This window comes from Bacillus rossius, assembly GCF_032445375.1.
Source record: "Bacillus rossius redtenbacheri isolate Brsri chromosome 4 unlocalized genomic scaffold, Brsri_v3 Brsri_v3_scf4_2, whole genome shotgun sequence".
NCBI lineage: Eukaryota > Metazoa > Arthropoda > Insecta > Phasmatodea > Bacillidae > Bacillus > Bacillus rossius.
In genome coordinates, this window is record NW_026962011.1 from 33,520,189 (window position 1) to 33,577,610 (window position 57,422).

A 57,422-nucleotide genomic window follows, 5' to 3' on the forward strand; every position below is an offset into this window, starting at 1 on the left:
TGATGACGTGTGGAGGTGGGGGTGGTTGGAGTGTCCTTTGTCCGCTCGCCTCGTCGCGCCGGTCTGTCTGGCCTTCGACCCTTCCTGTGTCCAAAATGGCCGTTTCGTGTCTCCGCTGTCGCCTGTTGGTGAATTTATCTCGAAAATGTCCAGGAGGTGGAGAAAAAAAAATTTTCACGTTATTTTCTGCCCCACGCAGCGGGCGCCAAATGCCGTCGTCCGGGGTCTCGGGCTCGAGTCCCGGTGTGGCTCCTAGTGGGAAAAGGCGGTTCTTGCTACGTATTGTCCGGGTGGGCGCCAGACTAGCTCGGTTCTAGTCGTGAGTTTGGGGGTCGTGGATGTATGTGCCCCTGCGTGGCCCACTAGGGCCGGCGGCGGTGTTGCGTGAGATGATTTTAAATAAGAGGCGTGGAGTTAAGGTGGTGGTGTCGTACCTTTTATTCATAGGAACGAGTCGTACACAATACAACACTCTACAGAGGTCCCCGGGGGGGGTTTACTCGTTATTCCGTGGCGCCGTATGGTTTGTGTTCCGCGTTACGTGGCCTCGGACGCTGCTACGTCTCATACGTCTCACTGGTTACACGGGTAACGTAATTTCGTAACACAAAGGCGGGACACAAAATACACTGAATTAAGGGGGTGCGCACAAGTTACGTGGCACTCGTTACTCGGGTAACATAAGTTAGCAATACAAAGTACGGGACACAAAAATACACTGAATTAAGGGGGCGCGCACAAATTACGTGGCACTCGTTACTCGGGTAACGTAAGTTAGCAATACAAAGTACGAGACACAAAAATACACTGAATTAAGGGGGTGGACGATTGGAGACGGCCAATCCCGTATGCAAATGTCTCGGCGCGGGTGTTGTGCCCACTGTGGTGAAACACGCACCGCAATTAAGTTTGTCCAAGTTCCCTTGCGGGTTTGTGGTCAGCGCCGTGCGCGTGACCTTAAATAAAGTTCTGTAAGTTGCGGGAGGCGGCCCGTGCCGTATACTGAAGAGCAGCCCCGCTGACCAAGTGTGGTGCGGGGTGTCTTTAAATTGATGCGGCCGGATTAGGTCCTGGACCGAAAAAAGGGACCGGGTACTCACGGAGAGGTTAAGTAATAAAAGGGGTTCTGTTAATTAGTGACTATATTTACCGGACGTTACTTTCGATGTAGACAAAGGATGTTGCCTCTCCGTGGGACGTAGGTCCGCCCCGGTCCGTGAGCTGCGCTGAACTGCCGAACTGGCATGGCGTCCGAGGGAGGCTCGGCCTCTCTCGCGCCAGGCGTGACCTCATTACGCTAGACTCCAAACGGGTGTGTCTGGAAGAGATTTTATTGTCGCTAAAATCCTAATTTAATGTTTTAGGAGGAATGGGTACGGTTCTTCTCTTGTCTACTCAGGTTTCCGCGGCTTTGTCTTTGATTGCTGTTCGGGTCGCCTGACTCGGGTGGGCCATGGCCAGGGGTGTGTTCCGTTAGCGGGAGCGTATACTGGCGGGTGCAGGTCGGGCTCTGGGGTGGTCGTCGGCCAGACGACGTCAATGTAATCTAGACTCTATAAAGCAATATAAAAAAAACTGAAAAATAAAGGATTACTAATATTGAAAAGATTCCATTATCTAGCTAATGCTCGGCATGCATTGCAATGCCTCATTCAGTTTTGTTTTGTAATATGTTTGAAGTAGTTACACATATACAAATAATCTATCCATGTCTCTAAATATATATTTATCTCTATCTACATCTATAGTCCTATATATCTATGTATCTCTCTTCTCTCTATCTGTATTTATCTCTTTATATCTACATATATACCTCACACTATTTCTATGTATTCTATATGAGGGTACTGATTGCTTCGTTGTTAATATCACACGGGTGTTTTTTACTTGTATGGGAAAATTAAGAATGATACGGCATCTAGTGCGTGGCAACAATGTTAATAGGCAATAATAAACTTCTAGCGCCTGCGGCATTGTCAACACACACTTCGCACGTGTACTGCATGTTGTATCTAACCCCCTCCAACGCACTTGATTCTAAATTGGACTTTTAGTAAGAATCCTTAATGTTATTTATCTATAATATAAAAATGAATCGCAAAATGTGTTGGTAAGCGCATAACTCAACAACGCCTGGACCAATTTGGCCAATTTTTTTTTTTTATGTTCGTTGAAGTTCAAAGATGGTTTTTACGGCGAGAAAAATTCGAATAATTGCCGGAAAAACCCTAAAACCAGCCCTTTTCTTTTTCCCATACAAACGTTTTCTAACTAAAACGAGCACTCATTGTTGTTTAAACAATGTAGGTAAGTTCCTAACGTCAAAGAGTCAATTTGCACTTTATTACCTCTGTACAACGTTCAATCATATTTTAAAAACAGTGTGCGTTGGAGCACAGATAAATAAAAAAAAAAATAAACCGAAATCGAATAGTTCAATTTGGTCGGCTTCGCGTTATTATTTCATTTGTTTTACTTTAAAATGCATCAGTTTTCAAGTCATTACATCAGTCAAACAAAACCAGCGTTACCAAAAGTATTTCATAAGTTTAAGTTTTTATTATTTCTTTTCCCTATTTTAAATACGGCTTGAAGGATTTGACTCCAAGTCATATCAAATTTAAAAAAAGTTGAAACAACAACAAACTGTCAATGTCAGTGTTTTTTTTCCTTGGATTTTAGGTTACCTACCCTAATGAGTTTGCTTTTGTCAACTTATACACGAAACAAATTCTTACCTATGTAGTGATTTGTGCAGTGTTTATTTACCTATGATCACTAATTATTGCATGTGACAAAATAATCTATAATATAGATATGCTTCCTATTAGACGAATCAATTTAGGTAGAAGAACCCGAAATGCTACAAACCAAGCTAATTACCGATCTAATCATGCACTACAATGAAAATAAAAATTATTATGTTTCACATGATTAACAATAAAGAGATTACTTATTTTTATTTATCTTTTTATTTATATGTTTTATTTAATTATATTTCTTATTCACAACACCCTATCACCAGGGTGAGAGTTCTGTTCAGGAGAATTTTTTGCCCCGACTATAAAATATGTAGGAAAAAAAAGTCACATTACAAATCATTTTGACAGGACTTTATTGTAATTTAATTAGGCAGTACGAAGTCTGCCAGGTCAGCTAGTAATATAATATAGCCTATAGCCTTCCTCGATAAATGTACTATCCAACACTGAAAGAATTTTTCAAATCGGACCAGTGGTTCCTGAGATTAGCGTGTTCAAACAAACAAACAAACTCTTCAGCTTTATAATATTAGTATAGATTTATATATTATATTTAAATGGCTTAAATATAATTATTAATTTTTAATAACGTTATAATAATCGTTTTGGGATTTTTTTAAAGATAAAAGTGGAATTTGGGTATAACATTACATTCGAGGTGTCATATTTCAGTCGTTGTGGGGGTCAAAGGTTTCTATTCAGGCTTAGAGGCTTGAGGAGGAAAGGACTTTTCAAGCCTTTGTGTTTTTGTGGATTAAAACGGGGAATTTTCCCTCTGAAAGGGACTTTTCCCCTCGCAATAGGGAAATCGCAATTCGTTTGAAGTATTTTCGAGTCTTTCTGAGGAATATTTTGTGGAAATGGTTCCTTAAATTCAAAGATGGCGGCCGGTCACAAACCTGCACCCTGCACTCCAGCTTGAAGCCTGAAGCCTGAAGCCTGAAGTCGGAGTAACATGTACACATTACTGATGAACCATGGTCGAAACTAGCATAATGACAATTTACTGCTATTGCTCAGGTAGATTTTATATAAAACATGATATAAAGTTTTTTTTTTTTGTAATTTTGTTCTTAAAGACACGCAGTTATATTTTCGCATGACATTAGCATTTATTTGTACATGGTCATTGGTACATAAACTTACAATAACATTTAAATCATACATATCCATTAAATATAATTGAAATTTTATACATACATAAATTTATTCAAAAAATGACATAAATTTTTAAACCTAATTTGTTATTTTTTCTGAGATGATAAAAGAGTTGTTTGTACAATGCAAACCAAATATAAAGATAATATTTTGGGATAAAAATGTGTTCTGTCTAGCTGTAAAATCTGCGTTAAGTTGAGAGTAAATGAATATTGTACAAATCGTATTTAATCATCATTTCAAGTTTAGAACCTTAGATATGCACAGGATAAATAATACCGAAAATAATTAATATTAAAATACATATTAATTAATTAAATGAACATTAAAACATATAATTATTTTATTGGTATCAGGGACATAAACTATAAACTGCTTCAGTTTAAATGTAAGTGCATATATATAATGCACGTGGTACGAAAACAAATTACTGTAAACTAAATAATAGAAAGCATGAAATTGAACTTATTATAGTATACATTGTTTTATAAAGTATTCTTAAAAAATATATTGGCAATGATCAGTTAAGGAATTGAACTGTTCCTGAATTGTTACGTAGTACCTTAAGTTTAGTTGACGGATTGTTATAGCGTACTAGCGACCCACCCCGGCTTCGCACGGATACGATCTAAAAATGTGGCATCATTTAGATTTAATAAGTACTTACAAGTAACATATTAAATGTTTTAAAGGTGAACTTTGATCAAAATTAAATGCCTAAGCTATCCAAGGGCAAGAGTTCCTAATAATACTATGTTGGTCAAAATAGCTTCACAAATAAGTAATTATTTTTGAACAAATTTTAAAATAATAAAATGGTTACTATGAGTTATCCTTAGAAGATAGACATATGCTATAGCGTACTTTTACGTAGGCCTTAAAAAGGCCTACAATTCTGTAATTGATTGATTTGATGTATCTGTCATGTATACGTCAGCGAAAGCCATGCAAAACGCTCTAAAAGCTTCTTTTTACGACTTGATTACAAACCATCGAGATTTTTCTACTATCTTAAAATTTACTATGAATAAACCTTTCAGAATAAAAACTCTAAATGACGGTGAAAAACACATCAAAAACCATTTTGTAGTTCAGACGAAGTTAGAGAACAAAGAGATGCGGTTAGCAAATTTGTTTTAAAATAGGTATTTAATAAAGAGCCACGGCAGAGTGGTACAAGAACCAAGAAGAGTGGTGGTCGTCGAGGACAAGAGAAGCGGGTTCCTAGTTGGTGGCTGTTAGGGTGAGTTGCACATCATCCAGTCAAATGGAGAGTGGTAGACATGACTTATGTGCAATCAACCGCGTAGTCTACGTAGCCGTACTTCTTTTAAAAGTACATAAGAGTTTCATGTAACGCATGTACATACATACGTTTACGTCTTAGAGACTTCTAAGACGTCTCGGATAGAGGTTCGTTCCCTGTACAGTTGTGGGTTTATTATTATTCGTGGACCCAAAGTACTCCAAAATACTGGTGCGTCACAGTTTAGGTTTTGTTTGTGTGTAAAGCACAAAACGAGAAGTTAGTCCTTCTCCGACAAAGAGAACTGCATGATAGTGAGCACGGAAGTGGCCAAGGATCCAGCAATGGAGATCAACAGAGGGCGGTCAAGTGTGATCACGTCACCGCATGTGAAAACTAGTTCCTCGTCGGAAATCTGTTCAGAAAATTCTTTGAGTTGTTCGTGCGAGTTTTCGTCTGGTTGCGTTTGCAGAAGTATGCTATGAACGATTCCTGGTGTTCTTTTAGCCTCTTTCGATGTTTGGCTGCATACGGAGATCAGCACCAAGCCCTTCAGGATTGTGAGTGACCTATACAATTCCAAAGCGATAAAGAAGAAACTGCCCAGTGCCCCGGGGTTTTCTCGTGCATTCACTCCAGAAACAGTTAAAAGCACACCATGGAAAACAAATATGGTATAAACAAAGAATAAAAGTGTGCTAAACAGAATAGGAATACCATATGAAGTGTTGATGAGATACACGATTTGACAAAGTTTGTTGCGCACACATCTCAAGGCGTAGATATTTCGGCAATGAGAGTTTTCATGAGAATTTAACCACATTTCAGGACTAACAGCATTATTCCCCCGCATGTTTCTACGTGTAGATCGAGATGGTTGACTACTTCCCTCTTCTCTTCTGATGACTGTGAACAGCTTTTGTTGTCTACAAAGACTTTTGGAAAGTTTGTCATTGAGTAACATAGCTCGTTGCCTAACGAGAAGAACAAAGTTTACGTAGCTTGCCACCACGGCAAAGTGAACCGTGTCGCTCACACAGTTAATAAAGAAAGTTAAGCCACTTATTTCTCTGTGCAGTGATAACAGCCCGTGAACACAGAAAGAATACCCGAGTGTTGTAAGTAGTATGCATGTTATTATTTTCACCCGTTTTGAAGATTCCTTGTAGAAGTTCCGAGGCAGAGGCGCCATCAGATCATCAACTTGCCTAAATCGTAGTAACAATTCGCACTTGCCCTTCTCCTTCATGCTCATGGTAATTGTGGTGGCGATGGTGGTGAGGCAACGTATGATATCTATTATGACTGGTGCCAAAGCTGACATCATCTTACTGTTATTCTCAACAATCTCAACACACAAGACGTAGACGCGCGCCGCCGCCGCGACCACAGCCACTGCCGCGGCGCAGTAGTAGGTGGCCGGCCATTCCGCCCGCCTCGCGCCGGTCGTGGTAGTTCCGTCCGCGGCCGCGGCCCGCGCCACTGGCGGCGTCTGCAGGCTGGTTGCCCGCGACTCCCGCCGGAGCGCTGCCTCTGGAACAACGCCTGTTCAACCTTGCATCTTAACATACAAAAAAAAAATATATGATCGAGTATTTCAGAACTTGCCAGATATGTGCAGGGCCGGTGCAAGGTAAATTGGCGCCCTAGGCGAAAAACCTTGATGCCCCCCTCCCCCCCCCCCCAACCGTCACCGGACACCACAAAAAAATTTTCCTTGCCTCAAAATACATCACGTAAGCCTACGATTTTGTCAACAATCAAATGTAAGCAGGCTTGTGTTTTTTTTTTAACTTATTACAAATTATATACAAGTCACCGTGGACTTTAAATAATTACTTATTTCAATATAAACATCCCAAACTATTACAAAAATCCATTTTCATCTAGTTTCAATAATCGTTAAACATATTATATCAGCTGTTATGTGTCGTGCTGCGCCGCCCCCAGCTATTTGGCGCCCTAGGCGGTCGCCTAGTTATGGACGCGCCGGCCCTGAACATACAAAAAAAAATTATGAACGAGTCTTTCAGAACTCGCCAGATATGTGTAACGTTTAACCTTTTTCACGTTGCAAATACTCTTACAATCGTAAAATTCTTTAAAATAATGCCGAGCGTGATAAATCTACGCAATTTGTGTTTTCAACTAAATTTCCGGACGCGAATCACACGTAGCTTCCGCACGCGCCGCTAGAATTCGTTGCCTATATAGTCACTCATACTTTTTATGTCATCCGCCATGTTATTCACCGTAATTGTCACCATCTTTAAATTCTTGAAATATTTATATAAACTTTTGTAAATGTTGAAAGCGGCAGGTTTGTGTGTGTGTCGAATTTCTCATTTGAAACAGGGATTTTTAAATCTTGTGTTCCAGTTTATTATCGTGTGACATGAAGTTACAATTTATCTTCTTTTTTTCCTAGTTTTTCAAAATACTCTGTAAAAGTTTTTTTCTTCTGCGTGTTAAGTTCTGAATGCATCTACTCTCGTTGTTCTCGTTGTAATGGATTCCAGCCCTGCCGACGTATCTTGGTGGTTCTCCATAAATTTGTTTTATATTCCATTCAAGGTGACTGGAAGTGTATATACTTAAATTGTTTTAATTTAGCACTGTTGCTTACATATTTAACGAGAACCAATACTTGTCAGGAATAGCGGTTGACTCACACGATCGAGAGAATAAAAGGTCCACAGCAAGTGGATGCTCCAAGGCATGTGAACAATATGGATGCAATTGCGAAAAACACTCCAATGTTTGGCACTGAAGTGATTACACGTGAATTGCTGTCAACATAACTGTTCTGAAGAAAAGCAATTTTTTGAAAAAAAAAAAAAAAAAAAAAAATCTGTTGCTGACAGTTGGAAAGGCCAAACAATTTTGAGGGGGGAAAAATCTGTTCAGGCGTGCTAACGGCACATTGAAGTGTTGCATGCAAGCGAATCTTTCCTTCTAAAAATCCGAGTCCTAAAAAATTGTTCTTCTTTCTCGATTAAACACTATAAATTTCTACATTCAAAAAACAATTATTTCTGAAATTAGCTGTAAAACGTTTATTTAATGTCACATTTATTTTACGATTAGTTTGATTGGGGCATTTACAGTCTAAATTCTGATTAATTGAAACTGGTCTAAAACAGTGAAATTTTACTGAGATTCAGTAGAAACTGCTCCACTTGTTTCACTGGATTCCTACAGTTTGTCTCTGTAACGGAATGCCACTGTTTCATCAGGGTTTACCATTAATTTCCCAGTAAGTTTTCATTACTGTAAAGGTGATTTACCAGCCAGTACATGTTTAGTTGCTAATATTCCACTGGTTCGAATCACAATTGCGGTTATCTTCATGTTGGTGTAAGATTAAAGGCACGCTACACATGAAATTGAAGTAACCCTGCATTTTCCTAGCATTACTGACGCGACAAAGAATACTGGAGCAACAAGACACCGAAACATTTGACGGGAAGTTCGAGAATATTTTAAGCCGTGCACTAGAACTAGAGCTCCGAACACAAACTGGGTCTTACTTGCCATGTCCCCCGGTGCAGCTGTCGTGTAGAGGAAGCCTGCAGGCGCGCGCTCGGAGATGCAGGTGGGAGTTGAGGGAACTGCCCGGACGCTGGAAGGGCTCACAGGCCGCAATTTGGCTGTCAGCGTCCCTCATCGACCGCGGGTTAATGAGACACGTCCAACCGCCGCGAAGCCAGGTCCCGCCCGGGGGTTTCCGACGGGGCGGAAAGTGCCTGCCGCCAGAAACAAGACGTCGGAGTCACGGTAGAGCGAGTCCAATAAAAAAAAACTTTCCCTTACTTCTGCAGGATGCCGAAGTTTTTGTACACTCCCAAATAACTTATTTACATTCATAACTCGTAAGTGTTCGAGTAATAAACGCAGAAATTTTCTGCTGTTCATGGATGAAATAAGAAAACTGTGAAATTTTGTTCGTGTTTGCTTGAAATTGTTTTCTGAAATATTTTAACAATTTATTTTTTAAACCTTTTATAACAAAATATGTCTAATAGAAAACTAACTTATCTTATTTCACAAACTTATAAATATGAAGCACAAAACTTTATATTAAAAATTGAATATATTTAAACGCTGAAGATGAGCGCAAAGCTCTAAGGGCAAGAGGTCAGGGGTCAGGGAGATGCTTGCTACTTCTATCTTGCCACATATTTTGACGCTGTGAATCAAACCACATGACTTGGAAAAAAAAATCGAATATCGGCTTATGCGACCAGTGTTTAAGTTGGCACTCTTTTTTCTTTTCTAAACTGATGTTTTGTTTTTGTTTCAATAAGCAACTGCAGTTCCTCGTTACTATATGACAGTTCTGGAGTTCCTCAAGGTGGTACTTTATCACCCTTATAATTTAACATATTTATTAATGGTATCACCAAGGTTTTAAATCAACTGTCTAGTCTGTTATTTGTTGATGATTTTAAAAATTACATTAATATTACCGCAATGCATGATTGTCACCTACTCCAGTTTGGCATGGTACAGACTCAATCTCATGGTTCTCAACAGAGAGAGAGAGAGAGAGAGAGAGAGAGAGAGAAACATTATCACAACTTTTACCAGGAAACTTCCTCCTAACTCCTATCAGGTAGTAATAACATAATTTTCTGACACTTATTTTATTAAATATCTAGCTATCATACTTCATGTCAAATTATACGTCCAAAACGTGTTAATTTCATGGTCTCAAGTTTAAACTGAACCATATCCTTGATACAATTCATTACCTTCTGTGTATAAAATATTGATTCAATTGTTTTACCATATTTGGATTTAGTAAGATAAGTGTGGATCTTATATCTAGAATAACGTTAGTAAATTTGGAAGTGATAAATTATACAATATTGAAAACATTTTTTTTTAAATTTTAAATTAAAATTTTACCCAAAACTAAACTTAGTTTTCTTTTTGAACGCAGAAAACTATTATATTCTCTTTTTTGTTAACTGACTGCTAACTTTCTTAATTCTACAGCAAATACTTCCTTGAAAATACAGGACACAAGGGTCCATCAGTTTAATAGTCGTTTGCAGTCTATAGTTTGTACTCTTTAACACAAGAATGTATTATTTACAGACTGAACCTCAACTTCGATAGTTAATAGAAATATGAACATTTCTTTGACAATAAACTTGGTATAAAATAGTGTAATATCCGGCATTAATTAACTTTATAATATTATTTGAAAATTATAAATTTATATACATTATATTTTTGTAATTGTTTTTTTCTGTTATATTTTGACCATGTGTCTTGATTCTAGAGCAACTCTAGATTCTTCAAATTTTATTATATCTGCGTACTTTTTATTCTTCGTATATTTTTCTATTTGTTTGCATGATGTCAAACTAATTAGTTTTTTGTAAATGTTTTGTCAATCTATTTGTGTATTTGTATGTATTTATTTATGATGCAGCAATCTTAAAAAGGTTCCAAACTGTTGGTAGGAAAATAATAAATAAATATCAAAAATAATCAATCAGTGCAAAATCTCTCCGTGGTTTGTGTGAAACGGCTTTCGTAGATGAACCAAAAAACAAATCTTAGCTATTCTGGGTAGTGAGTCAGTAAAAAATATTATGAGCCAGCAGCAGCCAGTAGTTTGCGCGACCAAGCAAGAGCCGGGGGGTTTGGGTGAGGGGAGGGGGGGGGGGGGCGCTTACTGACGCGCCGAAGTCACAGCGCTACCAACACATGTCGCAGAAACACGTGCGCATCGGCAGGGTGACGCAGTGTGTGTCGTGCAACAGTAAACACGCGCTGAGAGTAGTGGTAGTAACAAAAAAATGGTTTTGTAGCTGCGGAACTGGTGCGATATTATATAGAGACTTCTTTTGGTGGACAGACCTACCAGTAGAAGCCAATGCAGCGAAACTGATACTGCGGTGTGATCGTCTTCAAGACTCTAGGAGGCGTTTTTTAACGTTGCTCTCTGTACTGGCCAGAGTTCTATGGACGCCCCGTGGGGGTCTTCAGAGCGTATCGCGAGCCACGAGAAGGACCGCTCACCACGGCGGCAGTGCTGCGCCTGTGCATAGGACGCTGACATAGAGTCCGATGCCAAGAGAAGAGACCACCTTGAAACACACAGGGCTCTGCCATTAGTCGTTCAGACACCACACGCATTTACGTGTCGTCGCTAGATGACTTGAACACTTCCTCGCCATGTGAAGAGGTTCACTAAAAAAAAAAAAAAAACTTTCAAATTCGTTTGGTAGTGGATCGCAGTTTGTATGACCAACACGCATGTCCCAATATTCGCATTATTATCATTAACAGAGATCGAAATGACCTAAGACAGACACTACTATCTGCTGCTTGCACCCGATAAGATCACCTGTTCATCAGCCGATGACTTGCAAGACGCCTCAACTTGTACAGCCACTGGTTCGGCGCTGCTCTCGACACTCCAGAGTTTCTCGTCGACTCGGAGAGCTACAGGCAAATGCAAACTGCAGGCCTGCAGAGCGATGTCTGGATTGTGGCCTATCATTATATAACTACGCAGTATTCGTGTGGCCTCTGCCTATAAGTAGAGACCCAGAAATTTCGCGGATTCATTTAGTCGCAAACTAGAATGCAAATCTTCGCACTGTGTTCATGATTGGCACGCAGTTGTTTGGACACGCCCCTCTACGACCGTGAGCCAAAGATGCCCAGCTAGGAGAGAAGTAAGCGAATCAGGTAGTGCCAAATAACAAGGATAAAAATGTTCTCGCTAAGAAATCAACCAATGGGAAAGTAAACATGGGTCGGGCACACCTATAACTTTGAATTCTATCCTGAGGCCAGAAGAATCCGACGCCACCTCATTGGCGGAGACAACACGCCGCCATCTATCTGGAACAGTCCACGCGTCCCGCAACCGACGCGGCAGACAATGAACGGTTTTGAAGACAAAGCACGACGAGGCAAGGCCTTCCCCTTGTCTAGCACCTGTTTACAGGTCGAGAGATCTCTTCCACTTTTACACACTGTTGCTAGAAACGGCCAGGAAAGAAAAGAGGAAAGCGGGGGAGGGGTGTTCGGTGGTGGCAGAAAGGTTTGAGTGGGAGCACCGTGTGTGTGTGTTTAGCCTGATAGTAATATGAAAATTACAAGCCCATTTCTAATAGGAATTATTGTAAACCTCCCCGAAATCCTAAAGCATTTTATCAAAATCCAACATTCCCACCAACAAAAGGAATCAAAATATTAAAAGCAATCAGCGGGAAAAGTGGTTAATTATACCCCCTTTCCCCATTTTATTTCTCGCTTTCTGAAATGAAATTCTGCGTACGCTCTTGGAAACTGTACAAGTTATAGTATTAGCGAAGATCAATCACGTTTACAGTTATTACCACGGTAGCCTCAGCATTTGCAAAGCCTTCAGAACATTATATTTACTATTTAAACTTCATTCCACTTCTATGAAACTGTAGACTGGTCCTCATTATCATGAATTAACTTAGTTTTTAAACTGTTAGGCCATAAACCTGCTTCAACTCGTAGCTTCAGGCATAATTAGAGTTTGGCCGTTTTCTCAAAATCATAAGATTTTTGTTTTTTGTTTTAACGGATTCGCTAAATATGTAACAGTTTGGCAGCGATCGACGTTACCGTTATTTTACAGTTTTTTGGCCACAATTTTTGATCTAGTTTGAATCGCCGACTTTCGTCTAAAGGACCTGCTCGTAAACCTTTGCGAGGAAACGTCCGGTTTTTGCAGAAACACGCCAACCTTGGTTTTGCCGGAAACGGGCAAAGTCCAAATATGGTCTTTCCGGGCCTCGCTCCTTGCCTAACCAAACGGTATTGAATTCCGGTTGGTGCAATTTGTCCGCAGGGACACGATGCTAAATAAAGTTTTCGCAAAACGGCATGGGTCGCTTCAGGGGTGCAACAACAGGGGGGGGGGAGCAAGGGTAATTTTGCCCCCCCCCCCCTTGAAACCTTGAAGTGGGGGCAAACGGGGGCAAAGAAAGTGCTGTGTAATCAATTTTTAGATGATAAAACTGCTTAAATAGCACCATTTACCACCTTGAAATACAAATTTTCCAGGGGGAGGACCCCCGGAACCCCCCGCTTCAATAGGGGGGGATCGATGATTCTTTATAAAAAGGTAAATTGCCCCCCCCCCCCCTTTGGAAATTTAGTTGTTGCGCCCCTGGGTCGCTTGGTTTCTCTGGACGGCCCTGGGCACAGTGATGTATCTGGAGGGGCTGCCAACAGAGCGAGGGAAGCGTGTGAACCAGGCGTGGTAACGAGTGTTCAGTTAGCGCGCAGTGCCGAGGGCATGAGTCACCGCAGCAGGAAAAACGCGCCGCCCGCCGCGGCCGTGTCGTCTTGTCGTGGGAGGGGGGGAACCCCCGGCTAGTCGGGCGACGCATAAGTCTCGCTCGTCGCTCTTGCAGAGGTCGCAGTGATGCAGCTGCTGCTGACGACTGTGCTGCTGTGCGCGGCGGCGCGCGCGGCGGGTGAGTGCGGGCTTGGAACAGCCAGAACTCAAGACACGCAACTTTGAAACATAACTTAGAAACAAAAATTGGGAACTGAAATAACTTAGAAACACGCGACTTAGAAACGTCGAAACATGGAAAGTCACAATTTAGAAATGTCACAACAGAAAATTTTAAATGGTGTTTCTAAGCTACGCGTTTCTAAGTCATGATCGCACCCCGACAAGCACATCAGCTTTGTATGTGCTTCGAGCACTGCTGCCCATCCGGTTATGTTCCCGTATATATAATTGATTTGCATTCTAAATTATTGCATTATTATTTAATAATTAAATAAAATAAATAAATTCGAATAAATTTGAACTTTCTTTTTTGGTTTGCATTAAATATTAAAAATTTTATCTGATTTTTTTACACGTTTTTATATTAATATTGAATACTGAGTATTTATTTAAATATTGAATTTTATTGAATTTATACTGAACTAACCGTATTTATAATATCCATCCAGTCCTTATAATTTTATACTAATTATTTGCATGCAAAATTAATGTTTTCTATTACGCCAAGTATGTATAACTTCTAACGCGCGTACATAAGTACACGCACCCATTTTTAGCTATTTATATTAGTGAATCGAAATAAACACTTTTTTTTGTAAACACTTTTATTACTTTTCTAAATGGTGATTACATTGTTTCACGTGTACTTGTAGTAAAAAATTCTAAATGAATTCTTTTCGAAAATTAAAAATGGGCCGAAAAAAATATTTGCTACGAAATAAAAACAAAAGCGTCTTTGAAACGAGAGACTATTGAAATATAAACTAGCCTATGTGAGGGGGCAGTAAAAGTCACACTGCATGACATAAAAATTTAATTTTGAGTACGCCTAATATCTTACTCGAATATATTAGTTATTATCATTAGTATGAAGAATAATGACTCCACTGAATAATAAGAAATGTTTATTTTATTACGAATTATTTGTTGGCTTTGTTTCTCTTTTATTGGAAGATGTTGACTACATTCCTAAAAGAGACAATCCAATAAGAAAGTTTCGTCAACATGGAAGTGACATCCCTGTTTCTCTTTACTTGCTGGGTTTATAAACTAATCAATAAACGCAATAACGAAAAAATTTCAATAATGACGTTTTCAAATACTCGTTTGTAAACTACGCAGCACGCAATAACGCAACGCAAGAATCGCCTTTGCGTTTCTCCCTTCCATGTTTGAAGTAGTGATTCAGAAAACTTGTGAAGACGAATTCGTTATGTGTGTAGATACGATGTTGTTTTCATCATATCCAGCACGTTTTTTGCTTGTTAAACTGTCGCACAGCGACATAAAGTAACACTTTAAAATCAAATTATTGACTTCCAAATGTTTTCATGATAAACATTAAACAACAAAATATACCCCGTGGATAAAAAAAAAATCGTTTTGTACTGTTTTAAAATTTTAAGTTGTAGGTTTGGTGCCATCATGCGGGTTCAATGCTTTGTAAACAACAGTGATTTTCTTGCATTGTTTGCTTGTCGCGTTGTTGCAATGGGGGAGAAACTCTAATTGGCGAGACTTGAGACCTAGCTTTTGACGTAGTTTTGGGTCCAACCTCTAAATAAAATCTTTCATAACATATTACAAACATAGCTACATTGAGTTTTACATTAGTTCTTATCAGCAAGCAAAGAAGTGAAAATTAATGCACTTTATTTTGTTAGCCACGTATTTTGTGGTGTGACATACCGGAAATACTGCATCTTCTACTTATTTATATAGAACATATAATTTTTTTACAAAAATGAATCATTATAAAGCTAAAAATTTGCATTTGACCTTCCCGCCCGAGGTTTTTTTTCCTCTCCCGTTGGTAGTTATGTGCCCATCCAACAACGTCACATGTCGCGCAAAACATGGTTTCATTTCACCCAGTCGGAGTCGCTGTATGGTTGTTGCGTCGTTGCGCACGGGAAGTCTTCATTTCACAGACGAGAGAGCCACACCCGAAGTTCCCCGAAGAGGAAACCGTTTAAACATGATTTCACAGTTTCTTTAATGTGGCTATCCTAACCAAATCAACCGTCCACAATGTTTGAAAGTATTTATAATGTAGCTTACCTAACCTAATTGACCATTAGTAGAGCCACGGAAATTTCGCGGATTCATTTAGTCGCAAGCTAGAATGCAAAACCTCCACACTGTCGCACTGTGTTCATGATTGGACCGCAGTTATCTGGACACGCCCCTCATACGACCGTGAGCCAACGATGTCCAGCTAGGAGAGAAGTAAGTGAATCAGGTAGTGCCAAATAACAAGGATAAAAATGTTCTCGCTAAGAAATCAACCAATGGGAAAAGTAAACATGGGTCGAGCACACCTATAAATTTGAATTCTATCCTGAGGCCAGAGGAATCCGCGAAATTTCCGGGACTCTAACCATTAGTTATCATGAGTTACTATGAAAAAAAAAAAACATCAGAAGATGCACGATCGGACGTTTGGCTCTCTCGTCTGTGTGAAAAGAAGGCTTCCCGTGTTCCGTGGGCCGGCAGGTGGCGCGTGCCAGAGGGGTCTGGGCTGCTTTCCCGACGGACCTCCGTGGAGCTCCCCGGAGAGACCAGTGCCTCCGCCCAGGACACGCGAGGAGGTCGACACCTACTTCACCCTCTACACCAGGTGCGCGCCTCGCCCCGCCGGCTGCAACACCCTCGCGACAACGCACTACGTTCATCACGTCGCGTCAGATAAAACTATCAATCACTAGAGACCTGCAAAATTCGCGGATTCAGTGACCTCCAGGCTAGACTCTACTACACTCTACACAGTTCGGCCAAATGCCACCTGTTCATTGGCTGCTGACTTGTGAGTCGTCTCGACCGAGTGTCTGTGATTTGACACTTCTTTGAGCGAGGGTCTCTAACTGGCCCTCATTACTCCAGATTAACAGTGAAACAATTGCAGAAGCAGCGCTAAGGTATAATTATTTGAATTGTAGCATATCACGAAATTAATCCGCGAATTTCGCAGGTCTCTATCAATCACTCACAACGCCCAGTAGCTAGTCCGTTACGGAAAAAACAACACGAATGCGCTAGGGGCAGGCATTTTTCGCGAATAAATCTGAGCGCCTATTAGACTGCAACAAAGTATACCCGTACAAGTGGTTTCTTCCTTGTGATAAGCGGCCGTCTGCGAGAGAAGTTATTGTCTTATTTGAACGGGCCAATCAGGACTTGTTTGCTTCCGCACTGAACTCGCGGTGATTGGTGTTGTAAAAATCTACATTGACCTGAAAGAAACTCACCCAATTAAGAAACACAGATGATGCTACAGTGTTTTAACTTCCAGCTAGTCTCGGAATCTTTTCGCGAAATTTGCATGCCCCTACGGAATGCCTATTATTCAGCTTTCTGAACGTGATTTCAGGGATAAAGCTCGCATGCTTTCACGGCCATTGTCTGCATTCTCTTGGCTTCTGGGTGTAGGCCGTGTCAGGTACCTAATTGTCTTGCGACGTTTCGGCAGTCATTGCAGCTGCAATCATCAGGTAGACTAAGTCAGACTTCGCAAGACGATTACCTGACACGGCCTAAACCCCAGAAGCCAAGAAAATGTGATCTAAGGGAGTTACACATCATCAAGTTATTAAATTATTAAAACAAATCCTTTTAAAATAATTAAACAAAACATTTAGTTGAGCAATAGATTGGCAAATAATGTTTCTTACAACAGCTGTGGTCTTCAATATTATCCCCTTTCTTCAAAAGAAATGAGTCTAGCTTAATGCTACTGCATGAAAATAAATTGTTAACCACACCCATTTTTAAAAATAAATTATAGGAGTGGGGAAATGGGTTTCGTAAGGATGACCCAATAATTTTTTCAACAGTTTTATTTACTAGTAATATTTACATTACCAAGCAAAGCACCACAAATCATGCACACTTAAAAAAAAATGTCTGTTCACATGTCACTTAGTATTTGTACATACTTGTATACAATTATAAGTATATGGTTTATATGTTTACTTTTATTTTAAGTATATTAAAATTAATTTTTAGAATTTTTTTTTAACTCTACCGTAGCCTGTGGCCATATGGAATGCTTAAAATCGGTCCAGTAGTTTTCGAGTTTACTTCGTACAAACAAACACACACACAATCACTCTCGGTATCTTTGTATCTCCGTATCTCTATATCTCTGTATAATATGTATGGGGAATGACATTGTCGACAATGTTTTTACAGAGTCAGATCTCTGTTATTAGAAACTTTATTCGCCAATTGTTGCTTTTCTAATTTTTATTTTGAAATTTTTTCCAAAAGTTTGATTTTGATGTCATATGACTCCTTTTTTAATCACTTTTAGATATGTAAATAATGTGTTTTCATTTTATTTCCTCGTTTCCCGTCGGTCTTGTTAGGAAACATCCCACATAACACAATTTTTTAAACTCAAAAAAAAAAAAAGAATCAACATATTAGCTTATTTTTCTCGGAACATTTTATATTCTTAGATAAGTAATTACATTAAAATAAACCCATGACGATTTCATCAAAACAAATTTGTAACTAGGTTACAATAAAAACAAAAAATTAATGGTTTTAATGAATTTCAATAAGTTTGGGAATCACATTTTTTTTTTTAAATTTACGATAACAATGCTTATTGAAACCATAGGCATGTAATTGGAGCTTATTTGTCGTGTTGTAATTAGAGTTTGAATGACGTAGCCCGCCAAAGGAGGTGAGCTGGTGACCCACCAGCGAGCGCTCTCTGAGGGCGGGAAGCCTTCATTTCACAGACGAGAGAGCCGCACCCGAAGTTCCCCGAAGTTCATGCTCGCTTTTTTGTTTACATGATTTCACAGTACCTATCTTTAATGTAGCTATCCTAACCAAATCAACAGTCCACAATGTTTTAAAGTATTTATAATGTAGCTAACCTAACCTAATTGACCATAAGTTATCATCTAGAGCCACGGAATTTTCGCGCATTCATTTAGTCGCAAGCTAGAATGCAAACCTTCACACTCTCGCACTGTGTTCATGATTGGACCGCAGTTATCTGGACACGCCCCTCTACGACCGTGAGCCAACGATGTCCAGCTAGGAGAGAAGTAAGCGAATCAGGTAGTGCCGAATAACAAGGATAAAAATGTTCTCGCTAAGAAGTCAACCAATGGGAAAGTAAACATGGGTTGAGCACACCTATAACTTTTTAATTCTATCCTGAGGCCAGAGGAATCCGCGAATTTTCCGGGACTCTAAGTTATCATGAGTTACAATGAACCAAAAAAAAAACCTATGCACGATCGGTCGTTTGGCTCTCTCGTCTGTGACAAGAAGGCTTCCCCTCCGAGGGCTCGACTGCGCACGGGCAGGTCTGGACAGGTCTGGGCAGGTCTGGACAGGTCTGGGCGAGGGGGCGCACACACTACGGAGGTGCACGTGTTGTCGCCAGGAGCACCAGGTACGCGGGCCGCAACCTCACCGCGTGGCCCGCCGCCGCGGCGCTGGGAGACCCCGACTACCGCGCCAACAGGTCCACGATGTTCCTCGTGCCGGGGCTCAGCAGGTCCTGGAACGTCACGTGGCTGCACCGCCTCAAGAACAACGTCCTCGACAGGGTGAGGCTCCCGGCTCCCATCTCCGATACCTCGCCTCGCCTGCAGTGGCGTAGCAGGCGGGTGGCAGGGATGGCCCCCGCCAGGGGCGCCGGAGCAGGGGATGCGCTGCTGCGACGGTTTCGCTGTTAATGAACGCTTTCCCCCCCCTTCTGTTTTAATCCAAGAGGGGGCGCCATTTTCAAGTCTGGCCAGGGGCGCCAGTCACTTTAGCTACGCCACTGATCGCCTGACTGTCTCTGCTCTCTCGGAAGTTATGTAACTCTCAACGAAGAAATACATAACCTCAAAAATACCAAGAGTTATTTGTAATTTACGATGTGTCCGAATTAATGTTGTTTCGTTGTAAACAAGGCAGATACAAGAAGCGGGAGTAAAAAAATAATTAAATAATTACTATACACAATTTTTTTTTTAATTTTCCTATTAAAATAACACGTTTAAAAGTAACTTCGTAAATTTAAGGAGAACATTTCTAACTTTCTAATATTTTAACATTTCTAACAATGTTCTTCAAGGTATTGAAGAGCCATACTCGGAAAAATTATTGTAATTAGGAAATGAAAGATGGCGAACTCTGCTTGACACGTGAGTTCGGATGGTTACCGCCTCGTCCACCGCGAGGTGTTAGTTTCGCACACGACAATGAACAGGTATGTGTGTGTGTGTTGGTGTGTGTGTGTGTGTATATATGTTTGGTGTAAGAAATTTGCCTGAACAGTTTCGAGAAAATGAGGGAAAACCAAATTTAGTTTTACTGGACAGGGATTCGAACGCGAGACAAAAATTGTCCTAAAACGATCATATCTGAGTTATTTAAACGTTAATTTTGATGTAAAACTTGTTTTTAACATTTCTTAGATAATTTTTGTAATAAAAATACTGTAATCTATTAATAATAGTTTTATCACCCAGCATTATCGATTGTAGACTTATCACTAAATTCTTGTGGCCAAAACCCTAGAATTTTTTTTTTATTAATTTGTATTTATTACGTTAAATTCATCAACGTAATAATCTCCAAAGTATTGTCGGCAATGCAATTCAGTACCGAGTTAAAAAATTGAAAATGATTGTTGTTAATTGTTTTGTTCTAAATCGGAAGTGGAAATGTATAAGAGAAAATACCTTAGTGAAATACTCTCAGAACATTTTGGTGTATTATTATTACATAAACTCATGAACTAATATTAATATGGAATAATGTTGACATTTAGTCTTGATTTAAAATAAAAATGTAAGATGTCACATTGAATCTAAACTTTCTCATTGTTGCAAGCTTACTGTAATGCAGGGCTGTGAAATGATAACAACATTGTTCACTGCAATATTTACTGGGCATCTTTGTGTGCAGTCATACGCAGAGCCTACAGACACACTGTCCCCTCGCGAGCTCTCCCGCTCCCGCTTCACGGCACCCCTCTGTCCGCTACCCTTCAAAACCGGTTTCAATCCTCCCCTGCCTGACCCTCTTCTGCCAGTACAGTCTGTCCATCACCATTATTGATACACAACATCAAACATTCTCCACCCCCTTGAAACCATTGGTTTCAAATTTAAAATGCTAAGTACACACACAATTTGTTGAGAACAAACTCACAAAAACTAGTCTGTAGGTAAAATCACAAGTTTCTGAACAGGTCGCTTCAAGATGCCACTGGAAGTTTTTACATTCACCACCCTGACTACACTATCAGTTCCAGGAAATGTCTCCTGGACAACTGCTAGTCGCCATCCAAGAGGAGGCATGTTGTCTTCCTTGACAAGGACCACCATTCCTGACTGAATGTTGGCATTCTTAGACTGCCATTTACTTCTTTGTTGTAGTGAGTTCAGATAGTCTTTAGACCAATGGGTCCACAACTGTTGAGATAACCTTTGAACATATTGCCACCTAGATAGCTGCTTCATTGGTAAGTCAGACACATCAGGCTCAGGAAAGGACATGAGTGGACAACCAATTAAGAAATGTCCAGGACTAAGGTAACTAGGGTCATTAGGGTCGTCGCACAACACTGTCAGTGGCCTGGAATTGAGACATGCCTCTATTTGAGCGAGCAATGTAGTCAGCTCTTCAAAGGTAAGAAGGGATTTCCCTGCCACCCTTCTCAAATGATGCTTCAATGATCGCACTCCAGCCTCCCATAGCCCACCAAAATGAGGGGAACTTGGGGGAATAAAGTGCCATGTGATACCCTCTGATGATGCAAACCCATGTAGCATTTGGCTGGATTCATCATTAAAGAAAAGTTTCCGAAGTTGTTGTAGTTCCTTGTTAGCACCAACAAAGTTGGTAGCATTGTCACTATAAAGATTTAACACCTTGCCTCGGCGAGCTATAAACCGCCGGAGTGCCGCAATAAAAGCCTCTGACGTAAGAGAACTGACCAGTTCTAAATGGATCGCTTTTGTTGCCAAGCAGACAAAAACAGCTATGTAGCACTTGACCACAGATTTGCTCCTGACACTACCAGATTTTACTGCCAGGGGTCCTGCATAGTCAATACCAGTGTTCAGAAATGCACGAGCAGGCCGAACCCTTGCTGCTGGTAATTGGCCCATCAGTTGTTGGGTAACAACTCCCTTCAGTTTTGAACATGTCACACACTTGTGGATGACAGAGCGCACATTTTGACGAATTTTTGGTATCCAGAACTCCTGGCGCAATGATGCTATCAAAAGTTGAGGCCCCGCATGTAGCAGACGTTTGTGTTCAGCTGTAATTATGAGTCTTGTAATGTGGTGTTTGGGTGGCAGGATAAGTTGGTGCTTGTTACCGAAAGGCAGCTCCGAATGATGTAAACGTCCACCCACACGTAAGCACCCCTTTGTGTCAATGAAGATATTCAAGTCCTTTAACTCACTTTTAGAGTTGACTACATTAATTTCCTTTAAGTCATTTATTTCCTTTAGAAACTCCTCATGTTGTGCAATCTTGATGCAGGTTTGCAAAGATTTCTGTAACTCTTCAGCTGTCAAGAAGCCTGTCTTTTTGTTCACTGTATGTCTTGCATTGTCCACAATGGCCAGACCAACATTTTGCTTCATGATGAGATGATCTAAGACAATTGAAGCATAAGTTGTGCTGCCTTGCATATCCGTACCTCTCTTCTACACTGGCTTCTGCGAATGAACTACATTTGTAAAGTGAATGATTCTGATTACAGAATGGGCATTATCAGTGTTAGTTGCCACAAAAATGTTAGTATTTCTAGAAGTGCTAGCATACTTGATTTTGGAATCATTTGAAGTGACACTGGAGGCATTATTGAACCTTGCATTTTGACTTGACTGAATAAGTTCCAGTGCCTGGCATCGCTTTTCCAGAAATCCCAACAGTCTCTCAAGGGAAGGAAATTCACAAGATGCAGTTTCGTGTTCCCACTCCCTTCTTGTATTGATATCTGTATGATCAAGCAATATATGTATGAGCAGGGTTTCATGAAGTGGTGTGTCAGTCTTGAGACTAGTTATAGCATTTAGATTACGCCTGACATGGCTAACGAGCTGTCGTAATTGTGGTCCTGACTCTTTGGTTACTTTTGGTGGTGTTAACAGTTCTGTTACATATTTGGCCACAATAAGCTTGGGATTGTTATAACGCTGGTTTAGTAACTGCCATGCCACTTGAAAGTTTTCGTCGGAAATAGTCAAATTTTGCACCATTTCAAGTGCTTCACCTTTCAATGAAGAAATCAAGTAGTGAAGTTTCTGTACTTCTGGGAGAGATTTATTGCCAACGATCAAACCCTTGAATGTGTCCCTGAATTGTACCCATGTTGCAAAATCACCAGAAAATGTAGGCAGATTGACTGCAGGGAGATGTAAATAATTTGGTTTGCCATGGGTAGATTTATCTGTTGAACTGAGTGTCATAAATGTTTCTAAGTGGGCCTTAACATGATAAAACATAGCTTCAAATTCCGCTCTGTGTTCACTATGGTCAGTTTCTTCATCATCCAATTCCAATTTTAATTGTACATCGTCAAACCGTGACCATAAGTCGGGAAGTGCCTGTAATCTACTTAGAATCTCACCAATGTTCTGAGATTCACTGTAATTGGATGCAAAGGTTTGCATACGAGTCAATGAACCCTTGTACACAGCGCGTTGTTTCTTAAGTCGTTTGCACTGATCCTCATCCATGGTCGAAAATCGACATACAATATACAATGGATATGAGTAGGAGGATTAGTAGGGACAAGGGAGGCCTGTCATGATGTCTGACTAACCTGTCTGTTCAATGTTGATCCTGAAGAACCCCAGTAGTAGTCCAAATTATACTTCGTCTGCTGGCATTTGCACTTTATTGCTGGGAATACTTGTCGCGGATGAACGCTAGTTCAGATGCGCGCGTAGTTGCGTTTTTACCGCTCGTGCCTCGCCGGAAACATGCGCGGACGCGACCGGGAATGATTGCGATGACGTAACACGGGAAGCTCCCAAACTGCACCAAGTCTCTTACACAAACACATTGACTGTTCGTTACATTTGTATAAATTACGCCACTGTATTGTTAGTCGTGTTTTCATAGTGCGCGGAACCGGTAAACACTCACTTGTCGTACCGATCCGGCCCGGAGGACCAAAATGTTGCAAGCTTACTGTAATGCAGGGCTGTGAAATGATAACAACATTGTTCACTGCAATATTTACTGGGCATCTTTGTGTGCAGTCATACGCAGAGCCTACAGACACACTGTCCCCTCGCGAGCTCTCCCGCACCCGCTTCACGGCACCCCTCTGTCCGCTACCCTTCAAAACCGGTTTCAATCCTCCCCTGCCTGACCCTCTTCTGCCAGTACAGTCTGTCCATCACCATTATTGATACACAACATCAAACATTCATGAACGAGAAAAAATTTTTTTCTCGTATTCCCTTCCTTACATATTTTTGGAAAACTTGCTCAAAAACATTCGCTGGCGAGTTTGACGTCGATGGAATGTAAAATGGAGCAGCGCCCGCCCTTTCACCTGCGCCCGTCAGTTTTGATTGGTCGCTCGGCACAGAGACGTTCGGGTTGTCGTCCCGCCTGTAGTTTGGATTGGTAGTCAGCGATGCTAACCGCATGGCCACAAGGCACTGCGTGTTCTGTCGCTCGTGCGACAGGCAACTGTCGCCGCCGCTTCCCCGGAGCGACCAGAGATTAGAGAAAGTTACAGATGGAGCATAAACACAGTTTGTAGGTATCTCTGATGAAGCCAGGGGACGTAAGGGGGAAGCAGGTCGCCGCCATATTGTGACATGAAGAAAATCGCATTTTCTCATAAGTGATGCATGTATGGTGGTGAAAAAGTGCATGAATATTAAACAAATAAAGACTGTTGACTCGAGAAAAATGATTGTGTACAAGAGTACGTAGTAAACTACATTTCTATATACTATGTAAACAAATGGCCGCCATCTTGTTACGTGAACGAACTGGCCACAGTGCTCAGAGCTTATGCTCCATCTGTAACTTTCTCTAATCTCTGGGAGCGACAGGCATCGCTCCTGAGGCAACAGTCGCATTTCGTGTTTACCCCGGTCCCAGTGGCCTCGCGTTCTTGCGACTTCACATACTTCCACACCGCTCGCAATGACGCTCCCAAGGCAAACATTTTTGGTTTGACACGGCGTGGGAATTAGCCTTGACTATTTATTGAGTCAACACTTGTGAACTGGAGAGATTATCATCATTGTAGTCGCCCGCGTGAAATAACAAGTTGTTTCCTCGAGGAGCTTACAGAATAAAGTCTGTTAGTAGTTATGTGGTTCTCACAAGTTGTCGAAGGTCTGCGAGTTATCATGTGGGTATTTCTCATCGAATTCCGAAATTTGAGTTTGAACTACATGTAAATTTATTGTATTAAATATAAATAATATTTTTAATTGATTTAACTATGCATTAGAAGCAGCTAGTCACTTGTGACTATAGGCGTGTATTTATCGCGAAAATATTTTGAGACTAGCTGAGAGTCAAAACAAAGGTAGCATCATCTGTGTTTCTTTATTGATTATTGAGTTTCCTTCAGACACAACGTCTACTGCAGGCGCACGAATCTAGGCCATGCAGTGCGCAAGCAAACGCGTCCTGAAGGGTCCGGTCGAATAGGACAGCGGTTTCTCATGCAAACGGCCGTCCATTGGTAATGGCTGGGGCGGGCATTACTGTTAATACATGATCATGCTACTGCTATGCTTTGACGGAGCCAAATTTTTGAAAGTAGAAACACAGAACGTTTGTCATGGCCGAAAAGGTGGTGGAAGCAAAGCAAGACAGCATGTTCCTTGAGCATGGATCGTTGCAAAGGCGTCGCCAGGGGGGAGGGGGTAAGGGGGGGTAGGGGGGCAGTGCCCCCCCCCCTCCAGAACCATAGAGATTCAAAAAATGTAGCCAAATGCAAAAAAAAAATACATACTTTTCCCACGACTTGCAAACCCCCCCCCCCCCCCCCCCCCAGGCCATCGGCTGGCGACGCCCTTGGATCGCTGAGCCGTGGTCACGTGTTGCAGGGAGACTACAACGTGATCCTGACTCACTGGGGAGGCGACCGCAGCTCCAACTACTCCTACTACCAGGCCGTGTCGGACACGAGGGTGGTGGGGGCGGAGCTGGCCAGGTGAGACCTCGCCCCCCTGCGCCGCTGCCGGAGTGCAGACCACCCCGAACAAAAAAAAATCTCATCCAGCACAACCTAAGATTTCAGTCGTGTAAAGAACAAGTTAGCAAGTTCAGTGTTTTTGTTAACAGGTTGGTGTCGTACCGTCATGTTGTAGCATGCTTCAGCCATGGGCGTCGCAACCGGGGGGGACGGGGGGGTGGGACACGTCCCCCCCCCCAGTAATAAAAGTCTTCAATTTCGTCCCCTCCAATAATATATTTAGTTTCGTAGTTATATTAAAAATATGATTTCTGTGATATAACCCATATGTTGCGCATGGTGCATTTAGTCCAACCGTGGTAATGTGAGCACTTTTTAATTCGATCTTTGTGTAAAATAAAAATCAGGTCCGATACCGAATACAGATATGTTAACTTTGTTTTTAAAATTTTGTTCTCTGAAAATATTTTTCATCAAAAATAAATTATAAATTGCAACCAACTATAATTAGAATATTTAGGAAAGAAAAATGCCTAAAAACCACCTTTTTGCACCTTCAAAAACCCCAAATTTTCCCGGGGGAGGACCGGACCCCCCGCTTTTTCCAGGGGATGGATATTCCTCAACACTAAATCAATTGAAGTCCCCCCCCCCCAAAAAAAAAAACAAATTCTTGCCGACGCCCATGCTTCAGCTAGTGCGTGCTTGCCGCAGGCTTGGCCGCGCGCTGGTGGAACAGCACCACGTGAGCCCGGGCAGCTTCCACGTCGTGGGGCACAGCCTGGGCGCGCAGATCGCCGGCTACATGGGCCAGAACATCACCGGCCTCGGGCGCATCACAGGTGCCGTTCCGCCTCCCAGCTGCCACGCGGACTGCAGCGCTAATGATCACCCGGAACAGCATGCAGTCCATTCTACTAACAATCAATTAGTCGTCAAGTAGTTAAATTATCATTACGGGCATGCATGGTTAGGGAAAATATTTTGGAGAAATATTTTATAGAGACTAGAATAGAGTTACAACACTCTAAAATCGCCTGTGTTTCGTGATCATGTGGGTTTCTTCCAGGTACATGTCGATTGTTATAAGTAGAGACCTGTAAAATTCGCGATTTCAAATTCCTACAGGATAGACTCCATGATCCTCTACGCACTCGTGCAAATTACATCTGCTGATTGGTTACCGACTCATAACACCTGTTGACTTGAATGATCGTGATTCGCTAATTCTTCTGTTAAAGATTTTTCATTGGCCCAGAGTCCTTCAGATATTCTGTAGCCCAATCACTGAAGCAAAATAATGTCAAAATTATTTGGACTCTATCCTATCGCGAAATGAATCCGCGAATATTACAGGTCTCTAGTTACAAGTAATTCAGCGCGGAAGCAAACTCGACCAGACTGGCTCGGTCAAATAAGACAGACGGCCGTCAATCACAAGGAAGTAACCGCTGGTGCAGGTGAACCACGATAGGTACATTCTAATATGCGTTCAGAATTAATTTTTCCCCCCGAGAAACATGCCTGCTTCTGATTATCATTATAAATCTAACACTTTGGAATTAAAAAATCCAACCCGAGGGTTATTTTCAGTAGTTATGGACCCACCCAACAGATAGCGTCACGTGTGGTCACTGTGAGAGTCCTTGTGGCATGGCGCAGGTCTGTAAGAGTCCTTGTGGTGTGGTCAGATAGCGCAGGTCTGTGAGAGTCCTTGTGGCATGGCGCAGGTCTGTGAGAGTCCTTGTGGCGTGGTCAGCTGGCGCAGGTCTGTGAGAGTCCTTGTGGCATGGCGCAGGTCTGTGAGAGTCCTTGTGGCATGGCGCAGCTCTGTAAGAGTCCTTGTGGCGTGGTCAGCTGGCGCAGGTCTGTGAGAGTCCTTGTGGCATGGCGCAGGTCTGTGAGAGTCCTTGTGGCGTGGTCGGCTGGCGCAGGTCTGTGAGAGTCCTTGTGGCATGGCGCAGCTCTGTAAGAGTCCTTGTGGCGTGGTCGGCTGGCGCAGGTCTGTAAGAGTCCTTGTGGCATGGCGCAGGTCTGTGAGAGTCCTTGTGGCATGGCGCAGCTCTGTAAGAGTCCTTGTGGCGTGGTCAGCTGGCGCAGGTCTGTGAGAGTCCTTGTGGAATGGCGCAGGTCTGTGAGAGTCCTTGTGGCATGGCGCAGCTCTGTAAGAGTCCTTGTGGCGTGGTCAGCTGGCGCAGGTCTGTGAGAGTCCTTGTGGCATGGCGCAGGTCTGTGAGAGTCCTTGTGGCGTGGTCGGCTGGCGCAGGTCTGTGAGAGTCCTTGTGGCATGGCGCAGCTCTGTAAGAGTCCTTGTGGCGTGGTCGGCTGGCGCAGGTCTGTAAGAGTCCTTGTGGCATGGTGCAGGTCTGTGAGAGTCCTTGTGGCATGGCGCAGGTCAGTGAGAGTCCTTGTGGTGTGGTCGGCTGGCGCAGGTCTGTGAGAGTCCTTGTGGCGTGGTCAGCTGGCGCAGGTCTGTAAGATGTCCTTGTGGCATGACGCAGCTCTGTAAGAGTCCTTGTGGCGTGGTCGGCTGGCACAGGTCTGTAAGAGTCCTTGTGGCGTGGTCGGCTGGCGAAGGTCTGTGAGAGTCCTTGTGGCATGGAGCAGGTCTGTGAGAGTCCTTGTGGCATGGCGCAGCTCTGTAAGAGTCCTTGTGGCGTGGTCGGCTGGCGCAGGTCTGTAAGAGTCCTTGTGGCATGGCGCAGGTCTGTGAGAGTCCTTGTGGCATGGCGCAGGTCTGTGAGTGTCCTTGTGGCGTGGTCAGCTGGCGCAGGTCTGTGAGAGTCCTTGTGGCATGGCGCAGGTCTGTGAGAGTCCTTGTGGCATGGCGCAGGTCTGTGAGAGTCCTTGTGGCATGGCGCAGGTCTGTGAGAGTCCTTGTGGCGTGGTCAGCTGGCGCAGGTCGGTGAGAGTCCTTGTGGCGTGGTCAGCTGGCGCAGGTCTGTGAGAGTCCTTGTGGCGTGGTCAGCTGGCGCAGGTCTGTGAGAGTCCTTGTGGCATGGCGCAGGTCTGTGAGAGTCCTTGTGGCGTGGTCAGCTGGCGCAGGTCTGTGAGAGTCCTTGTGGCATGGCGCAGGTCTGTGAGAGTCCTTGTGGCATGGCGCAGGTCTGTGAGAGTCCTTGTGGCATGGCGCAGGTCTGTGAGAGTCCTTGTGGCGTGGTCGGCTGGCGCAGGTCTGTGAGAGTCCTTGTGGCGTGGTCAGCTGGCGCAGGTCTGTGAGAGTCCTTGTGGCATGGCGCAGCTCTGTAAGAGTCCTTGTGGCGTGGTCGGCTGGCGCAGGTCTGTAAGAGTCCTTGTGGCGTGGTCGGCTGGCGAAGGTCTGTGAGAGTCCTTGTGGCATGGAGCAGGTCTGTGAGAGTCCTTGTGGCATGGCGCAGCTCTGTAAGAGTCCTTGTGGCGTGGTCGGCTGGCGCAGGTCTGTAAGAGTCCTTGTGGCATGGCGCAGGTCTGTGAGAGTCCTTGTGGCATGGCGCAGGTCTGTGAGAGTCCTTGTGGCATGGCGCAGGTCTGTGAGAGTCCTTGTGGCGTGGTCAGCTGGCGCAGGTCTGTGAGAGTCCTTGTGGCATGGCGCAGGTCTGTAAGAGTCCTTGTGGCGTGGTCGGCTGGCGCAGGTCTGTAAGAGTCCTTGTGGCGTGGTCGGCTGGCGAAGGTCTGTGAGAGTCCTTGTGGCATGGAGCAGGTCTGTGAGAGTCCTTGTGGCATGGCGCAGGTCTGTGAGAGTCCTTGTGGCGTGGTCGGCTGGCGCAGGTCTGTGAGAGTCCTTGTGGCGTGGTCAGCTGGCGCAGGTCTGTGAGAGTCCTTGTGGCATGGCGCAGCTCTGTAAGAGTCCTTGTGGCGTGGTCGGCTGGCGCAGGTCTGTAAGAGTCCTTGTGGCATGGTCGGCTGGCGAAGGTCTGTGAGAGTCCTTGTGGCATGGAGCAGGTCTGTGAGAGTCCTTGTGGCATGGCGCAGGTCTGTGAGAGTCCTTGTGGCGTGGTCAGCTGGCGCAGGTCTGTGAGAGTCCTTGTGGCATGGCGCAGCTCTGTAAGAGTCCTTGTGGCGTGGTAAGCTGGCGCAGGTGTGTGAGAGTCCTTGTGGCGTGGTCAGCTGGCGCAGGTCTGTGAGAGTCCTTGTGGCATGGCGCAGGTCTGTGAGAGTCCTTGTGGCATGGCGCAGGTCTGTGAGAGTCCTTGTGGCATGGCGCAGGTCTGTGAGAGTCCTTGTGGCGTGGTCGGCTGGCGCAGGTCTGTAAGAGTCTTTGTGGCGTGGTCGGCTGGCGAAGGTCTGTGAGAGTCCTTGTGGCATGGAGCAGGTCTGTGAGAGTCCTTGTGGCATGGCGCAGCTCTGTGAGAGTCCTTGTGGCGTGGTCGGCTGGCGCAGGTCTGGACGCGACGCAGGTGGGCTTCGTCGGCTACCCGCGCGCCGTGCGCCTGGACTCGAGGGACGCGCAGCTGGTGGAGGACATCCACACGGCGCTGCAACCGCCCATCGTGGGTCTCGCCGACAGCAGGAACCTGCCCATCGGTGAGCCTGCCTCTCCAGGACTCCGGGGCCGGCGTCACGAGACAACACCCGCGTGCCCAAACCACATCCCAATAACCCTGCCCTGCGCGAGGCTAGGAACTGGTTCCAACGCATTCTAGCGGATGTTTTTGGCAACCATCGATACAATTGTCACTGAAATATATTAGAGATAGCAGCACCATCGCAAAAAAAAAAAGACCTTTCTAATTTTCCCAAGTAGGTACTTTTAAAAGTTGCTTTTATTTCGTATGACCGTTAGAGGGTACAAAGTATTCTAGGATAGTTTCACTGTCATACAATTTCATTTGGCACACCAACACGCTTGTTAGTTACCCCGATGATCACCAAAGTGACTATATAAGAGTAATGACGCCAGACGCGGGTCCGCCATACGGACGAAATCAATGGAAAAGTGTGCTCTGCGCATTCGCAGCAGATAGGCAACGGACAGGACACCAAAATCTGTTCCTTAAAAATAAGGGACTGACCGTGTCCTATCGTGCACTAGGGATATGGTTAGGGAACAGTTGTTGTAGCATATTAAACTCCTATTTTTGTCTCTTGGAATACCGGCCTAACAGCGACAACTGGGCCCACAGGAAGATAAAAAACTAAAAGTTATTTTCAAATAAAAAAATTAATATCAATCTTTGCTGGCTGATTTAACCGATAATGAGAGTATCCTAATATTTTAGATCGGGTTTCTTTTCTTTTATACTCCAGACCTCCCGGATATCTCAAAATACTGTCTAGAACGTACATTTTTAGGGTTCAGAACCGGGAAGTAACCGAAAGTACTGGGAAATCCCGGTTCTTTTGATAAGATCGATTCCCGGTTCTTTCGTGACTCGACTTCGACAGCATAAAATTTCGTTTTTTATCGCATGCTGAGGTTACTTTCATCTGATGCTCTCTGGAGACGATCGGCCGGCAGTCTGTGTATGCCTGTGGTTGTCGAGCCAATAGTCTTTAAGTAACGACATCTTTCAAGTTTGTTATGAGAAGAAGAAATGTTGAGTCTGCATGCACTTGGTACTGGTTGGCTCGGCCTCCTGCCGAGACCACTGGGTACGTCTGGCGTGTCGCTGCGCAGGTCACGTGGACGTGTACGTGAACGGGGGCAACGTGCAGCCCGGGTGCAACAAGCTGAACAAGTCGCTGGACTCCGTGGCTGACTACGCGCTCCTGTCGCCGGCAGGTGGGTGCTGCCTCGAGCCACATACTCGAGGTTGCATGCGTGTGCGTCTCGCCGGTGCTTCTAGCGCGGTGTCTGCTCTAGGCGCATGCGTGTGTGATGTCAGTGAGGCGGACCCGCCGGTGTCTGCTCTAGGCGCGGGGCTTTGGACTCTCGTCGTGCGCGGGGCAACGGTAACGGCGATGCCATATGGTGAAACGCAGGTCCCCGAGACTAGTCACACTGTAACATTTGAATATATATACTGTATAGAAGTCGCGAGTGGATAGGATTTACTCTACGTTTTTCAGAAGCTTATGATGAGCAGCTTGGGAACTTCACCGCTGCAGTGCGCTGCCGTAACGCCCTGTATCGTCTTAGTTGTTATTTACACGTTAGAGCGCAGCGCTGTCGCCCGCTGTCATTCCCCGCTCCCCTCATCATTCTTTCACTGCAGCTCAACGTCGTTCAACGGGAGGGGGAAGGGGTGTTTGAAGAGTTCGAGACTTGTCCGCTAGGGACCACCACAAGTCGATGCCCTAGAGATGGTGGCGATTGCGGCGGTGAATTAACCAACTACCTCAAAACCGTATTAGAAATTTTAACCTGGGCTGGCGACTTCTATACAGTATATATATTCAAAGCTGTAACTATGCTTGGGTGTTTGAGGAGTCCCAGTATGAGGCGGGAGACTGGGGTAGGCGCCAGAAGTGATGACAACTCCAGAGGGCTAAGGGAGCATCCAACTTGCTGGTGAGCTGAGTGGAGTAGGGCGCCGGAGGTGGTACATAAGCTGGGATGCGTAGCCTCAGCCTCTCTGTAGGCTATAGCTAAAAGCTCTAACGCTCTTCCTGGTTGCGTATGCGGCGTATCCGCATCCATGCCCATGGGGGCCCCAGCCTGGAAGTCCTTATAGGATATGAAGGCTGGGTTATCAAAAAGGAGGAGAGATCCTCATAACTTGTAACTATGCTTCCTGACGTGTATGCTGACGCTGACACCATGGCGGATGAGATCCACTCAGAACTGCAAGCAGAATCTCCTGCCTACCATGGACCGTCCAGTCACACCATGACGACATCCCCGTGGCGATGGCTAGGGTACGACACTGTCGTCATCTTAAAATAAATAAATTATAATCAGTTAATCAATTTATCATCATCAATAATCAATCGTCCATCACACCTATAAATCAATAATAATCATAATAAATCAATCATCATCCATCAATCAAATTATCAAAATTTTAATCACCATCTATCCTTCCGTTGCACACTGAAATTGCTAATGGCGCAGGCCTGTTGACTTGTGTTAATTAGTTGAACAGCAAAATCGCCACTAGCACAAATCTGTAATTGAATTATTGTTGTGATTGGCACGAATAGCCCTGTGCAAATTTTGAAGCGGTACGGCTTCCCTGAGCTAGCTCACTGTTACTCTTAACTGAATGTGATTCAAACGTAAAACATTTTCGTCCATTCAAAGTTTATGCATAATTAAATTTTTTGACGTGACGTCTAATAAATCGATGAACGCCAGCTGCACGCACGAAAAAGTGTCCCGTTACGCACATAGTCCCGTTACGCTCATTATAAGCTTGCGCCGCATCTATCTCTCTTCCACTCGATTGGAACAACCATCTATTTGACTTTTTCGAGGCACATTAAACTTGAAACACTCACATTCGTTTCCTACTTTTCCTATCATCGTCCTATCCTTAACAGAATAACACAGATTGGAAGAAGTTAAATAGCAAACATGTATAAAAGTTATAGTTAAAATAATCTCTTCGTTAAAGTAATAAACATATTTGAATTAATGAGTGCAAATAAAAGTAAATTTATCAATTAAATTGTAGATTTCATTTCACTCCTTCTTTGTATCCATATACAAAATAGTGATAATTCAATAAAAATGATTCAATTTTATTCATAAAATTATGCAATCATTTCATCAATGTTTTGTTATGACGTTGTCACGTTAAACTATCGTCCGTAAACCGACTTTGCAGACAACCAATTTTTTTTCTCTCCAAAGGTTGATTCCTAAGTTGTTCAGTTCGGGTTTTGGAGTCTCTTAAAGGCTGTTGAGCGTATATATTGCGTGTGGATGGTGGACCGAGGACCTTGTAGCTTCGCCGCACGCGCGCGGAACTCTCCTCTGGTCCATCAGCGTCCCCGCAGACTTGCAGATCGCAGCAGGCGGACTTGCGGGATGGCCGCGGTGTGTTGCAGACGTGGCCAACATGAGCGGCTGCTCGCACCTGCGCAGTGTCGACCTCTACCTGGAGGCCACCTCCGGCTCCGGCTGCGTCTTCTGGGCCCGGCGCTGGCTGGCGTCTCCCGTCGCGTGAGTACCGCACCTCCTGGTCCCTACTGTCATGTGCGTGCATTGGCGTAGCTGTGTTCATAAAGTTGGGGGGGGGGGGGACAAATAATGATTTTGATGTCATGTAAATCCATTCCCCTCTTACTAAGACGGGGGGTCCGGGGGTCCTCCGACGGAAAATTTTTATTTTAAAAGTGCAAAATAGCGCTTTTTAAGCAGTTGTTGTATCTAACCATTGGATACATCGATGTTATAATTATTATTGTTTCCTTAAGATAAAATTTGAGAGTGAAGAAATTACAAATAAAGTTGGGCAGAATAATATTATAAAATAAAAATATCACGGTCTAGAAAGTTGGGGAGGACAGTCCTCTCCACCCAAAAAGTTCAGGGGGACACGTCCCCCCTGTCCCCCCCCCCCCCCGGTTCCTACGCCCCTGTGTGCGTGTGTCATGTTCTCAGAACCCACGTTTGGCACTGGTAACAGTGTCAAGGCATTTAAAAGTCCCATCTTTCTCCTAACCAGGATAACGCCCTAACGGGATCATATGCCTGGGGGAGTATTGATGAATTTTTTATGAGGCGTGAACCTAAGTTACATGTCATGTGCGTGTGTGTTGTTGTTCTGTTCTTTCAAGCAATGTCACCTGCAGGAAACCAACTATAAATTAGTAAATTACCTCGTTATTCAAGCCTCTAATGGGGTATGAAAGGAAGATCTGAGATCCAAACGAAAGACCAAACCACACACGTCACACTCAACACGTGTCTCATTGCGAAAATAATAATTAATAAAGGACTTCAGCCATCGAGTCTTCATAGGCGTATCCAGAATTTGTGTGTGTTTTTTTTTTGTGGGGGGGGGGGAGGAGGAAGTGAATGGATCTATAGGGATATATTTTATATAGGCCTGTTGTTCTGGGGTAATCCCCCCTGTGTATTTACTGTGGATTTAATTGCAGAGTACATATTAATAATCGATAGGTTATTATTGCTGATCCTTGATGTGTGGTCACGTCGCCGAGACGGAGGCTGACGGGGCGATGTTGTCCGCAGCGCGGCGGCGCAGAGGGGCGCGCCGTGCGGCCCCGACACGTGTCGACCAATAGGACTGCAGCAGCGGGCGGGCGAGGCCCCGGGGGTGTTTGACCTGGAGACTACAGCCGCGCCGCCCTACTGCAGTGAGTGCCCCCCCTCTCCTTGCCCGCTGGAGTCGCCAGCTTGGCTCGCTGCAAGTTCGTGGACGTCCGCCGTTGCAGTTTGTGAGACACCGTCTGTCGTGGGGGGGGGGGGATATTCATACATTCAAAATAAAAAATAAAAAATGAAAACATGAACCCACAGTAAAACATGATCCTACATCAGGTGATGTCAAACAGATAAAACACAACGATGGACGTAGAACAACAAGCCAAAATCAGCTGATTTCAGATCAGATAGTTCGGTTTATATGTTTGACGTCAGCTGATTTAGGCATGTTTTTTTCCTGTGGGTTTTTATGTTTTCATTTTTTTTTTCTTCATTATTTTGCATTTATGAATTTTTCCCATGACAAACATTGCACAACTGTAATGGCGTGTATCCAGGAAATTGTATTAAATCAAAATTCCCGAATGCATGAATCGCTTAAAAGAACGTATATGCCATCTTAGCCCTGAAAGATTTTCTATCGTCTATTTTTTAAATTATGTATCGTTAAAGAGTAGTACATAATTTAATGGAATGGCAATACAATACTGTCTGGCTGCTACAGATATTCTTCCCTACGAAATTCTAGACGTTTGGTATTGGACATTTTTCAGAAATAACCACAACTGTAATAATATTGTCTATAGATATTATACCATGGTATTTGAAAATCTCTTAATGTGTGTTTTCTGCATTAACGAAGGCAAATTTTCAAAATAAAAAGGCAACAAAATAATTATAACATACAAATGGTTGAAATCAATGTGGCGTATCTTGGACCCAACTTCTGCCCCTTGAAGGATTGCGGTTCAATGGTTCTTTTGGACTTAGATCACTAGAGACGTTTGAAGCGTGGATTTGGTTTTATTTTCGCTTTGTCAAGCAAAACCAACTTAATGGTTGCAAAATTGTTATAAATTTGACGTTTAAAAAAATGTATATTTCTAATTGTAGGTTTGAATCAGACTATTTTATAATTCTTAAGGAATATGTAGGTACGTCTGAAATTTCATGCTGGTAGGCACATCTGTTTATTGTTTGATATGCATCATTTAATATTAAATATTAAGTCCCAAGGATAACGATCATCCTCCCAAGCCGTGATGACGTTGTAAGGATGTAATTTAAAAAAAATTATGTTTGTGTATTTTTTTTTCCAGTTCCAACAGCTGAAGGAGTAAAAGGAGGCGGCTAGAGTTGGAGCGCTGTTCAAACATCAAACAACAAAGTGCATCCAACATCACACCACGACGTCACATTAATCACTTGTATAAACAATGGGTGAAGTAAACTGCAATCAGTGTATTTGTGGTTCTTCATTTTTATTGATGCATATAATTTCAATATTTAAAAACAAAAGCTGTTTTAAATGTCGCTGGAATAAAGGGATCCACCACACTCTTGAATTTCTCCTACCCGTGGTTTTACCTTCCATGCATTTTGCAAGATACAAATATGCTGTTTGAAAAGTACACATGGTCCCCAAATAAATAGGCTGTAAAAGTAAAAAAAAAAAAAACTCTACTGCTACAAAAGGCTGGATAGTGACTAACGCAACATTTTTGACAAAATGAAACAACGCGCAAATCAAATACACTAAATATTTAATAGTGATAATTAGTACCTGGTGTATGCGAGCAAGCAGCATGTCCTTCGCGAAGCCCGAGGACAGCTACAGGACACACGCAGGTCCTTCCAGTACCCTGGCACATGTCCTGTCGAATGCTTGTCATTCAGTTGTACTTGGTGGAAAAAAATATTTATTGTTTTATTCAAGACAAATGCTTATTTATTGTTATCAATTTTTGTTTTTTAAACAGAGAAATAAATTATAAAAACTATGTCAACATTTCAGTTACCTGTAGGCTTGAAAACACTTATTTAAAGAGTTCAAAGAATCTGGGTGCTACACCTTCAATATACGAAGAACGCTGATTACATACTATCCAGGGATCTTTGTAAATTTACCGATGCTACTGGACAAGTCGGCAGAAAGGACACCTGTGCGTTTAGAACCAAATGTACAACGGGGAACGCAAAATACGGTGTAGTTACTACGAAGATTCACTTGTTTGAAACTATGGCCACTTCGTTTGAGTTGAATGTACTGTTTGAAAGTACAACAAATATAATAATACAACAAATTTAGTGAATACATAAAATGTATAATATAGTAAATAAAAAAATTAAAATAAATAGTACAATAAATGTAGTAAGTATTCTGAGCCCAACTACCTCGGTAAAGTAAGTATGAGGGCACAGTAGAGTCCAGGACTGACACTGGAAGAAGCACACAGCACCACTTGGACACCCGAGGACTGCGGGATACCCACATAACTTAGAATGTCACAACTTAGAACAACCATAACTTAGAATTCTTGAATAGAACCACATAACTTAGATATGTCATGAGTTAGATCGATCATAACTTAGAAACACACAATGTAGAACTGTCATAACTTAGAAACACACAACTTAGAACGTTCATAACTTAGAAACACACAACTTAGAACTGTCATAACTTAGAAACACACAAATTATAACTGTCGTAACGTAGAAAATTCTGCCATGTGTGTTTCTAAGTTATAACAGCGACACAGCGACGGCAACCTCTCAGCGAGGTTCGACGAGATTATGCTCTGGGCAGAGACGGAACGAACGTGCGGAGAAGACGCAGCACCCCGAGGAAACCCACTCGTTCACGGCGACGCCCGCCACGTTTCCCGCAGGCGAGGACCTAGGCTCGACCCCCGCGGGGTCTGGCCACCGGACCACCGCGGTGCTACGTCCGTGGACTGGTTGGATGCATCTACTCATGTCGCAGTGTTTCCATCCCTCAGTGTTTAAGGGCGTATGTCCCATTCTAGTTAAACTTGAAGACTTTTTGAGTGGCTGAACTTAGGCATACTGGCAGAGTCGAATTGTTAACATTTCTGTGCAGTATGGAACAAAATGGAATAAATATATGAATGATTTTGTGTTTAAAATCAATGTGGGTGGCTACTGATTGGTATTGTTTCAAATTCAGAAAAGTTTTTAGCCTTTTTAAAATCATAAAAATTCATATGATTAAAAAAGCTAGGTAATATTAATTAATATTTTCTGAAAGAAATAAAATCTGATTACCTAGCAGCCAGTAAAATTGACTTTAAAACTTAAAAGTACCAGTTTTATACTTAATTTCGTTCTCCGTATCCATACTGCACAAAAAACGTTTAAAATGGACTTTTGCCAGCTAAGTATACAAAAATATGCGATATATATATTATTCTTTCTGTAAGAGAAAAGAAGATAATAATACGTAAGAGCTGTATGTCCGCCATAGCCAGTCATAAAGGCGTCTTTCGCGCGTCATCTGTAGCACGCTTGTAATAATAATAACATACTATCACACTCAAAGACAGGGAGGTGTGTATCCATAATCCGACATTCGTTGCAAAAAAAAAAATTGCTCTATTACGTTGTTTTTTTTCTCCCCCATATGAACGTGGCCTGTTATCTCTTCGATTGTTTCAAGTGTTTGCCGGAGCAAAACAACTCCATGAGTCGGGGAGGGGGTAAATAATAAAAGGTCAATACGTGGCACGCGATTAAAAAAATATATATATCTCTCAGGCAGCACTCAACCATAGGTCGTTCATCAACGCGTAATCTACACAGGCTGTCCCATTTTTCACCACGCCAAGTAAATACATCGAGTTATAATATAGATCAGCTTATGTAAAACAAATTAAGTCTACGATTTATATTTATAATTGTTTGCAAGTACAAAATATTACTATTTAAGTTTAATTTATAAACTTTTATTTCAACATAAATTAATTAAGTTAACATGTTGTTTACACTGAATCTTGATAAATTATGTCAATGACTACAGAAGGTATCTTCAGAAAAAAATGTTCTACCATAGTGTAAACGCCGAAGAAATAATTTGATGAAGTAAATACAAGTAAAAAGCCATACAATTTTAAATTCTAAAAACGAATCTGATATTTGTGAATGTAAATTAATTTAGAAGTATTTTGTACTTTTTGCGTAAATATCTAATGTTAGTTATTTCTTTGAGCTTTGATACACACATGTTCAAGAATATTACTAACATTAAATAAATATACATAGACACATTCATAAAACGTTTTCATAAATGAATTAGTAATACAATTTTATAGTAGGAAAAATAAGCGGTACTTTATACAAATATTGTCGACATATCTCAAAAGTAATGAATGTACAGGATGTAACGTAACATAAATGTTACCGACTTTGGGATGAGGGTTCGTCGTGTTAAGGCGTGCTGAAAAGATAAGTTACATTTTGCCAAACTGCGATCCGTAAATGAAGTAGACCACAGCAGGTATGCTAACATGAGGCGGGCGAATGCCTGGCAGTCAGGCCACCTGTGTGGCATGGTAGTCGACACGGCGTGATGCCGAACATTGAACAGCTGGAGCCAGTGCGGCACCACAGCGCCGCAGACGGCAGGAAGCAGCTGTGCCATGGAGAATGGCAGGTCGGTGGAGCCTGACGACATGCTCTTGGACAGCCTGCTCGCTCCATGTTCCTGCAGCCGGACCGCCATCTTGGTGCGCCCAAAGTTGCCTTCGTCCAGCAGCAGAAGCCACGTGACGTGAAGATGTGGCGCGTTTTGCACCTTCTCAATCAGGGATGTTTGGAGACTTGTGTAATTTAGTACTTCATTAAAACACATTAACAGTAAATGTACAAAATAATATGAGCAAAAATTATGAAACAATTTTTTTGATGTGACGTCTAATAAATCGATGAACGCCGGCTGCACGCACGAAAAAGTGTCCCGTAACGCACATTTTTCCGTTACGCTCATTGTACGCTTGCGCCGCATCTATCCCACTTCCACTCGATTGGAACAACCATCGATTTGACTTTTTCGAGGAATATTAAACTTGAAACACTCCCATTCGTTTCCTACTTTTCCTATCATCGTCCTATCCTTAACAGAATAACACAGATTGGAAGAAGTTAAATAGCAAACATGTATAAAAGTTACAGTTAAAATAATCTTTTCGTTAAAGTTATAAATATTTGAATTAATGAGTGCAAATAAAAGTAAATTTATCAATTAAATTGTAGATTTAATTTCACTCCTTTTTATCCATACAAAATAATGATAATTCAATAAAAATGATTCAATTTTATTCATAAAAGTATGCTATCATTTCATCAATGTTTTGTTATGACGTTTTCACGTTAAACTATCGTCCGTAAACCGACTTTACAGACAACTTTTTTTTTTTTTTTTTTTTGCTGGGCTGAATGTTTAACCGAATGAATGACTTGCAGTTACGGAGTTTTAAAGATAAAATAAAACAAATTTATTAGTTATTTTTTTTTGTATATTTCCATATGAACAGCGGCTGCTCAAAATTGCAATTGTGGCTTGGTCGCTCGATCCAGTCAGTGGAAACGTTGCTAGTGAGAAGGCGTGTCGGACGTCGTGTTTGCTTTGTTGCTCAGCATGGCGACACTGAACTGCAGCAACACTACTTCGTACGTCACGATAGCCCCGATCATCTGGAACAACGCGAACACTCAATTCTGCATGTGTATGCATCCAAGCTACTAGAATTCTGTTGAAACCAAGATGGCTTTATCTGGTTGCCATATCTCCACCTTAAAATAAATCGTTATGTGGCAAAGTTTTTTCAGGATTTTAAGTCTGGAGACCGTTAAAACGTCACGCATTGTTGATAGATACAGGAATTTGTGTTTAAAAAAAAAAGTGAGCGAGTCTTTCAGTAATCGCCAGTAATGTGTAACATCCAACCTCGGAAACGAGCATAATCTCAGTTATGTAGAGTAGAGCTGGCCCTACCCCTACAACTTCCGTCGCCTGTATTTTCGCATGAACTCTGCTCTTGAACTACCCAAATACATGTATTAAAAAAAAGAACAACATCGTATCAAATGGGGATGGGAGAATTTTTTTTATCGGACATAGTTACCTCCATTTTAAATTTAACGCCAAGTGCGTAAATTTTCATAAAGAAATATCAATATCTCGTTTTAAGGGATGGGAAAGGCTGAAGGGATGGGAAAGGCTGAAGGGATGGTTTCTGAAACCACGTGTAGACAGGAAGATGGGGGTGGCTATTTTTAAACCAGATAACGGAGTAAATTTTATCTTGTTTTAACATTAATTGTGCTTAAATTTATATATATTTACCATCATTATTCCTTAAGAGATTAAAAAGAGAGATGGATCAAAATCTCATGTAGACAGTACATGACCTTCCTCGTGTTTCGGAGGTCAAGTGTGCAAGTTTTCATCACAATTGGATGAATGGTTTAGAAACGCATACGGGAGAAACAAACATTATATATATATATATATATATATAGTATTGTTTCACAACTTATTTGTAACGAATTAGAAAAGTCACATTGCAATGCGTCGCGCTGTTCAAGACTACTGATTGCGTAACTAACGGTAAACAGCGGTGTCTTCTTTCTCTTCCTCCCTTCCTTTTCAAACGCCGTGGAAGTGTTTTCGCTCGATTTCTCGAGGCACCACAATCGCCAACTGCAGGCCTCACGGCTTCGCCCTACTTCCTGTTACACATTTCCGTCGCATTCATCGAAATAACACCCACCAAAACCGAGAGCTAAGTTGTTACACAACAAAAATATACGTCAGCAACAAGAGGTTTGGACTGCACCACCAAAAATAACTCACTGCCTCCACCGACATTTTTCTCAAATTTTTTTCAGAATCTCGGTGGTGGTGGTGGTGGTGGTGGTGGTTATCCCCCCCCCCCTTGCGACCGCCACTGGTTGAGACTCACCGCCAACATGAAGTTCCTCGTGACGTAAAAGAAGCGCATTCCCGTAAGGGCGATTTCATCCGCGGTTATCTGCACCTGGAGACGAGAAACCTGCAAGTCAAACCAAACACGAGATCAAACACAGGTCACCAGATCATGTCAAATCTTATCAGAATGGCACTCGGGAATAGCTAAGTTTCCATCGTCTGTCAGATCGCGTTCACCAGTTTAACTAGGCTTTACTTTACTTTGTCAGTGGCTCAGTGTTTTCTTTGACAATAGCTCAGTTAACACATGAGTACAAGAAATATATAAGCGTTCAGAGTCTTGCTCGTTTTAAAATGTAACAATCATGAGATTTCTAGCATAGCATTAATAAAAAGAGCTATTTTATGGTTTTAAAGCACAGACAATGGTAGCCGATGAATGTAATAATGACACATGCACAAAATTTATGTAAAAGAAACAGAACCTGCATTACCTTTCGTTATGTATAATGAAATAAACAAGTAATGGAGCTAGGTAAGTAATTTTACACTGACTTTGAAATAAATGCGTGCTGGATGGTACACCGATGAGTGAACGCGCGCTATTAGGATTTTGTGCTATCACAAGCGTGTTGTTAGAACACCTGATTGGTCCACGGGTTTTTATTCCTAGTCGGGTTCAGTTTGAAATATCTTCTTTCTATGTTTCGGGATAGGACTATTTTATTTCTCTTCACCTACATGTTACAAATAGCAATAGTTAATTATTACAGAAAAACGTGTTCTTGTCATTCCGCGTGTGAACTGCGCGCACAGATGTTTGGTGATTTAAGCCATAACAATCAAATGTGTTGTGTGAGGATTAAACGAGATTGCGAAATAGTTAATCGGAATATTATTCCTACTTGTTACAGTGTACTCGTTCAAAACAATCATAAAATTAATGGGTGCGTGTACTTATATGTACGCGCGTCAGAACTTATATGTACTTACTTAGCTAACAATGAGATAACTTTAATTTTGCATGCAAAAAATTAATAGAAATAAAATAATTAAAGGACTGGAGTGATATCTAAATACGGTTGGTAAAGTATAAATAAAATAAAATATTAATTTTAAAAAAATTGGTTGTGTGTATAGTCGGTTTACGGACGATAGTTTAACGTGACAACGTCATAACAAAACATCGATGAAATGATTGCATACTTTTATGAATAAAATTGAATCATTTTTATTGAATTATCACTATTTTGTATGGATGCAAAGAAGGAGTGAAATTAAATCTACAATTTAAATTGATAAAATTACTATTATTTGCACTCATTAATTCAAATATGTTTATTACTTTAACGAAGAGAGATTATTTTAACTAAAGTGTTTCAAGTTTGATGTGCCTCGGAAAAAGTCAAATCAATGGTTGTTTTTCCAATCGAGTGGAAGAGAGATAGATGCGGCGCAAGCGTACGGGACACCGCGTAACGGTACACAGCGTAACGGGACAATGTGCGTTACGGGAAAATGTGCGTAACGGGACACTTTTCCGTGCGTGCAGCCGGCGTTCATCGATTTATTAGACGTCGTCACGTCAAAAATAAATACTTAGTATTGATCCTTCTTGAGGTCTGAACTACTGACCCCAGCATGGTCGAGCTCTTCATTCCTGAATTGCAATAATTGAACCCCGCACGAGTTAACCCAGGGATTCCCCCCGTGGATGTGGGATAAGGGAGTTGGTGACGGGCAGGGGCGGAGCCAGGGGGGGGGGGGGTTAGGTGTTCAACCCCCCCCCCCCCTCCTTAGCACCATATCTTTAATTAATTTCTTATTCATCACTCAAACAAATTTCATATTAAAATTAATAAAATTTTAACCATTACAATATTCAAATTTAAGTACCGATAACTGCTAAAATAGCACTATTTTACACCTTAAAATCCAAATTTTCCCGGGGGAGTACCCCCGGACCACCCGCTTTAATACGGGTTGGGGGGGGGGGCGCATGCTTCTTAACACCCCCCATACACAAATCCTGGCCACGCCACTGGTGACGGGGCCGAGAGAGAGAGAGAGAGAGAGAGAGAGAGAGAGAGTGTGACGGCACCTCCTCGCAGTAGCTGTCCGAGGGGCAGTTGTAGAGCACGGGCAGCGCCACGCGGCTCTCGTCGTGCACCCGGGCCGCGAACAAGGTCACCGCCACGGTGCGCGCCAGCAGGAACACGAACGACCCGAAGAAGTACACGCTGTCCAGCGCGCTGGTCAGGTTGGGCCTGCGCGCACACACACACACACCCGAGACCACCGTCCCATTCCTTCCCGGCAACTTCTCGACGGGAAGCCTACAACTCATGTAGTTTCGGTTCCCTGCAAGAATCTCCGAACATTTCCGAAGTTTTGCGTTTTGGTAGATATTAACGCCACTTCAGCCGCTAAATCAGAAGTTTCCAATGAAAACAAGCATGTTGTGACTGACCTAACCTAACCTAAACCTTCGATTTTTTTTAAATTTCCTAGCCTAAATTATTTTAAGTGTGTAAGGGGAGGGTCCATGTTAGGGGAGGACCTAAGTGTTTCTCAGGCATTTTTGAGAGATATCCGAAGTTGCACGAACGTGGTAGGGAACCGAAACTATGTGAGTTGTAGGCTACCGGTTCTCGACACCACGCCGTCATGGGGAAGCCTTCATTTCACAGACGAGAGAGCCACACCCGAAGTTCTCCGAAGTTCATACTAGCTTTTTATTTCGTTCTATCTGATTGTATAAACCGGATTAAATTTTGCGGTCGATTAGGATAGGTTAGCTACATTATAAATACTTAAAAACATTGTGGATGTTTGGTTATATTAGGTAAGTATAACTACGTTAAAAATACTTTAAAATCATTTTATGGTTGCTTAGCAAATGACTTTTTAAATATGTAGCCATCCAGGGCTAGGAAACCGTTTACATGAGTTCACAGTATCTTTAATGTAGCTATCCTAATCAAATCAACCGTCCACAATGTTTTAAAGTACTTATTTATAATGTAGCTAACCTAACCTAATTGACCATTAGTTATCATGACTTACAATGAACAAAAAAAAAATAAAAAACCGAAGATGCAGGATCGGGCGTTTGGCTCTCTCGTCTGTGAAAAGAAGGCTTCCCCACCGACCAGTCCTCCAACATGGCGAGTCACACAGAGCTGGAGGGTTATGACGTCACTAGCGCAGCCGTGACTTGAGTTTCCATAAGATATTCTGCATATAGGATGTCACGTGCGATCGGCCAATCAAAATCGTGCCTTACCGTCTTAACGATTCTTCAAAATGGCGAAGATCTCATGGCCGATTAAATAACTGAAATAACGTTAATATGAATGTCGTTTGCGAAAATATTTCTTGCATAAAAACGAAATCATGTTTCTATAACTTTTAAAATCTTTGAAAATTAATTTCAATATATAAAGAATATTATTGTGATTTAAATTCATTCCTGTTTGAATTTTTTTTAATTCACAAACAGAGTAACAAGTTAAAAAAAATTAACCCGGCACTTTGATATATGATTTGATTTCAAAAATTTGAAGAAAAAAAATTATGTTTTTAGATAGCTCAAACCAAAACTAAACTCTCATAGTGTGACATGATTTAAAAAATATTTGAGGTTATCTGTTAAAATATATTTGATGGAGATAATTGAAAGACATTTTCTTCCCCTCCAACAATATTGTAAAATATTTTGGATACAAATATTTGACAGTGTGACAGGGCCTTTAGGATTTCGAATGGGAAAGGGGCCTATCCCTCCCCCCCTCCCCCAGCGTACGCCATGGAGAATGGTACACAGTGGCCATGCGGATCTGTGGTTTCAAAAGTAAATCACTTATTCGCCAAAATAACACTCAAAGACATGTGTATCATTCATCGAACCTTCAACAGCTTCGTATTTTTAACTGATAATTTCAATTTTAAAAAATACCAATTTATTAAAATACAAAACCCAAACTGCGTGCTTCTTTGTTTGCATTACTTTGACAGTCCTACTGCAAAATCGTACACCAATGTTAGGCACATGTGCCAAAGACAAAGTCGGTCCGTACGACCTCTTGGCTCTGATCACAATCACGTTCGACTGTTATATCCAATGCTGTGGTATTAAAATGCCTTAATAGGCGTACTTCTGTCAAGGTCTCTGAGCGAGCACATACACTACCAGGTCATTATTTTATATTTACGTCTAATGCGGTTAAATTTGAGAATTTTTTAAGTGGCCGAAATTCAACAAAACTAAAAAATAATATTTTGCATAATTAGCTGGCTAAGTTGAATTTTTGAAATTTGTGTGAATAAGAAGAAACAAATTGAATAAATAACTGACTTTTTGTTTTGTTTTTAAAGGTAATGGTGGTGGCTACTGCGTGATAGGGTTTTAATGCTTCCAGATAAAAAAAAATACAATTTAATTTAGCCTTTTAAACTGATAACATTCAGAGTATTTTAGAAAGCTAGGTAAAAGTAAATATTTTTTCCTGAAAGAAATTGAACCTTATCACATAGTAGTCAGTAAAATTGACTTTAAAAATAACATTTCCAGTTTTATATTACATTTCATTTTCCTGGTACTATATGCACGAAAACGTTAAAAATGCAACTTTGCCAGGTAGGCTAATTATGTAAAAAAATACGAGATATAATTTTTTCGTCATTCGTGAGAGTTTAGCCACTCAAAAAGTCAGCACATTTAACCACCATGTGGAAGTAACCACTGAGTGGCGTGTCCTGAACGAGCACAGAAGCGAGCACAGAAACGAGCACAGAAACGAGCACAGAAGCGAGCACAGAAACGAGCACAGAAGCGAGCACAGAAGCGAGCACAGGAGCGAGCTCAGATGCAAATACAGAAGCGAGCACAGAAGCGAGCACAGAAGCGAGCACAGAAGCGAGCACAGAAGCGAGCACAGGAGCGAGCACAGAAGCGAGCACAGAAGCGAGTACTCACGACAGCCCGTTGAGCAGCTGCAGGCAGATGAAGTACAGGTTGTTGGTGAAGGACAGCAGCACGATGCCGCTGATGTTCTCGTCGACGGTCTTGGTGAGGGACGACAGCATGGCGTAGTGCTCGCGCATCTCCTGCCACTCCTGCTGCCTCAGACTCTGGCGGCAACAACACCGTCCTTGTGACAATGTGAGCTGAGCGAGGCTGCAGACACTTGCACTTTTGACAGAGGACCAGAGCTTATCTCTGCATATTTTTGTGACTTTTGGCCAGAAATACTTAAAAAAAAGTGTGACTCAGTCTTTTTTTTTTATTCACATGGTGGTATCAATCAGGAAACAAAAATAGCAAATGTACGTGTAGCTGACTGGAAAGTTTATTTTAGTTTTAAATTAATTCGCGAATATTCCGGTGTTAACTCAAAACACGAAAAGTGCTTCGTTGGCCACATGCTCATTACACCGAACTTCCACCAAACATAACTTTCAAATCACTTGGATGAGGACCCGGTTGTTTGAATTAGGGAAACACAGTGGGAGATTAAAATGGGCGTGCTCTTAAGTTCTCGTTTCACTTACGTACATAAGTTCATTCCAACCATTACCGAATCGACACACAACTCCTCACATGATTTGGTTGGAACTACAAGAATTTACTTTGGGGAGAGCAGCAAATTGCACTAAGCAACAGATTCTTCTGTGGTTAACCACTTTGACCCACCATAATGTGGTGTTAACTTGCTAATTTTCATTTTCAGGTATCCGCGTGGAGTTAAGCATTTGTCACAGACCCACATGCCTGCTGGACGTAATCAAAAACATCTAAGGTATAAAAACACAAATATTATATATTTTAAATAACTTGATAACATCGACAGACATGTCACTTACTTTGCCATTAACACTTAGCATCCTCTGGTTCAGTTTGTTGTAGGTTTCTGTTAGGGCACTGCCGAGGAGACAGACGAAAATGTCAGTGTAGTTCCAGATGAATGTTGCTATCTTACTGATGATGAAGACGATGACTCCCATCCACGTCTGATATCTGAAACGTATCACATTTCAAACGAGATCTTTAATTTACTTTTATTGATACTGGTTTCCCGCCTCATCGATAGAGAAGTAATTTTATATAAATACAAATAACTCCATCCAGGGATATCAGGAAAGGGACTGATCAAAGCCAGTTATAAGAAACGACCACAATTGATCTGGAATAATTTCAATAACAAGAACAAAATGAAATCATGATGGCAGGATCAAATTCGATACCGGGTGTTATTGAATACTAGCTCTGTGCTTTTTTCCTTAGCCATACCTCACTCAATTTTAAGTAAACAGAAGGAAGTGTGTATACTAGAAATAATTATCATTACAAACCTTTCCATTTATTTCTTTATATGAAGTTACTTGAGGAACAGATCTCAGTACGATGACGTAGCCACTCTTTCGTGAGTTATCTACGATTGCCCAGTATCTAAGCAAAATATTTCTAAGAACAGCTTGGAAGCTTTGATTTAATATGTTCTGGAGAATTTCCAAAAGTCCATCAAGAGTGCGCGACATATCCCAATGCATGAATGGCAAGCCAACCGAAACAGCAGCCAATGAGGAATGTGCTGTGGGTCAATTAAAGAAAGGCACATCACTATAGTGGTGAATGAAGTTTGAATGCACTAACCTGACGACTGTAAAGATGAACGAGTGAGACCTGCAGGAATACACCCGCAGAAAGTCGTTCTGCCATCCCTCCATGTTGACTCTCTTCTCCACAAGGTCCTGGTCACCAGGACACACTGTCGCGTTGTGCTTCTTATGGAAGAGCAGGTCCGGTATGTTAGTCAGGATGCTGAGTATGTGTTCAACTGGAAGTTTAATTAAAACTTCTGTATTAGTCCATACTAAGTTCTTTACTCAGTCCGCGTGTGTCGTGAATATGTTGTACATAACTTGATAATTGTGTAAAAATATGTTTCTGAACACAAGATATTTTTGAAATGTCCACGCCATTTTTTTAAATGGAAGTTGTAGAGTAGCTGTATCACCATTATTACTGACTTAAGTCGATGGTTTGGATGATTCTGGTGATACCTTGGAATGACAGTGGTATGACTCAGGGACATAGCTAAAATTTGATTAAGAAGGGAATACAGTATACCCATTATATAAATTTTTATGAGAAAGTTTTCTTTAAAATTGAATTCTAAAAGAACATTGATTTTCACATTAAAATGATTTAAGGTTTTATTTAATTATGTTTACTATTTTGTTCCTAAGTCAATTTTTTGATAGTTTCGCTAACACAAGTAATACATACACATATAAGATAATTAATACACGAAACACACATACGCACACACAGAAAGGCAATTATACATTTGTGCGAAGTTGTAGAGTAGTATGTTTTGGTTCCTTCTGGGACAGGCGCCAGGCGCTGGAGCCGTGTGTACGCCCGCCATCTTGGATTGTGACGTTACGGTGGCCATCTTGAATGACCGTGACCTTGACCTTCAAAATTTGCCAAAATTTACCCAATATTCCTCAAATTTCACACAAATTTCCATTTTTTTGAAATAAAATTCCGCCAAAAAATTTAAAAAAATTTGAAAAATAAATAAATTCTCTTTTCGAGGGAAAAATTCCCGTTTCGAGAGATAATGTACCATTTTTAGTCCTTAAAAATACTTGAAGGTCAAGGTCAAGGGTCAAGGTCACGGTCATTCAAGATGGCCACCGTAACATCACAATCCATGATGGCGGGCGTACACACGGCTCCAGCGCCTGTCGCCTGTCCCAGAAGGAACCAAATCGTACTACTGTGCAACTATTTCTAGTATTTTTGCTGTAATAATGCTGAAGCGTAACGGTCTGGTCTAGCTACCGGCGAACAGTCTACCGAGTAGACCAAAAGTTGGTAGTAGTACGGGGAGAATCCACCATGTTTGAATGGTGCCCCGCTGAGGTTTCCTCAAAGGCCCAGGATTCTTGTTGGGAAGGACTCGTACTTGGGAGTGGTGCCCCGAGTGCTTTAAGGGTAGGTATCAGGGTTCCCTAGCCCTTTGACGTGCTGACGTTGTGAGTGACGAGGACAGCTCCGGTTACCAGCCTGGACAGCTGGAAGAGGTTGGGTAGGCCTCCACCGGACCGCGGGTTCGCTGGGTGATTGAGGAGTCCCAGTGTGATGCGGGAGACTGGGGTAGGCGCCAGAAGTGATGACAACTCCAGAGGGCTTAGGGAGCATCCAACTTGCTGGTGAGCTGAGTGGGGCAGGGGGCTGGAGGTGGTGCATAAGCTGGGATGGGTAGCCTCAGCCTCTGTGTATAGCTAACGGCTCTAACGCCCTCCTGGTTGCGTATGCGGCGTATCCGCATCCATGCCCATGGGGCCCCCAGCCTGGTCATCCTTATAGGATATGAAGGCTGGGTTATCAAAAAATAGGTTGGAGGAGAGATCCTCAAAACCTGTAATAATTATATAGATGGTTGCGAAACGTAAATGCGTTGGAACCAGTTTCTATCCTAGCGCAATGCACTGTTTTATTAAAATTGTTGCAGATATGTTTACTTACTGGGATTGGGTTTGGACACGTTATGGAATATGGTCCTAGAGTTCGGTTACGGTCAGGGGCGCAACAACTGAATTTCCAAAGGGGGGGCAATATACCTTTTTATAAAGAATAATCGATTCCCCCTATTGAAGCGGGGGGTCCGGGGGTCCTCCCCCGGGAAAATTTGTATTTCAAGGTTGTAAATGGTGCTATTTAAGCAGTTTTATTATCTAAAAATTGATTACACAGCACTTTCATTGCCCCCGTTTGCCCCCACTTCAAGGTTTCAGAAGGGGGGGGGGGGCAAAATACCCTTTCCCCCCCTGTTGTTGCGCCCCTGGCTTACGGTTGTGTCCCAACAAGGAAGTGCTCAGTCGCTACCTCACCCGAACGTCTAGGAACACCGCTCTAAAGCTACACTCACCCAGGGCGGTGGCCAGGATGACGCCGGTGATGACCTTGAACCTTAGCGCCAGCTCGGGGCGGCGCCACCTCCACGTGGCCTGCTCCACTCTGCTCCAGGCGGCCATGAGCGCGGGCCAGCGGCGGGCCAGCCGCGCGAACAGCCACAGCGCCATGCACGAGTTGCCGTAGAACACCGCGCCGGCCGTCATGTAGCCGATGCTTGCTGCCGGAGCAAGCCACCCATACAGTTATGTGCTCTGCTGTGTTTCTTACTACTAACTTTCTTAGTGCTAACTTGTGGATTAGTTTGAGGTTATGTGCGTTTGGGGTTATGTAGTCAACCTTTTTTAGTTAAACAGTGAATATTTTACAGCTGAATGCTTCTCAGTACTTGAGAATTTGTTAAAAGGTACCAGTTACCACGACCTTTGAATATTTTTTTGACCACTTCTGTGTAACTTGTAGGTTATCGATATTTTAACATTTTAGGTTAGTTTCAAGTAAGTTGTGCTGTGCTAACTTGGGAATTTGTTTAATGACTTTGAGGATTTTTTGAAGTTACGTTTGTTTTTCGTGTAACAGCTAGCTACAATGTTTTCTTAATTCTTCTGTTACAGTTCTCCGTACGTCGAGCTTCCTTCGCGTGTTCCGTACGTTGAGACCGGACGACATATTGCTGTGATGGATTCTGTTATGCAGAAATGCCATTTCTGCCCTGCTACCTTCACAGCAGCTAAGAACCGCGGTACCGTCACGAACGTCAGTGTGCTGACAACCAGTTCAACTTTACTGCAGCAAAACCCTCATAGAAAAGGGTGTTGCATGACTTCTTTTATGACAGACGCCACAGCTTTGATTGAACAGTATGCTTAAATGACGCATTACTATTTTCTTGGTCTACGAGTCTACACCAAATTAACAATTTGCTCGCAGGGCTATTTATTAGACATCATTAGAACCATGTACCTTTCATGCAAAATATTTTCTGACTAGCTGTGTGAAAATTTGTAACATTGTCTGTGTTTCGTGGTCGGGGTTATTTCAGGTATATTTATTCTGCCAGCACACCAATCATAGCCATCCAATGCGGAAGCAAAATATCCTAAATTGCCCGGAAAATAGGACCACGGTTCCGCTAGTAAATTACCACCAATTACAAATAAACAATCACCAGTCTATGCATACTTTATTGCAGTCTAATAAGCGATCAGATTATTTCGCAGAAATTACATGCCCCTAGTTATCACGTTTATATTCTGTTTCACAGGCCTTTGAAATACAATGAGGATATTATATAAAACATGTTAAAATCAAAAGTAAACTAGCCTAAACTAAAATTTATTATAATGAATTATTATTACTTTTCTTTAACATTTTCGTAACTTTGTTACCCAAAGAAAATTTGAAGAAATAATTTTATGTACATAATTTTCAAGATTTGCTTCTTGCAACTATTCAGACCTTCCTATCACGTAGCTATCTTGACAACTTCCTAAGATGATAACATTCTACTTAGCTTTAAGTCTGCCTGTATTCGGAAAATGTTACCAATATTTTTTTCTCGAAAATACTTTCTGGTACAGTTTAAAATTTCTCACCACCACCATCTATCAGCGTTTGGTAACATGTTAAAAACATCTACTTTTTCACAATTTACGGTTATATTATAAGAAGCAACAAATTCCGGAATTATCAAACAATATTATGAACTTAAACATAACCCTAAAAGGATGTACCATATATCATAACCTCAATACTTCGCAAACTGCGCACACCATGAAACTTGTTTACTTTGGAACTAATTAGCTCAATCATAGACTAAATTTTTGCTATTAAATAGCTTGCACACACATTTTAAAGCATATATGCTCAATCGGATTAATACAATACATCACACTCTGTTTGGGCAAACCTGCCTGCACTTACACATGAAACCTACGCCACTGATGCAGAAGGCCGTGATCATGTGTATGACGGACAGCAGCTCAACGACGCCCAGCACGAGCGCGACGCACAGGCAATAGACGAAGCGCGCAGACCGGCGGCGGAAGTACAGGTGGGCAGAGGTGGGAGAACAAATGCCATGCAGAGGCATCAGACCACAGCATTGGGCCATGGCGAGGATGGGCCCAAAGGCCTTGTGCAGTGTCTCCTCCTCCTGCAAGCAAAGCCCATCCAGCTCACTTCCCGCTAATACCTCGGAGATCATTTCCTAATGCCAGTACTCATGACTGTGCAGAGGCATCAGGCCACAGCACTGGGCCATGGCGAGGTTGGGCCCAAAGGCCTTGTGCAGTGTCTCCTCCTCCTGCAAGCAGAGCCCATCCTGCTCACTTCCCGCTAATACCTCGGAGATCACATCCTAATGCCAGTACTCATGACTGTGCAGAGGCATCAGGCCACAACACAGAGCCATGGCGAGGATGGGCCCAAAGGCCTTGTGCATTGTCTCTTCTCCTTCTGCAAGCAGAGCCCATCCTGCTCACTTCCCGCTAATACCTCGGAGATCATTTCCTAATGCCAGTACTCATGACTGTGCAGAGGCATCAGGCCACAGCACTGGGCCATGGCGAGGTTGGGCCCAAAGGCCTTGTGCAGTGTCTCCTCCTCCTGCAAGCAGAGCCCATCCTGCTCACTTCCCGCTAATACCTCGGAGATCACATCCTAATGCCAGTACTCATGACTGTGCAGAGGCATCAGGCCACAACACAGAGCCATGGCGAGGATGGGCCCAAAGGCCTTGTGCATTGTCTCTTCTCCTTCTGCAAGCAGAGCCCATCCTGCTCACTTCCCGCTAATACCTCGGAGATCACGTCCTCATGTCAGTACTCATGACTGTGCAGAGGCATCAAGCCACAGCACTGGGCCATGGCGAGGATGGGCCCAAAGGCCCTGTGCAGTGTCTCCTCCTCCTGCAAGCAGAGCCCATCCTGCTCACTTCCCGCTAATACCTCGGAGATCACGTCCTCATGTCAGTACTCATGACTGTGCAGAAGCATCAGGCCACAGCATTGGGCCATGGCGAGGATGGGCCCAAAGGCCTTGTGCAGTGTCTCCTCATCCTGCAAGCAGAGCCCATCCTGCTCACTTCCCGCTAATACCTCGGAGATCACTTCCTCATGCCAGTACTTATGACTGTGCAGAGGCATCAGGCCACAGCTTTGGGCCATGGCGAGGATGGGCCCAAAGACCTCAAGGCCTTCACAACGGTTCTTTAAAGTGGCGAAGAACACATTGGCGATTAAAGAGGTTACTAAAGTGTAATAACTAAAATAATGTTTATATGATTGTCGTTTGCGAGAATATTTTATAAGTAAACAGTAAACATAAAATTATGTTTCTATAAATTGTACACATCACTGAACATTTATTGTTATTATATAATGGATACTAACGTGAGTTTATTTTATACATTTTCAAAAATATTAAAAATGCAAAAAGTTAAACAATTCCACCCAGAACTGTGATGCGTTATTTAATTACCAAAATTTTGAGATTAATATTGAAAAGTTTTAGATGGCTCTGACCAAAAAATAAACTTTGATAGTGTGACATGATATAAAACATATTTGAGGTTGTGTGTTCAAAGATATTTGATGAAGAAAATTGGAAGCCATTTCCAGATTTAACGCCCTGTGACCTTTTTCTGTGGGGATACGTTAAATACATTGTCTACGTACCCGTACTACCGCAATCCTTAGTCGAGCTCAAAGAACGCATCAGTGCTGCAGTGCAGACCATTGACAGGACTGTGCTACAAAATGTATGGAATGAGCTCCGAGTATCGTCTGGATGTGTGTCGTGTAACCAAAGGGGCACATATCGAACGTTTGTAGGGGTGTAAAAACTTGAGTGAGGTTGTTTTTCTTTTCATACAGCTTCCATGTGTGTACATGTCGTACTTTTGAAAATATAGCCTTTTCAAAACGAATGAATCATTTATGTTAACCCTGTATATGGAGACAGACATTGACGATGTGATTGTTTGTTCCAGATGGCTAGTCCGCCACCCTCTCATGGGGTCCCTCTGACGACACTCGCCTTGCCTGCCTCCAGAGGCCGGCCGCGGTCGGCGGAGGGCTGCACCTTGCTCCTCCTGAGGACCAGCTGCGCCGGAGTCCAGGTTGTCTTCTGCGGCCCCGGCTGCATGTCGGCCACCCTGCGCCCGTCAAACGCGTCAAGCCACGCGATCTCCGGCACACGTCACAACTAGGGCGGCACTCCGCAGAGACGCTCGGGCGAGGTGGGAAGCCTACAACTCATGTGGTTTCGGTTCCCTGCAAGAATTTCCGAAGATTTCCGAAGTTTTGCGTTTTGGTATCAACGCCACTTCAGCCGCTAAATCAGAAGTTTCCAATGAAAACAAGCATGTTGTGACTGACCTGACCTAACCTAACCTAACCCTTCGATTTTTTTTTTAAAATTTCAATTTTTGAGAGCAACCCGAAGTTGCACGAACGTGGTAGGGAACCGAAACTACGTGAGTTGTAGGCTTCCCCGGGCGAGGTAGCGAATACGCACCGCCTTGCTGGGAGACGACACGTAACCTAACTCGCGGGCCGTGTTCCAGAACGTGTCCAAACCGAATCCATGTTTGGAAACAAATCGGCATCCGTCTTAATAAACGGTGCCCTGCGCGAGGTTAGAAACTATGGTTCAAACGCATTTTTAGCGAACGTTTCGCAACCATCGATACAATTGTCACGGCAACAATTTAAGAGGAAGCAGCACCACCATCGTTTTTTTTTTCTGAAGTACTTTTAAATTTGCAATTATTTCTTGTTATGACAATTTAAGTGTATAAAATGTATTCCAGGATAGTTTCGCTACCATGAAGTTTCACTTGGCACACCAACAGTATATAAAAGTTGATGGCGCCAGACACGGGTCCGCAATCTGGACGAAATCAACGAAAAAGTGAGATTTGCGCATGCGCGGAACCTGGGCAACAGATCGGCAACGGATATGACACCGAAATCCGTTACCTGTAAACAAGGGACTAGCCGTGTCCTATCGTGCACTGAGAATACAGTTAGGGAACAGGTGTAGCATATTCAACACCTAAACCCTTATTTTTTGTGTCTTGGAATTCCGTCCCTAGGCACGTATCTCGTTGAAATGCATTTCACTGAATATCCCGTGCATAAATCTACTTGTAATTTAGGCATCAGTGAATTTCACCGACAGTTAGTGGCTGGTATCGTGTAATTCACTGCATTATTGTCAATCAAAGAGATGCTCTGAAAAATCAGCATATGTCACTGATCAATTAGCGTACTTTTAAAAATATTACAAAGAACATGATGGCGCAGTTTCAACTGATGTAAATTCAGAATTTCGAGTTGTTTATACAATTTTAATCTAATTAAATAAACTAAAGAAAAATAGTAAGTAAAAACGAGTTACTCATTGCTAGTTATTTACCGGCTGTTATATAGATGTAATGTATATTTGTAAGATCTAATTTTGAATTCATTAATAATCCAACAATAACAAGCAATTACTGCACATGCAAGGTCACGCGTATAAGCAAATTTTTTAAAATGGAATCAATGGAAAAGGAATACAATAATGACTATCCTTCCGCGTGTCTAAGCGGCTATGTTACTACCAGCCAGGACAGCTGCTGATGTCCTTGCGAGACCGGGACAAGGCGCGGACGTGCATGACACCAGAGCTGAAGGGCGCGAACCCGCGCGGCGGACTGACGTCGGACGGACAGCGCGCGCCGAGCCGGACTGCACGGACAGCAGCGCGCATGCGCGGCGGACGAGCCGGGTCACGCTTCGACCTCCTTCCGCGGCCCCGCACGCACCGAACACCCCGGCTGGGAGGTGTCCCTGGGACCCGAGCTTGTTCCTCCGACACCTCCCGCCAGCCGGCGACATCCACCTTCTCCTAGCGACCACCGTTTCACGACTCACTGACCGCTGGGAAGCCTTCATTCCACAGACGAGAGAGCCGCACCCGAAGTTCCCCGAACTTCATGCTCGCTTTCCCCCCCCCCCTCCCCCCCCCCCGTTCTAACACATTGTATAAACCGGTGTGGCATTAAATTTTTGCGGTCGGTTAGGATAGGTTAGCTACATTATAAATACTTTAAAACATTGTGGATGGTTGGTTATATCAGGTAAGTATAGCTACATTAAAAATATTTACAATGAACAAAAAAAAAAAAATAACCCGAAGATCTACGATCGGGCGTTTGGCTCTCTCGTCTGAGAAAAGAAGGCTTCCCCTGACCACTGTTTCAACGAGATAAATGCTAACGTCGTACTTCTTGGCAATACAGCATTTTGGCTTCTACAAGGGTGGATCCAGAATGTTGGTCAGAGGACAAAATTAAATTTTACTAATACAACTTTATTGTATTGAAATATTTAGTAAATTTTCTTTTTGGTTCAGAATTTCCTATTATATACAGCACAGCAGTAAAATAATACTTTAGTATGTTTGGAAAACTATGATTAGAATTAGGAGAAAATATGAAATTTGTTCAGTGTTCAGGGGAAGGGGGATGCCGCTATGCCACCCTTCTTCTGGAATCGCTAGTGCCTCTTTGACACATAACTTTTGTATCAAAACATCCAATGGTTTAAAAAAAATCCTGTTTAAGTAACACATTATTTTATTCATTGTTGGCCAGATTTCTTTTTTCCGCATTGATTA

At 42.5% G+C, this 57,422-nt stretch overlaps 2 protein-coding genes across 2 annotated transcripts; one reads left to right on the forward strand and one right to left on the reverse strand.

The window, feature by feature from the left end:
* The first annotated feature begins 13,511 nt into the window (after positions 1–13,511).
* Positions 13,512–36,345, forward strand: LOC134541784 (inactive pancreatic lipase-related protein 1-like). The gene is made up of 10 exons (XM_063385452.1): positions 13,512–13,649; positions 16,190–16,313; positions 19,101–19,266; positions 25,759–25,865; positions 26,562–26,689; positions 30,207–30,350; positions 31,444–31,548; positions 33,759–33,873; positions 34,909–35,033; positions 36,201–36,345. Exons 1-10 carry the CDS (start codon positions 13,598–13,600, stop codon positions 36,233–36,235), a joined length of 1,101 nt encoding a protein of 366 aa, XP_063241522.1. The 5' UTR covers positions 13,512–13,597; the 3' UTR covers positions 36,236–36,345.
* A 4,056-nt stretch (positions 36,346–40,401) lies between these two features.
* Positions 40,402–52,905, reverse strand: LOC134541783 (gustatory receptor 5a for trehalose-like). The gene is made up of 8 exons (XM_063385451.1): positions 52,680–52,905; positions 50,773–50,976; positions 48,483–48,666; positions 47,693–47,846; positions 46,806–46,960; positions 43,929–44,094; positions 41,862–41,951; positions 40,402–40,590 (listed from the first exon to the last, which is right to left on the reverse strand). Exons 1-8 carry the CDS (start codon positions 52,867–52,869, stop codon positions 40,489–40,491), a joined length of 1,245 nt encoding a protein of 414 aa, XP_063241521.1. The 5' UTR covers positions 52,870–52,905; the 3' UTR covers positions 40,402–40,488.
* Positions 52,906–57,422: the final 4,517 nt, after the last annotated feature.

Coding starts and splice junctions, on each gene's coding strand:
- LOC134541784 (XM_063385452.1), top strand. CDS start 13,598: ATGCAGCTGCTGCTGACGACTGTGCTGCTGTGCGCGGCGGCGCGCGCG. Junction 19,267..25,758: donor AGAACAACGTCCTCGACAGG/GTGAGGCTCCCG, acceptor CACGTGTTGCAG/GGAGACTACAACGTGATCCT. Junction 25,866..26,561: donor GTGGGGGCGGAGCTGGCCAG/GTGAGACCTCGC, acceptor TGCTTGCCGCAG/GCTTGGCCGCGCGCTGGTGG.
- LOC134541783 (XM_063385451.1), bottom strand. CDS start 52,869: ATGGCCCAATGCTGTGGTCTGATGCCTCTGCATGGCATTTGTTCTCCC. Junction 48,667..50,772: donor CATCCTGGCCACCGCCCTGG/GTGAGTGTAGCT, acceptor TTAAACTTCCAG/TTGAACACATACTCAGCATC. Junction 41,952..43,928: donor CGGACAGCTACTGCGAGGAG/GTGCCGTCACAC, acceptor TTTGACTTGCAG/GTTTCTCGTCTCCAGGTGCA.